Source organism: Quercus lobata, chromosome 2 (assembly GCF_001633185.2).
Source record: "Quercus lobata isolate SW786 chromosome 2, ValleyOak3.0 Primary Assembly, whole genome shotgun sequence".
In the NCBI taxonomy this organism is placed as follows: domain Eukaryota; kingdom Viridiplantae; phylum Streptophyta; class Magnoliopsida; order Fagales; family Fagaceae; genus Quercus; species Quercus lobata.
In genome coordinates this window covers 43684062-43739557 of record NC_044905.1, presented here as the reverse complement: position 1 = coordinate 43739557, position 55496 = coordinate 43684062, and the positions used below count along the sequence as shown (strand labels likewise).

At 37.2% G+C, this 55496-nt stretch overlaps 2 protein-coding genes and 1 pseudogene across 2 annotated transcripts; all 3 read left to right on the top strand.

Annotated features, from left to right (window-relative positions):
- The first annotated feature begins 10544 nt into the window (after window positions 1-10544).
- On the top strand, window positions 10545-23208 carry LOC115964963 (sterol 3-beta-glucosyltransferase UGT80B1-like). The gene is made up of 9 exons (XM_031084183.1): window positions 10545-10585; window positions 11028-11109; window positions 17913-18014; window positions 18299-18354; window positions 18909-18943; window positions 20624-20837; window positions 21136-21351; window positions 22932-22991; window positions 23100-23208. Exons 1-9 carry the CDS (start codon window positions 10545-10547, stop codon window positions 23206-23208), a joined length of 915 nt encoding a protein of 304 aa, XP_030940043.1.
- A 612-nt stretch (window positions 23209-23820) lies between these two features.
- Window positions 23821-26021, top strand: LOC115964954 (annotated as a pseudogene).
- Window positions 26022-26041: 20 nt separating this feature from the next.
- Window positions 26042-28186, top strand: LOC115964944 (cyclin-C1-2-like; the record flags this gene model as incomplete). The annotated part of the gene is made up of 3 exons (XM_031084168.1): window positions 26042-26246; window positions 26354-26523; window positions 27703-28186. Coding segments are annotated over 3 exons (480 nt in total), but the record flags the coding sequence as incomplete, so codon positions are not given.
- Window positions 28187-55496: the final 27310 nt, after the last annotated feature.

Genomic DNA, 55496 nt, shown 5'->3' with positions numbered 1-55496 from the left:
TTTAGGTGGGTTTGATGTAAGGGTAGTAAGTGAGATAGAGTGAAGATTGCTCAAGAATGTGCAAGAAAACAGAAACTCGCGGCTGGGACTCGCGGGTGACTCGCGGCTGCAAGCCGCCAGATGCAGCACACGTGCCAAGCATGCTGGAAGATGAACAGTCATGCCAGCTGGAGTACTACAGGACAAAACAGGACAACTGGCCATACGGTTATCTCGCGACTGGATCTCGCGACTTGGTCAAGCCGCGAGGTCAAGTCGCGAGCCACCCCTATTTTGTAAAACCTGACGTTTCACATTCCTCTCCCACTCCAGTATAAATACCCCTTTTACCCACGATTGAAAAAGAGCTTCCAGAGAGATTTTTGAGAGAGAAACCCTAAAGAAAAACAAGATTGATTCACCCACAATCTATACCTTAGAGTCTCTTCAAATTCCTCAACTCTCTTCCTCTCCATTGTCAAATCCTTGAGAGGCATTATACTAAACCTGGTTCTCACCATCATCATCACTGTGAGACAGCTGTTTGGATTTCTAGGAAGCAGTTAGGAAGGAACCAATCTTCATTGGTTGATGCTACGGTCTAGTAGCGGAATCTGGGAAGCTAGAAAAGAAAAAGGTTCGGCGCAACCTCGTTGGAGCAAGAAGATTGGAGGGCTTAGGTGCACTGGGTAGATTAGGCTTGGAGGGTCTATTACTGTCCATGTATCCCAACTGTATTTTCTAGTGGATTGTTTACCGTTTGGAGGGCGGCGGAGAGGTTTTACGCCGAGGGCTTCGGTTTCCTCTTCGATAACACATCGCGTGTTGTCTTTGTGTTTGCATCTTCCTTCCTCTCTATCTTTGCCTTTTTATTATCTGCTGTGGATTATATTTTGCTTTGGCTTAGATAGTTTTTACCAATTCCATATTATAGCATATGTTAAGTTTCCGCACACTAGTTGTTTGACATATTGCTTGAATTGGTTAAGTTGTAATTTGGGGGTCTAAACGTTCAAAGGTGTTTATACACGTTTTTGAACTTTCAATTGGTATCAGAGCAGGTACACTTGTTTTGGTTTTATTACCTAAGTGTGATCCTAGACCCCTGTGTTGTGGTTGTTGTTATGGAAAATACCATGCTAAATTGTAGCTTAAGTGTTTGTGAAAATGACTCTATGCATATGTCTGAAAGGTGTTTTACTAATGATCTCGTAGAGTTGTTAACAACTAAGAAACATGCTAGAGTTTTTGTTCACATGCTGGAATATCTTGAAAATCAGAATCATGTCTTACACAGTAGCATATCTGAATCTAAATCATTGATTAAGAAATATAAAAGAAAGAATAGAATGTTGTGTGAGATGATTGAGAATCTAAATATGAAAAGTCAATCTGAAAGAAGCATGAAAACTGTTGATGAGTTTGTGTTTGAAGGTCAAAAATGTTTGTCACATGTGAACCTATTTGTGCATACCTCATTGAAGGTGTTTAATGCGTGTTTGTGGTATCTTGACAGTGGGTGTTCTCGCCATATGACAGGGGATAAGTCACTGTTTAAGACACTCAGAGAAAAGGTTGGTGACTACGTGAATTTTGGTGATGGAAGTCATGCTCAAGTCCTAGGCAAAGGAACCATTGAGATACCTGGTTTGTCGCTGTTAAAAGATGTGCTGTACATAAAAGGGTTGAAGGCGAATTTGCTGAGCATCACTCAAATTTGTGATGATGATTTCCTGGTACAATTCTCTAAGAAGGGATGCTTGATCATCAATGAAGAGGGGATTCAGGTTTTGGAGGGAAATCGGACTATAGATAACTGTTATGGAATAGTTCCCACGGCACCCATATCGTGTAGAAGTGCTCGTTTGGATATGTTGGAGCTGTGGCATCACAGATTTAGGCATGCCAACTTCAAACAAGTAGCAAAAGTCTCCAAACTTGAAGCAGTCGAGGGACTTCCTAAGTTTGGAAAAGTAAAGAAGACCGTTTGTGGTGCGTGTCAAATGGGGAAGCAAACTAAGGCAAGTCATCACAAGGTGAATGTGATCGCCACTTCTCGGTGCTTGGAGTTACTTCATGTTGATCTAATGGGGCCTACCAGAACTGAAAGCCTAGGGGGGAAGAGATACATTATGGTCATTGTGGATGACTACTCAAGATACACTTGGGTTGAATTCCTTAGAGAAAAATCAGAAGCATGTGAGAGGTTGGAGATTCTGTGCAAGAAACTACAAAACGAAAAAGGGATTCCGATTGCCAAAATTAGAAGTGATCATGGGAGGGAATTTGAGAATGCAAAATTCGAGTCCTTCTGTGAGAAGAATGGAATTAAGAGAGAATTTTCAGCTCCCAAAACTCCACAACAAAATGGAGTGGTAGAGAGAAAAAATCGTGTGATTCAGGAGATGGCAAGAGTCATGTTGCTTAACAAGCAAATACCTCAAAAATTTTGGGGAGAAGCTGTCAACACCTCATGTCACATTGGCAATAGGATTTTCTTTCGAGTTGGTACAAAGAAGACTGCCTATGAGATATGGAATGGGAAGAAGCCTAAAGTGAAGTATTTCCGGGTGTTTGGAAGTAAATGCTATATCCTAAATGATCGGGAAAATCTTGGGAAGTTTGATGCGAGAAGTGATGAGGGTATTTTTCTTGGGTACTCTACTACAAGTCGAGCGTATAGAGTGTTTAACAAGAGAACAAAGACTGTGATGGAGTCCATAAATGTCAAGATTGATGATGCCTTATCTAAGGTGGAAATGATTGATGATGTAGAAGGGCCGAGCACCAAAGAGCCCGATGTTGAGGTAGAAGCTTTGGATATAGAAGGTGAAGAACCTATACCAGAAGCAGAATCGACTCCCATCAACCCAAGAATGGAAACGAGATCGATGTCTAGAACATCAAGTCCTCTTACTCCTCCGGAAGTCCATCCTCCTATCTCTCGAAGTGATGAAGTTTCCACTTCAAAAAGGCCATCTTCAAGAGTGATCAAGAATCATCCGAAAAGTAACATCATAGGATCTCTTGATGACGGTCTTCGCCTCAGGAAAGGAAACATTCTGCTAGTCAATCATGTAACTTATCACTGCTATCTCGCATAGTTTGAACCAAAAAGGGTTGAAGAGGCTCTTCAAGATGAGAATTGGGTTGAGTCAATGCATGAAGAGCTCAATCAGTTTGTGAGGAATGATGTGTGGGAATTGCTTCAAGGCCTAAGAACGTTCATGTTATAGGCACAAAATGGATTTTTAAAAACAAAACTGATGAAGAGGGAGAGATAATTCGAAACAAATCTCGGTTAGAAGCTCAAGGATACACTTAAGTAGAAGGAGTAGATTTTGATGAATCTTTCGCTCCGGTAGCAAGACTCGAATCCATTCGAATCCTCATGTCCATTGTGTGCACTTTGAATTTCAAACTTTATCAAATGGATGTAAAGTGCGCATTTCTGAATGGATATCTAAATGAAGAAGTATTTGTTAAGCAACCAAAAGGATTTGAGGATCCTCATTTTCCAGATCATGTATTAAGATTGAAGAAAGCCTTTTATGGCTTAAAACAAGCGCCTAGAGCATGGTACGATCGTCTTACACATTATCTTCTAGATAGAGGTTTCAAAAGAGGGTATGCCGACCGAACTCTGTTTGTCAAAAATGATGAAATTATCTCCTTGTGGCACAAGTCTATGTTGATGACATAGTGTTTGGGGCAACCATCAAAGATCGTGCTACTGAATTTTCTGAGGAGATGAAGAAGGAGTTTGAGATGAGTATGGTGGGGGAACTCACATTTTTCTTGGGTTTTCAAGTCAAACAACAGAAGGAGGGTATATTTGTATCTCAAGAGAAGTATGCCAGAAACATTGTCAAAAAGTTTGGACTAGACTCCAAAAAACATGCCTCCACTCCCATGAGCTCATCCACTAAACTGAATGTTGATTCGTCTGGAGTCAAAGTAAGTCCTACATTGTATAGGAGCATCATAGGAAGTTTGCTCTATCTTACAGCCAGTAGACCGGACATTGCTTTTCAGTGTTGGCGTTTGTGCTAGGTATCAAGCTAATCCGAAGGAATCTCACCTGACTGCTGCTAAACGAATCATTCGATATGTGAATGGTACTTCAAACTATGGTCTGTGGTATTCAAAAGACTCAAATGCTTGTCTTGCTGGATATTCAGATGTTGACTGGGCTGGGAGTGTAGACGATCGGAAAAGTACTTCAGGTGGCTGTTTCTACCTTGGCAACAATCTTGTCTCGTGGATGAGCAAGAAGCAGAATTCCGTGTCTTTGTCTACTGCTGAAACTGAATACATCGCTACTGGAAGTTGCTGCACTCAGCTTCTTTGGATGAAGAAATTACTTCATGACTATGGAATTCCTCAAGAAACGATGTGTGTCTTCTGTGACAACACCAGTGCCATCAATCTTTCCAAGAATCCTGTCCAGCATTCAAAATCTAAACACATAGAGATACGTTACCATTTCATTCGGGATTTGGTAGAGGAAAGAGTTGTGTGTCTTGAGTTCATACACACCGACAATCAAAAGGCGGACATCTTCACCAAGCCTCTCGATGGTCAACGGTTTGAATCACTCCGTAAGACCATTGGTGTTGGTACAATTCCTTGACTCTCTTGTGTGTTGTGTGCTTCACATATTTATAATATGATAAGTCTGTTTGTGTTAGGGCACACACTTCTTTGCTAGCTCTTTGTACAACATGTTTATTGTTTGTTTGTCCATTTGTGAATACTGTTGCTTCTTTCTATGTTTGTTCAATCATTTTCTTCTTTTATGTCAAAAATCCAAAAATCACATAAAAATTAGAAAATCAAAAAGTTTGATTGACATTATTGAGTTTTTGTCTCAAAACTTGTTTTGCCTTGTACCTTTGTGCATTGCTTGTTTCTTTGCACTCATATCTCTGTGGGAGAAATCTTGAAATCTTTGTGATTGTTGTAAATAGATCTTCAAACTTGTCATGAATAATTAGTGAATAGTTTTGTTGATCTTGAGACATGCATAGACTTGTGTCTATATATCTTCCCACTCTTTGTTTTTTGTTTTGCTAAAAAGAGCTCAGCAAATGTAAATCTCCAAATGAAAAGAGATATTGAGCTGCAAAAGCCTGTCGTACATTCTAGTATTTGACTAGGAAAAAGGGTAAGCGACCTTATATTAAAGTGAATGTTTATTCAAAAAGCCAAAGGCTTGTTCATTAAAGTGAAATATCAAATATCACTCTCACAATGAGAGGTGATTGACTCAAAAGATCAAAAAGATCAAATGTTATGATTGAAAGTGGAGTCAAATGTAAAACTCCAAATTAATGTTATCAAGTTTTGTGGGAGGTCATATATACATATTTCTATAATTAAGATGGGTCACATAATCTAGTGCTAATTGTGTATGTCTTGGTTGAATTGATCATTGAAACTTCACATTAGACTAAAGTCTATCTCATTGTTGATATCCACACACAACACACAAGTTTATGTTCAATAAATGCCATATTCATTTGTGTGATTGTACTTGATGATATGTGTTTTCACATGGTTAATCTTTGTTAAATCAAGCACAAAAAGATTTTTGAGTGTTTTAGGTGTTTTTGGAAAGTATTTTGTTTGAAAAATCTGAAAATTTCAAAAATCCAGTTTTGCCCTGTTTTGGCGGCTCAGTCGCGGGTATGTCAAGTCGCGTGCCTCAGTCGCGTCTTCGCGGGTCATTTTTGGCGACTTGTTCGCGAGTGGAAGGTCCAGTCACGCAGTTTACTCAGAGATTTTCGCGGCTCAGCTCGCGACTCACTCGCGGGTAGACCTTCCAGTCGCGAAAAACACTTAGAATTTTTTTTTAAAATTTTTGTCCTTGAGTGTTTTGGCGGCTTGATCTGGGGACTTTTTGGCGACTCGTTTCAGTCGCGAAAATCGCGTGTTTTGGAAATACAGGGGCAGTTTTTTAAACTTTTTGTTTTTTCCCTCGATCTTTTTGTGACTGTTCATTGTCTTTCTCATCTGATCTCACCCATTCACACCGTGCCTCCATTTTCGATCTCCATTGTTTGACTCTTTTCAGCTCAAAATCATCGAGTAACAGGTATGGTTTTTTCTGTCTTGAACTCTATTCTACTTGTTGTTATGGTTTTCCCTCTGGATTATTCGCATTTGATTGTGATTTTGAGATGGGTTTTTAGCTCAACTATTACTCTTTGTCCATGCTTAGCTTATGGAAGCTTCTGGCTCTGCTTTGAGCTATTTTATATTGTTGGTTTTGCTCTTCATCATGTGCTTAGCTAGGGTTAGCTATTTTTGTCTGATCTGCTGTTGATGTGGTGTTTCAAAATGATCCTGTGTGGTATCCTGTTGATGTGTTGTTGAATGTGGGTCCTTTTTCAGATGATTGTGTGGTTTTATTTTGACTCCCTCTACTGTGTAGTTCAATTTGGGTCATTTGTGTCCCTCATTGCTATTTTCTGTCCATTTTCATCCAGCTATTAGGGTTTCTTCATTATCCCTAAATTTTCACTAACCCACTACTAATAAAGTCTGTTGGATTGTGTTCTGCCATTTCCCTTGTTCATAATACAGAGTAGTCATGTCACCATTCAAGAAAGCTGCTGTGAAAGGAGGTAGTTCCAAAGGAAAGGAACCAGTAATTGATGTTGATGATTACCCACCTCAAACAAAAGGGACTCGCTCTTCATCAAAGAGATTCGATCCCAACAAGTTCAGATCATATGCAGCCTATCAGTCTTATGAGAATTACTTTCTACATGCCACACCATTACTAGAAAGAGCTGTGGATCAGCCCTCACTTCATGACACTGACATTCCGAAATGGTTTGCTCACAAGGATTGGAATTACCTTCTCTCTGATCTGGATGACGCATATGAAGATTTGGTAAAAGAATTTTATGCTAACGCAATTGTGGAAGGAGATGAACTTAAGTGCTGGGTTCAGAAAAAGAGCTTTTCGGTCTCTCCTGTATATCTGGCAGAAATTCTTAACATCAACAGACCAATTTTCTGACATTCACTGGTTTATGATGATCTCTGTCCTGATGAGGAGCTTCTCAAAGAAAGTCTTGGTCAAGACTTAGAGTTCTCACCCAATGGGAAATCCATCAGTGTTTCCTCTCTTTCTCCAAAACTGAGAGTGCTTACAATTGTGATGTTTCACAATTTGTACCCTTTATCAAGCACTGGGTATATGAACCTCGGACGTGCTTTGTTTCTTCATGATCTAATCTCTGATGTGGAAATAGACATCTGTGCTCATATCTTTCATGTTCTGCGCAAAACGGTTCTTCGAACTGAGTCTCGGATATGCATTCCCTTCTGCAGTCTCATTTCACGGATCTTGAAGCTCAAGGGAATTTATCCAACGGCAGATGAATCTCCTATCTCAAAACCAAGTCCAATCAACATGCGTACATTCAATGCAAGCATTGGACATAGTCGGAAGAGAGCCAAACCAGAAACTTCTGCATCTCACAGTGGCTCTCATTTCAGCACTCTCTCCCTAGATGAGAAACTTGATCGCATTGTATCCTCTATCCACGAGTTGAATACAAAGATGTCTGGACTCACAGCGTCTCTACACCATCAAAGCACTCGATGGGATATGAAGTTTACTTCTCTTCAAACTCAATTGGATCAAATTCAGAGAAAGCTGGAAGAGGATGAATAGCCTATTCCATGACAAAAAGGGGGAGTGATAGGCATGATCAGAGGGGGAGGATATTACCTAAGGGGGAGTGTCTTTACATTCTTCTTCAGTTTAAGTTTTCACTTTAAGTTGATATATTGTGTTTTGTAAACTGTTATTCAGGATGTTTTGTGTTTGTACCCATGTGCTTTTGTAAGCTTTTAGGGTTAATGTTTTATGCATAGTTTGTAGGCTTTATGGTATGTACCTTGCTTATTGCAGCCTTTATGCTATGTTGAAATCAGTACTTTAATCTAAATGTCTTGCATTTTGGTTTATGTACTGTCACTCTTGTGCCCTTGTAGGATTGTTCCTAGATGCATATACCTTGTGTACTATGCATTGGTTGAGTGTTGAACATACAAGTGTCTTGCCTTGTGCTTGTTAACTTGTATGTCCTTGTGTTCATTCCAAGTGTGAATGAGCACTGTGATCACTACCTTGTGGTGTTCACTTGGTTGATCAAGCCATGGTTTGTTTCTTAACTCCATCTTTGCTTGATCACATATTGCCTGTTTCATATGCATTTTATAATTTTCTGCTTACAATGATCATGGTGTATTGTTGTGTTTCAGGAGTATTATGTTCATATGATTCAAGTGCTTCATAGCTTCTAGAGTTAGGTGTGAGTGAGTTTTGTTCAACTGTTCCCAACTCACATGTTAAGTCTAGAGTCTGTTTTAGGGTTTTGTCCCGGAATAGCCAAAGAGGGAGATTGTAAGGTCGAATTTATTCAACCATCTAATTGGCTTTATTCCATGCCAAATTTGCTTGTAATTCAGCATTTAGTAACCCTGTATTTAGGTGAGTTTGATGTAAGGGTAGTGAGTGAGATAGAGTGAAGATTGCTCAAGAATGTGCAAGAAAACAGAGATTCGCGGCTGGGACTCGCGGGTGACTCGCGGCTGCAAGCCGCCAGACGCAGCACACGTGCCAAGCATGCTAGAAGATGAACAGTCATGCTAGCTGGAGCACTACAGGACAAAACAGGACAACTGGCCATACGGTTATCTCGCGACTGGATCTCGCGACTTGGTCAAGCCGCGAGGTCAAGTTGCGAGCCACCCCTATTTTGTAAAACCTGACGTTTCACATTCCTCTCCCACTCAAGTATAAATACCCCTTTTACCCACTATTGAAAGAGAGCTTCCAGAGAGATTTTTTAGAGAGAAACCCTAAAGAAAAACAAGATTGATTCACCCACAATCTATACCTTAGAGTCTCTTCAAATTCCTCAACTCTCTTCCTCTCCATTGTCAAATCCTTGAGAGGCATTATACTAAACCTGGTTCTCACCATCATCATCACTGTGAGACAGCTGTTTGGATTTCTAGGAAGCAGTTAGAAAGGAACCAATCTTCATTGGTTGATGCTACGGTCTAGTAGCGGAATCCGGGAAGTTAGAAAAGAAAAAGGTTCGGCGCAACCTCGTTGGAGCAAGAAGCTTGGAGGGCTTAGGTGCACTGGGTAGATTAGGCTTGGAGGATCTATTGCTGTCCATGTATCCCAACTGTATTTTTTAGTGGATTGTTTACCGCTTGGAGGGCGGCAGAGAGGTTTTACGCCGAGGGCTTCGGTTTCCTCTTTCGATAACACATCGCGTGTTGTCTTTGTGTTTGCATCTTCCTTCCTCTCTATCTTTGCCTTTTTATTATCTACTGTGGATTATATTTTGCTTTGGCTTAGATAGTTTTTACCAATTCCATATTATAGCATATGTTAAGTTTCCGCATACTAGTTGTTTGACATATTACTTGAATTGGTTAAGTTGTAATTTGGGGGTCTAAACGTTCAAAGGTGTTTATACACGTTTTTGAACTTTCAACATCTTATATTTACTCACTGATGTTCTGCATATCTGGTTGTTACATGGTGTTTTCACACTAGATATAGATTCATTACTGGCTGATTGCATAGTTGATTTAACAATTAACATGCTCTGCTCTCTTTATAATTAATATCCTTTGATCTTATGCGTTATTGCTTTCTGATTTCTCTAGGTTTGCCTGAAAAGTGGGGACCCAAATAAATTTATGTTCTGTCAAACGTGCGATGGGGCTCACCATTGCTACTGCCAGCAGCCATCTCACAAGGTAGGGTGTAAAATGCTTGTTCTAAACTTCTGTTATCTTGATTAAAAGAGGTTGCTCATATTTGTTTTTTGATAATGCAGAATGTCAGTGCTGGGCCTTATTTGTGCCCAAAGCATACAAGCTGTCACAGCTGTGGCTCCAATGTCCCAGGAAATGGCTCAAGTGTAAGGTATTGATTGTTATAATCAAACTCAATGGTATTAGTATTTTTGTTCTCTACAACTCAACAAAATATGAGAATTTTCCTTTTATCTATTTCTTATTTATATAATGGTATCTCAAACTGAGTTGATTAGGTGGCGTATCTGGATGCTATGGTTAACATTGTGTAATTTGTAAATTGTGTCAAAATTGGCACTTGGTGATATTGTGGTAATGTTTGTGGGAAGGAGTAAATCTAGCGTATACATCTACAGTACAGTAATTAGCTTGTTGTGTAGTATTTGCGTTTATTCCTTTTTGTGTTGTGTAGTATCTACAATTGATGATGACAACCACAACAAAAATTCACAAAATTTAAGTTAAGTTGCTAATAACTATTTTGTCAATAACAGATAATTTCTGCATTTCCTCCTTATTTTGTTTAGTATCTCGGTGTTAATTGAAAAGAAAGGTGCTAGTGCTACACTTGCTGTTCTAGAAGTTCACAATTTTAGGGGTGGATTTGGATTCTTGAACTTGATTTTGATGCAATATCTCTGTTTATACTGTTTGCAACCTCACGTGTCATGATTTCATTGTTTTGTGATTATCACTATGCAGTAATGGAAGAATCTCATATTCTTTTCATACAATTGAATGCTCTGTATAATGTATTAATATGTTTTCTGTTGTGTTGGCTAGCCTTAAATTGTTTTCCTTATTAATTAACATGGCTGTAGTCTCTCCTACATTAAATTTTACCCCATTTTGGTATTATAGGTTCTGACATCATGATGAGTGAAATTACTTTGTGGGAAAATTAGCTATCATGCTTTAAAAAGTACAATGATCTCAAGTATTCTGTGTCTGACTAGCACTTGTTTTCTCAATGTCCCTTCTCAACTTTCGTATCTACTATTTTTTGGTGAATCTGAATTCTGAACCACTTTCAGCATTTAGAGATTCTCTGGAACTTTTTGTATTTTCTTCCATCGTTTCATATTTTGTTACTCGTAAATACCATGTATTTTTCTGAGTCAATTTTCATGTGATATTTCCCGCAATTTTATGTGCCACATATTACTTTATTTATTTCTCCTGTGCAGTGCACCTTCATCATTTGAGCGCCACTTTAAAAAAGAACTTCCTCTTTTGTATAGATATTTTCAGGAAGCTACAACTAACAAGGTACTTATACACCGTTAGAAATACCAACTTTTTGTAAAATTTAGTTACGGATGTGCAATTTCATTGATGGTAAAGGTATCACTAACAAGTAAACGTATTTTCTGCTTCTCTTTTATTAAAACTAGCGGGGTATTCCACAAAGTAACTTTTATTGCAGTTTCCTTTTTTTGGGGTAACTTTTCTGTACTTTTTATTCAACCCAAAAAAATGTTAACAGTATCTTTTTGATTCTCTAATTTGGCATGACCAAAATCCCAACTCTTTAAAATCACCATTTATCATCAACAATAAATTTCTATAAAAAAAAAAAAAAAAATGCAGTTGTATTTGCAATTGACATGCATTCAGATTTACATAAATAAACCCAATTGCACAGAGTACTTTATGTATTAGTCATGTTAAAACATGTAAAATTTGTTAATCATATGAATGCTTTCTATAAAATACAATAAAATTTTAGTAGGAAATTACAATTTAATTGAGTGTGAAATCAACCACAAATAAACTCTAATTATGTAAACGTTATATCATAAAAATTCTTATATAGCCGTACAAATCATCTTAACATAAATGTTATATCATAGAAGTTTAGCAATAAGTTGCTATTGTACCCTATTCAATTCTTTTCCCTATTGGATGCATTCTATTTAGTAGCCTTGTGATGTTTATGAAGCATTTGGCAAACGTATATGCTACTTCTATTTGCTGATTTTCAATGGAGTCGTCATTCTTTGATTTTCCCACAACAACATTTTTTATTTTGCTGATTTTCAATGGAGTCGTCATTCTTTGATTTTCCCACAACAACATTTTTTATTTCCTGCAATGATCGACAATTTAATTAAATGGTGCATCAAAAAGTGTCTAAATATATGCATATTGCTCAAACATCATAATGCTATTTAATGATCAATATCAAATCAAGATGAAGACATCCTAAGCAATAAAAGTTGTGTGTTTTGTTATATATTTTTGTAACATAGACTTTTATCTAGAATGAAAACATATAAACATTAAAAATACCAAGACAAAGGAACAGGCAAAATATAGAAAAACTGTGAAGTTACAAACTTTAGATAAAATAAGATGGATATTAGTTAGCATGCTATTTGATCCATTGATATCTGATTGGGTGCATGTTCAAATACTCATAATTTAGTAGTTTGTAACATTTCTATCACTATTCAGTAAGGTTCAGAGTTTATGCTCTTCTACATATAAACATCCACAATAATAATCTCTAAGAGAATGCATTACTTAGATTTTTTTTTTTTTTGTTTTTTTTTTTTTTTTTTTCACAATCTACCAATCTCACTAGTAATGGAGAATTTAAAGGTTGTCTCAACGGGAATGTGTCAAATAAATTTTTATATTAAAAAAATCAAACAAAAAAACGTACACACTACGAAATTCCCCAATCATAGATAATTCAAAGGTTTTCCTAGATATAACTCTCAAAGTAAATGAATTTAATGGGTTATAGCATGTTCTTATCTTGAAATTAGCAAATATGACGAACATAATATTCCTACGTCTGCTGAAAAGAGTAGATTCAGATGTACTTCAATGTGAAAGTCATGATAATTAGCCCTACTTATTATGTAATAACCTTCAAATATATCAAACATAATATTTCTAAATCAATTTAAAATGTGCACATGTCCCAGCCATATGAAAAGAGTGTTTGAATGTTAGCCAAAAGATAATTCTTTCCTTGAAAATATCAATTACATAAAGCCAAGAGCTGGACGGAAAGATTTGTATTTACTACTACATGTCCAAATTGCTTTGTAGGAGAAACTGAAAAACTTTCAAACTTCATCATAAGTTGAAAGTAGAGACTATTTTTCCTTCAAAATTAGGACAAAAGAGTTGTTAGTAGTATGGATTCAACTTTTCACTTTGGTCAACTGAAACAGAGTTATCAAGATGTTAAATTGTTAATTAATTAACTTATCTTCATTGCTAGTAATGTAAGATTTAGTAGCTTTAGTGTCAAAAGACAACATAAAATATTATTTAGATCTCACAGAGTATGAAGTTGCTCAAGCAAACGAAGACACTCACGCAAAGAAAACAAACCACAAAAAAACTAAAATTTTAGGATAAGATTACTTGCATTCAGAGACATGATATAAACAAATTAGCAAAGCTCCTATCAAAACACTTTTTTTTGTTAAATTAAAAAGAAAAAAAAAAAAAAAAACTGAATAAAGCAACTTGAAAGAAATGCAAATTTTATTTTTGATAGATCAATATAAGTTTACAATTTTTTATAGATAAATGCCACTAATTAGAGGTGTGCAACTAAAACAACCAAAATAATTTAAACTGACAGGACTGCAACAAACCTTCCATTTTACCCAAAACCCTTTTCATAGATCCACCTTAACTTCACAGACAACAAACCTTTCATATAGTTATATTAAAGTCCGTTGAAGTTAGAAGGGGGAAAAAAATGAAGCTATTTTATTAAACACTTAGTGTGCATATAACAAAAGGCAAAATTTGAGAGAGAGAGAATGGGGTGATTTTCTAGAGATTCTATTCCCATCTAATATTCATGTAGAGAAAAAGAAAACCATTTAAAGAATAAGGAGAAAAGAAGATAAAAAGGACAAAATACCTATAATATAATATGGGCGAGTCTTAAAAAAACTGTTAATCTGGTTCATTGTGCAACGCAGGAAACAAAAAAATTAAGCTGAAAATAATATAAAAGGGGGAATTCAAAAAACTTGCTATTAATTTGTTGATACTCATTGTAATGAAATTACTTGCCTCAAACAATACGATCTGTGACATCTTTGTCATTTATATCACAAATGCAAGAAAAGCTTAATTAAGAGAGAAAAAGAAGTTGACATCCACAAAAAAGAACATAGGAAACCAAAACATAAAGAAGAGGGAATTATCTATTATTTAAATCAAAAACACATAAAAGAATGGCATGAATTTATGTTCTTCCGCAAAAAAAAAAAAAAAAAAAAAAATTCCTGGTTCAAAGCCTAATATTAACCCAAATACCTAATCAAAACCTATATAAAACACAACTATCTATTTATTTATTTAAATTACTGGTAGAGGTTTTAGAAATCTGACAGTGATGGATTGGTTTAATGATAACAGGTGGCGGCTTTTGTAGGGGTGACCCTCAGATTTCTCTATAAACCTTAGGGACTCTAATCTCTTAATTTTGTCTCAAATTTAAACAATGTAAATAGAACTATCTCCAACAGAGTTGTGTTTGGAACCTATAAGATGATTAACAAAACAACATTGTGAAGAACAAATAAAAAATCAAGAGCATATTTGAAACCTTAAACTTGATATTTCTTTAAAGAATTTCGCATTCAAAAAATCACATACCCAAACTTAAGCCTAAATCAAAATCAATTCGATTGAAATAGCCAAGCCTAAAACATATTTAAACAATGTAATTTAAAACAAAACAAAAAAACCTTACTGTTAAAGGTTTCGACATGGTAAATAGTGAAGCGGTTTGGTTAATCAGCCAAATGAGACGGTAGAGGGTCTGGTGATGGCAGAGGCTGGATTTTCTTACAGCTTGAAGCAGTTGACGGTCTCAGATTTTTCTCTCTCCCTAGTCCCCACTTCGTGCCTTCTTTGTTTACCAAAAGTCTAGGTTTTGGGTCTGCAAAGTCATGTTTTTAAACTTTTTGATCTATTATGCCCAATTGATGTAGTGTTTTGGGTTTCAGTTTTTAGATCGTGCAGTGTTTTAGCAAGTGACTTTTGGCATTTTAATTGTAAACATGGCAGAATTTTAAGTGGTCTTTTTTCCAGGTGTGGGATGTTGAGGATGCAAATAATGTCCATGACCTAGTTTCATTCATGCAAATGCTACCAAAACTAATAGCATCAAAGAGATATCAAGACAATTTTGTTCTGATGGGTCCCTTTCTATAGGTAGAATAGAAACATTGATAATATCAAGCTGCCATGATCCAGTGAGTGACAGTTTTTTGCCTACTGCTGTTTGGTTTCATTCCTTGTGATCTCAATCTTATGTTCATGTCCTAAAGTTTATGGGTCCCTGATGGCTTGCTTATAGGTAGATGATTTTCTTGAGTTTTGTTTTTCTTCTCATAGAATCCACATATATATGCCTTCCCCTTTATCTCTGTACTCTCTGTTTTTGCAATAGTTATAATAAATCATTGTGTATAATATGTAATAGAAAGATTCTCCAGATGTTTGAAAAGTGTAAAAGTCCATCAATCAATGTGCCAAAGAATACAATTCATCACCTTTCAACGTCTAAACATTAACCTTCCCAAAAAGGGCCAAAAACTGCACTGTGCTCAGTGTACAGAATGTGAGGTTCATGAATTATAAAGAAATTCTATTAGTATGGAATTACAATTTTCACTTATTGTTAAAACCCACCACTACCATAATAAAGTAATATTTTAGCTTGATTATATTTTTACACAAAAAATATAAAGCCCAAAAAAAAAAAAAAAAAAAAGCAACAATAATTAGTTTAGAATACCTACAATCACTCTCCCTTAGTGTTTGATGTTGAGGTTGTATCACCTTTGATAATCAAATCCTTCAATCCATTATATAATTCAGTCTTCAATATACATTGGTTACACCTCACCCACATAAGCAAATTTTCATTCATACATGTGTATGCACCAACATGTAATTGTTGAAATAATCGGCCACCATTAAAAAAGTATGTCTCTCATCTTCATGTGGTCACCATTCAAGTTTGGATTATTCCTTTTTCTTTATGGGTTTTCTATAGCATAATCAATATGCACATGGTCATAAATCATAATCATCCGCATTGGTATATTTCTTTTCCTTTCCCTTTTAATTGAACATATAGATTGACTAACATTTGTACATTACTTTTAAAATCTTGTATTGTTAACCATTACTTTGTTCAACTTAGTGAATGGTTATAAACATCAGAAAAATGATAATGTATAACCATCAGATTATATGATTTCTCAATTATTAACGTCTAACTCCATCAAAATATATATATATATATTAACGTCTAACATAATACAACTTGAATACATGATTTGTTGAAATAAGAAAACTATGCATATGACCTCAACCACATCTACAGTATCAAGCTTCCCTCATATGCCCCCATTCATTCTCAGATGTTCCATCACCACATAGAGAAAATCATCCTTTCCCTAAGTTAAATAAACATATCCATTAAAAAAAACAAACATCATCAAAATCTGAAATCTACAAACCATAACAGAAAATCCCAAAACATCAAAGCAAACATCTAAATCTATACCTATCCAACCAAAATACCCAAAAACTAAGTCATATTTCATACCCAGATCTCAGAAAGGGGGAAAAATTACCGGTGGCAATTTCGGTGATCTGATGATGGCAGGTAAATGGCCTGATCAACGGAGTTAATGGCGCTTAGATTTCTATTCCTCAATCTCAATTCCAGTGTGTGCTTGTGGTTTCGGTGTTTTGAGTCCAGCGAGGGAACAGAACGGATGGCAGTAGAAAAACTGACAGTAATGGTGGAACTTAGATATTTCTCTCTTGGCGCCATACGAACTTTCTCTCTTTGTGACTGTATCTTTCTCTTGCCATACGAACATAGATATAATTATATCAAAATACTACCACGTTTAGAATTTTAAAAAAAAAAAAAAAAAAACAACACTCCCACACTGCCACGATTCTACACTCCAACGTTTAGATTAAAAAGAAACACTCCCACCCAAAAAACAGACTCCAATTCCCACGTTTAGACTTAAGAAAAGAAGAGAGTAAAAAATAAAAATAAAAACCCAATCCCTAATTTAACTCAAATACCCCAAACTAAAGCATTCTTACCCAGATACCTTAATCAAAATCAAATTTAATCCAAACACCTAAATCAACATCAATTCGACCAAAATAACCAAATCTAAATAATAATTAATCCATAAATTAACAATTAAAAAAAAATTAAAAAAAAACTTTACCTGTGGGGTTACAGGAGTCTGATGGTGGTGGGAGAACGGACATTGGCGAGCATACGGCCTAGTGAACTCCCTCTCTCTATCCCAGACTTTTTTCTTTTGATTTGTACAGAAACGATTATCCCTTATACGAACTCTATCTCACGATTTGGGTTTGCGCATTAGAGAGTGGCAGCAAGAAGAAAGACGGATGAGAGAGGGGATAGGTTATATGCAGCGTATGAGTAAATTATTGAAAAATCTAAATCTAAATCTAAACCAATCCAACCAAGAAATTCAAACCTAAATTATATTCAATTCCCAGATTTGAAACCAAAATGAAAAAAACAAAAACAAAAACAATAACTTTACCTGTTATGGGTACACGGCCTATTTCTCTGATGGTGGCTGATTTTTCTTTCTCCCCAGTCCCCACGACGTGCCTTCTCTATTTTTTCGTTCTGCCTAGGTTTTGGGTTTGCAAAATCGTTTTTTGAAACTTTTTGATTTCATTGCCTCTCTCTTTCTCTGCTTCTTTCTCCGTGTCCGCCTCTCTCTGTTTCATCGCCTCTCTCTATTTCTACCCTGATGTACATCTAATTTTAACCGGTTAATTTTTTTTATTTATAATGGGAGGCTTTTAAACGGTGTTATAGAATTGCCGACCAACATAATTTATCGCTTTTTAATTTATACGTGGCAGAATTTTAAGGGATCATTTTTGCTAACGTGTCAGCACCTCCTTAAAGGCTTCTGCTATTATATATAGTATTAGATTAGATAGGTTGACAGTCACATTCATAAGTTGTATATGTAATGTTTATTGTACTTCTGTGCACATAGGTCTGTTGGAAAGACGTGATTCATTGGATGTGGCCTCTTTTCACTGATAGTTGGGGATCTTGGAGATGTGATGATTTGAATCTGAGTCCTTGCCCTTTTACGGTTGGTGCTTTTAATACTTATATATATATATATATATATATATATATATAAAGTTGGTGCATTCAGTCATTTATGAAACAAAATTTTTATTTGAAAAGTTTCATGAAACAGAATATAGCTGTATTTAAAAACGGAAAAGAAAAAGAAAAAAGAGATAAAGTAAACAAAGATAGATGGTTAAAGTGCCTAGTTGAAATGTTGCTGTACGCTTGTACTGTTTGGAGGTACATGGCTTCTCTGGCTTTCTGTTTAAACTCATCCAACTGCTTATTTCTTGAACTCAGGATCCAGTAACAGGTCTTCCCACATGGCATGATATGCCTTCATCTCCCCTATTATTGTAAGTCATGAGTTTCATACACTATCTGTGTGTGTGTATAAAAGAGATAAACTAAGAGAAAGGCTTAAATCAACATAATTAAGAGAAAGGAGATAAATTAAGAGAAAGGCTTAAATCAACATAATTAAGAGAAAGGCTTAAATCAACACAAGAAAAAAAGAAGCGTCTGTTTGTATATTCTTCTCAAGCATTAGTTGAAATTCTCAAGCCTTGTTGCTTGTGTATTCCATGGTGCTGGTTCATCCATTAGGTTTAAAATAAATTGCAGAAATTTAACACCTGTGAGTTAATGAGGCTATTTTCTTAATTGTTCTTTTCTTCTTTGATTTTGTTTTGCTACTAGATATGAGATAAAATATTTTTCATAAGCAAATGGACAGTACATTTAAACAAGTAAGAGTGTGCTAGTATGATGATTAATTTTCTCTCCATTGATGAGTATTTTTTGATGACATCCCTGTTTAACAAATTTCCCTCATCGTCATAATGAATTTACTTTGACTAGGAACATACTAATTCCAGTTTCTAATTTGTTCACTAATATTGTATTACAGGTATGGATTTAGCAAAGAAGTTGTTGAATGCCCTGGTATACTAATCTTTTTTTGTATATTATTTCAAAATTTTCTTTCTTGAACTTTAAAAACTGTTAGTCTTTTGTTTCTCCTCAGTGCAAAGTGAAAAAGGTTGTTGAATGTCTGAAGTATGAAACTAGTAATTTTCTACTAAATATGAGAAAGCATGGGAACTTTTAGGGGTGAAGAGACAATTTCAGCCTTTTTGGGTTTAGTTTTAGGCATAGAATCATAAATTTTTATTTTTAATATTTATTATTTATTCTTCAGATTATAGGTTTGGATTGACTGTTTGGGATAGGACAAATTAGAAACTTGCCTACAATTGCTTGATCGATGAGTTTTGATTTTTGAAAATTATGATTTTTGGATTTTAAAAGTGGTTAAGGTTTCAAATGTTGTGTCTGGGATACCTATCCATATGTATATGTATGGCGTCTAGGTTCAAAAGAATGAAGTTTGATGGCTATTGCAAAATTCTGGAAACTCTGAGCAGCATAAAATTAGGATGAAAGAGTTTCTAAAGTGTCATTTGAAGGACTATTTCAGGGCTAATTGTCATGTAATATATGTGGGCTTTAAGGATTTTGATAGTTAAGGGAAAGGGTTTAAAGGGAAGAAAGTGTCAGATCTGTCTGCTGTCAAGGAAGTATTGAAGAATGATGGGAACAGTAATAAAGAAAAAGCAGAAAAAGAAGGGAAAGATAGGGAGGAAAATCACATAAGGGAATCCATGTCTTCTATGATCAACAATCAAATTCTCATCAATCAATTCTAATTTCCTTTGTACAAAAAAAGACTTAATTAGAAAGTTAAAGATTCCCCTGATTCTACAATCTAAAGAAAACCCAAATATAAAGCAAAATACTTACGACCTAATTAACTACCAAGGACAAGAAATGCTTCTTTCTTGATCTGAAGGTAATCGTCGTAGCATTTGGCTTGCAAAGGATGTAGTTTATATCTAATCATGCTATACATGCATCAACACTGTCCAACTTATTACTCTAATACATAGGAAAATAGCAATACATAGAAAGAACAGCAAACATGTAATATTAAAGGAAAAAAATTTCTTCCTTTTAGTTTCGTAATACTCATTTATTGAAAAAGATTTAGTGAATGGTTAGAAGAAAGAATTTCAAATTTGTGCAAACCACATGCTGGGAGCCAGGGATAGCTTCCACCAATAGAGCATTGAATAACCTAAAAGGGCATTCTACGCATGAAGTCAAAATTATATCATGGTTTACCTACACTTCCCTTTTACTGCTATTTACAACCCTTAAATCATTTCAGTTCTATCGTAATCCAATATCTTATTAGTGAAGCATTTTTGCACTTCTGCTGGATAATGGATTTCTAGGCTGCCAAAGAGACCTCAAATGTTATCTTGGTACATAAGAGTTTATCTAAAACTACAGCTAATACTAGCTTTCTGTGGTCAATAGTATGCATAGGATTGCATGATTTATTTATGATTGACAAAGAATATTTAAACTAAGTAGCCTTGTTTGGAGGTAGATTTTTCCCTTGACAAAGAACGTATAATGACGAGGCCATTTGCCATGTAGCAACAAGGTTGCCCCAGTTCTTTTTAAATAATATAATGTGCCCCATGATAGACAGATTCTTTCATTTGTCAAGTTTTCTTCGCCAATTTCATTACCATATTTATTTCACTACATTAACAGGTTATTGGCCTTCAAATGTCCAGGTTTGTGGCTTCTGGTTTCTGCCTATGGAGTGGCAGTTTTCTTGTAAGGAGTGCAGTGAAATCTCAGCGCTTGTTTCTTCAGGGAATCTGCAGAGAAAAGATGAACTATGTTCAGCTCATATTGATTTACACACTTTTCTGAAGACTGTGTCAACGCCACCAATTTTTGTTGGGCTGAGCTCTGTTGGAAGGCAAGTTCTTTATATGTGTATTTTTTTTGTTCTCAACTTCTTTTAAATGCCTCCATAAAGTTTATTTACCAGAGCTCCTCTGTTAAAATTGTTAGTTGGGTCAAAATATATCATTATCTGATTATAGGAGGTATAGCTTTTAAATTATTGTTGCTCCTGTTTGAATGGACTAGTTCCATATATATTGATGCATATAGGTCTTGCACTGCCACCATTTTATTACCATAGTACTGATATGTTGATGTTTTCATTAGCCCCATTTACTTTCTTGAACTGAGTTTGCCTTTTTTGTCTGCAGCATGGGCTTTCTAAAAAATCCCCAAGCATTTCTTCATGTACTTCAAACTGTTATAGAGATCACAAGTTATAGATTTATCCTCTTCACAGCTGGCTTTGAAGCTTTAGATGCAGCTGTCCGTATGATTGCTGCAGAAGCATCATCGTGTTCAAGTCAAACACAGCTCAGTGAAGATTGCATCTCTCTCTTTAACAGTCGGCTCTTTTGCTTCACTGGGTATGTTTCTTCAAATATTAGGAAACTTGTTGGAAGAAGATGACTACTGTTAATAGAAAGTTATCAGATTCAAAAGATAATTGCAATCTATCAATTTATGCATTTTATTTGATATCAAACACATAACTGGCACACACTATAGTGCCAATGGCTTTTTGGACAAATGGCACTTCCACCTCCCATGATGGGTTGGGAGGTGAAGGTGGAGGTTTGAGTCCCCTCGCATGTGAGTATTTACCGAGGGGAAAAAAATGTGCACTCTAGGATTGCATAGACAATTAGAAAAAAGGGGATTTCAGCTATTTTTCCTGAGCACTTGCCAATACTTGCAGAAAGCTGCTCATCATCTGCTAATGATTTTCCAAGCTACTTCAAGCAAGTTGTCCTATAATGGGTATATGGATAGGTTAGATAATAATTTGAGTGTTTTTTTTTTTTTAATTGTTCTTGTGTTGTAGGGTTTAACTAATGTTTTTAATATTTATATGCTAAGTTATAGAATGTTATAGGAGTATTTTCATGGTATTTCTTGATATATATGTATCCTACACCTGTGGACACTTGGTGCCACTTGGTAAGGTAACACTGGTATGTCTTATCTTCATTGCCGGAACCTTTTAATCAGGTGAATATCCTGCTATGTAATAATGATTGAGCACTCATTCAAAAGCATAAGCGGTTACAATTATATATAGCTCTCAAAGAGAGGGGAGAGATATTATCATTTTTTTTCATTGAGTAAATGGCATTGTGCTGTTATCAAGTTAATTATGTGCCTGAAATTATTGTAGGAAGTAGAGCTTTAGCTGAAAAGATATTTAGCGTTTTGAGGGTTCGGCAAATTATAGTAAATAGTGCTTTAAAGCTCTGGATTTATGAATAGTAAATTGTAAAGCTTTTTCCTAAAAACTCAAAATTTCAGTTTTTCCATGTAAAGCTTTGGAGGAGCTTAAAACTCTTTTGTAGAGCTTACCAGACACTAGCATTTTTGTTTATTTATTATTTTTCTTAAAGAGCTTTTTAGCTCTATCAGCTCTCTAAGGCTCTGCTTAAGGCAAGCCAGACAGAACCTAGAAATTATTTTTGCAAGTTGCATTAACTGTTTCATCGTACAGTGAAAATGTGTATTCTACGCTCTAATTGTATAACCTAAGTACATCTGCATAAATGCACATGCAGATGGAACTTCTTAAATGGTTCCATTTGCAATATGTAAAAATGTAAATCTATTATAATTAAAATTAAATTCACCAGGTTGAGTAGATAATTCAGAGCCTGTAAACTAATATTTAATTTAATTATGTTGTCATTAGTAAAATAGGTCCACATGCAAAACATGTGCTCTAACACTAGTTTTTTGAAAAAGCAATCACTCAAATAGTATCATGGGCATGAAGTTTGTCACCATATTATAATATGATGCTCTAACACTAGTTTTGCTGAATCTAGTTGATTACTTTTGGCATTATATCATAGATAGTGTACACATCAATATACAATGCTGTACCTTTTAGGGAATCTTATAATTGTGATTGAGTTTGTTCTAATCATTGTTTTCAATCTTCTTATAATGTCAATAGTTCCGTGCCATACAAGTGGCTGTTTCCAAAATGTTTGGTTGCAATTCATCATGGGGGCAGGTAGGAATATTCCATTGTGAGTCATATTGACATTATGCATCTTATTGAAATATGCAATAGTCAAGTTACTCAGTTGGCTTTTTGTTGTTTCTCCTTGTGTAAGATTAGTGGAACTACTGCTGCTGCATTACATGCAGGAATCCCACAGGTTAGATGTAAATCTAAACACTTTGCTGTTTTGTTGTCACTATTGTTAATGTTTGTTCACATGATTTAGCCATTAAAACTTATATATAATGACTGCATTTCTTGCAATAATGGACATGAAAAGATAGGATAGCCATATCTTGAGAAGTATCAAATGGTACTAGAGATACATGCTATTTATGGGTCCTCTTGGAATCATCATTATATGATTATTATTCCCAAAACTCATGACATGATTAAGAGTAGATAGTCTTTGAACACGATCTAATGTGGGAAGTATGAGGAAATATTTATTTTAATTTACTTTTATTTAATTTTGCAAGTTAGTTGTATTTTTATTGGTCGATTTTAGTTTATTTTAGGTCCTAGTAGTTAATTAAGTTATTAGCATTATATTTATTAGAGTTGATTTTATTTTTTATAATTCAATAATGGGATCTCCCGTCATGTAGAGTTGGATACTTAGACTTCCTTGGTCAAATAGAATTAGGGTTTAGTCGTCTATATAAGAATAGGGTCACTCAAGAGGGCTTGCTGAAGAAATTTAAACTAACCACTACAATTAGCACAACTACTATGCACCTATTTGACCCAAGAGGCGTGATTAAGAAGTATGACAACCTGAGGCAAAGTATGTGAGAGAATTTGGAGTTCTTTACATTGATTTACCAATATAATTTTCATGATAACACACTTACTGTTTGTGATTTTCCCTCCTGCAGTTCTTGAAGATTTTTTTCATTTAAGACTTGAATTTTATGAGAAAAGAAAGGTGAGCTCACTTATGCTCATAGCAAAAGAGTAGAACTGATACTCAATAATTTCAGCCATTTCTTAGGGAAACAATTATTAATTGCAATTTTTGTATTTTGTGCAGAAATTTCTACTGAACAAACGTGAAATGGAGTTGTTGAAGTTAGAAAACAAGGTTAGGTTTATCCTTGCAGTTGTGAAGGGAGAGATCATTATAAGTAATAGGAAGAGAGCTGATCTGTTTGTTGAGCTGCAAACAAAAGGTTTCACTCCTTTTCCAAAGAAAACTAAAGCTGTTGAGCCAGAAGTTGCTGGTGCAACTGATGATACAGAAGAAACAGAAGTGAAATCTCCTACTGACAGCAGTAGTAATGGGGTACAGATAAGTGATTATGAGTATCAACTGGCCATGGCAATTGGAAGCTTGACCATTGAGAAGGTTCAGGAGCTATGCGCTGAAAGGGATAAGCTCAATAAGGAGGTTGATGATTTGAGAAAGGAAACTCCAAAGTCCTTTTGGAGGACAGATCTTGATGCTTTGGAGGGGCAACTCGATGTATGACTGAAAAATTAACAATTCCTTGTGATGATTTGTTTATTTTTGTGTCTTTCTATTTCTTGACTATTTTTAGTTTTATGTCATTTAGGAGCTAGAGAAAAGTGATGTGAGTCAGAGGAGTTAAGAAAGAAAATGAGAGGCAAAGCAAGGGGTGAAGCTGCTATGAAGTCTGCTAGACAAGCACCCAAGAACCCACGGAAGAACAATAATAAGAAGGCAAATAATGCAGAATCTGTTGCAGAAGCTGTCTCGTCATCTGTGGCTGCAATGGAAATTGGTAAGTGTCAAAAAATATTATGTTTATTATATGTATTATTTTTTGTTTGATTTTTGGTTTACATCTGCTTCATTTACCAGAGAAAGCTCCTGAGGCAGCAAAACCCAAAGACAGAGCAGGCTCTAGGAAAGCTCCTGCTAAGGTCTGTTTCTGTTCCTATGTTCTATTTTTCCTTGGAAAGGATGAGCTTAAAGAACGACTTGCTACCTATAACCTCGATGCATCTCCTGATCAATCAGCCGGTAAATGCTATATTATTATATTTCATTAGACTATTTATTATGATCTTTACACAACTCAGCTGTAATGTAAGAAAAATTACAGTGGATGATATGGGGATATTGTTTGCAAACCAGGTAATATATGATCTTGTGTGAGAAATTGTGTTTCTATTATTCTTCTTCATAAAATCAATTATAAGAGAACAAAATACTGTAATGTACATAGATAAAAATTGTCCATGTTACAAGCACCAACTAAAATTTCCACTTGAGATTCAGCAGAACTAATAATTAGTTTCTTGTGAATTTTTCCATGATCTTTTACCGTGATCATTGGGAATGTGTTGGAGTGTTTTTTCTGTAAGTATTTGTGAGGTAAATTTCTCTTTGTTTTTATGCCTGACAGCCATGGAGACTGAAGTGCCCAAAGTACTGGCCAAGAAGAAAGAACCTAGCAAAAGGGCTGCTGCTGCACAGAAGAAGAAGCCCTTGGCAACTGTTTCGGAGATATCTGATGATGATGATGATGATTATAATGATATTAATGAAATTGATGATGATGATGATGATGATGATGAAGATAGTGAGATAGAAGTTGTAGCTGCTCCAGAAGCCAGGAAAAAGGGCGGGGGAAAACTGGCTGCAAATGCTAAGGCAGTTAAGGCCCCTGCAGCGGCAAAGAAGAGAGGTGCAGCCAATAAGCAGCAGCCTCAGACATTGGGCCAGAAGCTTTTAACTGACATGTTAAAGCCTGCTGAAAATTCCAGGATTTCACCAGAGAAGAAAGTGAGAAAGATGAGGGCATCTCCATTCAACAAGAAAAGTTGTTCTGTGTTGGGAAGGGTTGGTAAGGTAAATGAAGTGACTGAAAATGAAGAAAATTCGGGTTCTGCTTCTACTTCTGCCAGTACTGAAGAAACTATTGTATTGAAGTTGCACCAGCAAGAGCAAGACCTCAAAGGGTGAACCATGCGCAGACAAGGTATGTGTTGAGTGACTCTGAAAGTGAACATGCCACTGAGGATTCTGAATTTGATGAAGTGACTGATGAAAGTGAAAACGAAAAAACAAAAAAAAAAAACAAAAATAGCATCACCTCATAAGAAAGCACATTCAGGCAATTTTTTATGCCCAGTTGTGCTTTTGCTTGCTAAGCTTAACTTCTTTTTGTGCTTTCAGAAAGAGTATGACAGAATATGATCCGCGTCTTGTGGCTCCAACCTGCTTGTACCTGGCATCAAAAGCAGAAGAAAGCACAGTGCAGGCCAGGCTTCTTGTATTTTACCTTAAAAAATTATGTAATTACTTGATACTAGACTGATTGTATGAATTTCCGCTAAATTCAATTGTTGTCATTCTACATTAGTGTGTGAAGTGCTTAGAACATACCTTTCTTGTTTTACAGATGCTGATGAAAAGTATAGGTATGATAGATATGAAATCAAAGAAATCCTTGAAATGGAAATGAAGATTTTAGAAGCACTCAACTATTATTTAGTTGACCTCCTCCTCATTATCGAGCATTGTCTCAGTAAGTATTTCATCCTTTATATCATCTACCTTAAGTATCTTCTGGTTGGTTATAAAATATTTGGTGGTTCTCTTTGATGAATTAATTGTATAAATTTGAACTGTTATATGATTAGGGTGAGCTCCATCAGGGTTTATTTAACTCTTGTAAATACAGTTGACTCAACTTGATGAATTACTTGATTGAGAGATAACATCATGAAAATTCCCTTACTTCCCGCCCTCCTCTTTCCCCCAAAATAATATCTTGAAATCACATTGTGATCCATTTTAGCTGTAGTCATTCTGGGATTTGACTTGGTATCTCACCTTATATAAAGCTCCAACGGTAAAATTTTCCTTTGTTTTTACCACACATCGTTTTGTGGTTGGATTTTAACGTATAGTATCATATATGATGCTTGTGGGTGTGGCCAAAGTTGATTTGATTTATATTTGTAAATGCATATCTTGAATTAAATATTTAGGGTGAATGCTATTGCAGTTAGTCTTCATATTAATAACTTCTTTTAATATCCAACTTTTAGATGACACTATAGCTGAATTAGGTACATAAGTATGTTACCATATTGTACCTGACGTAATAATGAAATGGGTATGACTAATAGTGGCTGGTACCTATCTTTAGGAGTTGCATGTTTGCATTCGCTTTCTCCTCTTCAAATATAATCATACAATTCTGGAGTTGCAAACTCACTTTATTTAATCATGAGCTACCTTAGGTTACCTGTCTGAAAAAGAAGAGGCTCATTTGGTTCTAGTTATGCTAATAATTGTCTCTGTGCATGATGTTTAGACAAGTTAATCCTTTTTGAAACGCTGGTTATATGATCTTGTCAATGAAATATCTTCCTCAGTTTAAACCATCCCTTTATTTTCTTTGTTCCCCACCCTTCTTTTTTCTTTGCCAGGTTGCTTCAGGATGCAAACCTGAATGATATAAGTATGACTCAATTAACTTGGTAAGCGTCCAATCCCCAGCATAGTCAATTTTGTGTGGCTGCTGCCAGCACACATCACCATGCTTCTCAAATTCTTTGCTTGCTAATTCCTGTGCTTAATGAGCATAAGCCTTTATTATGAACATTGCATTTGTGACCATATAATTAATAAATTGCAATAAAATGTTCGCCAATTTTACTATTATGATTTGGTAGCTTGTAACAAGTGCAGATGCTCTCATCTGCTTGCTGAAATTATGAATGCTGTGTATGTTTTTGACAGGTGAAAAATATCTCTATGGAGATACTAGACTTCTATGAAAACCACAGAATGATCACAGATGATAGAATCATTGCTGCTTTCAGCAAGCTAAATTTGAAGCAGTAAATGGTATGGTAGCTCTTCTTCCTGCAGGAAAATGGATTTAGCTTTATTATGACCAACATAGAGTCATTGATATATCTCAAAAGAAGTCAATGGTATTGGTCTTTATGGTACTACAAAGCCATCATCGTGATCTGTGCAAAGCAAAGATGGTTAGTTTGCTGCACTTGTCATTAAAGGGGAGAAAGCTGTAGAGGAGGCAAGATCTGTAAAATCACCATGTTTTATAAAAATGCTTAATGTAGCGTAGTTCACATAAGAAAGCTAGTTGATCAATCAGTCTAGCTGCTTGTAGCATTTTTATGTATGCAAACATGTACCTGATTTTCTGTCAATTGGATTTATGTAATGTAAACGTTAGAAGCAGTTAACTTGATTTGTATGTCTGTAATGTTGTGAAAATTAATGGTCCCCCCCTTCACATCATATGAATAATGGTAGATCTTACGATGAATTTAGAGCCCGTTTGGATGAGGGAGTAGAGTAAAGTAGAGTAGGCTAAAACTAAGCTAATTTTGAGTTAAACTTAAATCTACTCTCCTTCTCTTGCCTTCAATTCAAACAAACCTTTGAATAGTTTGACCCACTATTATATGAAATGAGGGAGTATCACATTGCTATACTTCCAAAATACTAAAATAATTACTCATTTATTTGGATGAATCTAAGGCAAAAGACTTAAACTCAGCTGAAAGTGTTTATCATGTAGAATGTCTAATAGCTCGTTTGGTTGGAGATTTTTAATATCGTTGTGAAAATTGTCGTTTAAAAAGTGTTGTGAAAACATGTGTTTATAGTAATCATAAAGCAAAAAATGTGTTTGGTACTATGTTTCAAATAACATGTTTTAATGTGTAAAAAAACATTACTCAAATTTTTTTCTTTCTCTTTTGGCACTTAAACTGTACCAGCCTTGTGATTTTATCATGGATATGAATGCAAATATTTGAATAATATAGCATGATTCGTTGAGATGAGTGGCGTTTGAATTCTATTTTTATGCTTAGTACCTGTTTTTTAATGGTTACAATGTACCGTCTATCAAAGCCTTATATTAAAGCCTGTGTGATAAAGTAAAAAAATTTCAAATTTGAGCATTTAGACTTGGTGTGGTTCTCTTTAGTCTATAATTTTATTATTTTTTCCTTGCAATATATGGAGACAAATAACCTAATTCATTTAATTTGACTCTTGCAATTTAATTTCTGCATTGTAGTTAGTTTTATGCACAAAATAGAAAAGTTTTCTTCATTGTTATATTTCTCGTGACTTTTTACATCTATACATTTCTATTTAAAGCAATAAGTTATAAAAATACCCCTTTTCACTTGCCTATTGAAATTAGTTCTCAACTTGGGATTAAAAAAAAAAAAAAATTCCCTAGTGGAAGTCGACCATCTTATACTTGATTTCCACTGGGTTTTTTTTTTTTTTTTTTTGGCACCTACTCGTGCAGCAGTAAACCATAATTGGTTTCCCTTCCCCTGCAGCAGTAAACTAGATCCAGAACACATAACATGAGCAGCGGTAAACAAGTAGATACAAGCAGATGATACTAGTCAATGGCTTGTACATCATATGCAAACAACTGGATTCAAATAGTTACTATTCATGGCCATTATAGGTTCCCTATTAACGGACAAAAACATTCAATACTAGCTATCATCGCTTCAAAGGAGGGCCCTGTGGTTGAATTTGCCAAAGTAGTAGCTACTAATGCCAAAGTAATATAATTGCTGGCATTATAGGTAAAAGCTGCACAACGCAACTAATGTAACAAGTACAATGGGCAGCAAATAGTTCAATTACAACAACATTCAACAATAACCAAAATAACAACTAATAAATACAACATAGTCTCCATATTTGCCTACCACTTGTTCATACTAAACCATACTGATACAACATACTCTACATAGTCACCAAGCACTTGTCCATACTGATACAACATACTCTACATAGTCACCTAGCACTTGTCCATACAGAAGATAACCACAAGTCCCACGTACAATGTCACTTAGCAAAATCGAGTCTCCGCTTGCCTGCCAAAAATTAAAATATGATCATTAGTTTTAAAATGCAAAGAACAATAACAAAATGAAATTCTGAATATATTATATAAAAACAGTGAGGGCACTTGCCTAGTTTATAGCACTACCACTTGTCGATGCCCCACGGGAATTGGGACAACTTCTATGGTTATGCCCCTCTTGATGACACACTCCGCATCGTTGCCTCGGTTGAGTCTCCCTCAAGTCCGGATCTTCCCTCCGGCTTCCCCGTTCTCGCCGTACCCTATCCATTTCATTCCTTATTCTTGACTTCACAGGACGACCTATGCCCCGCAACAGCAGTGGGTCAGGCACCCATCGTGGTCCGGAAACGTCCCTCCACAATGACTCTGACTTTGGTACCACAAAATTATGTGAATATGTGAGAATGGTGTTGTTCAAACTGTAACATGGGTCAATATAGTTGGTCGCATTAAGATGCAGACCTTGAAGAACTTTAATTGCATGTGAACAAGAGATCTTCAAGTTTTGCCACTTTCTGCAACCACATGTTCTAGCAAATATGCGCACTTCATGACTGTGGTTTCCCCCTCCACCTCTATGGTCATTGTACGGGGTAACCACTTGATACACCCTCTGCACGATTAAAATTCCTCACAGTGTGTCCTGCAATTTTCTGCTCATTTCTGCTATAGATCTCCATTGCATAATCACTCCACAGCTTACCTTGAGAGAGATCAAAAGTAATTTGTTTATGTCGATCGTGGAAATATGCAACAAGTTTGCACCAAGTGAACTGAACCATTGCAGCAATGGCCAAACCGCGGGCACCTTTAAGTACCCCATTAAAACACTCGGAGATATTGGTTGTCATTGCCCCGTAACGTCTTCCACCATCATGTGACTGGGTCCATTTCTCCACATCCTCACTCACTAGATATGTGTATGGCATATAACGTTCAATCCGCGTATTAGTAGGGTCTACACCCCTCAATAAATTAATCTCGGCCTCCTTAATGGTTTGCATTATGGACTTAAATTTAGCTTCATGACTCGCATATCCAACTTTCAAGGCCAATGCCTTTAGAATCGAGTTATCAAAGTGTCTGTTGAAGTTGCTAGCAACATGTCGAAGGCAATATCAGTGATATACCTGTTCTCTTCCGTCCTTACGTCTAGGCCACTCTCGAATGGCACATTTGATACCTTTATGTCGGTCAGAAATAATACAAATGCCATCGTTAGGTATGACATGCTCTATGGAAGTCCTGAGACACTCTAAAAACCACCCCCAACTAGCCCCTGACTCCTTGTCCACAACAGCGAAGGCGAGAGGCAAAACCTTTTGGTCAGCATCGGTTGCCATTGCAATCATCAATACCCCCTTGTATTTCCCATACAGATGAGTCCCGTCAATACTAATCACTGGCCTACAATATTAGAATGCAGCAATGTATGGAGCGAATGCCCAATATACATAGCGTAGTAACGCAGTACCTTCATATGGCCTAGGTATGGTGTGATAGCTGTACTGGGTACCTAAGTCCTCATCCAAGTATGCCAACAACAACTTTCGCAACTTTTGGTAAGACTCCTCCCAATCCCCAAATATCTTAGCAATTGCCTTTTGTTTTACGTCTCATACTTTATAGTAAGAAAGCTCATGATTATACTTAGTACGCATGATCTCCCATAGCTCATCAATACGTGCAGTGTGATTTTTTTGCAATTTTCCCACAATTTCTGATGCAACAAAATGTGAATCCATCATTCTACCGTCTCTTTTTAGGCCAAAGGGTAAACAAGCGTGTGGACCCACATAAGACGTGACCATCCACATACCATTGAATTTAGTCTTAATGTATGCCCCAACATACCACTTGCAGTTGTCGTCAACACATGCGGTGTACAATTTCGTTTTGGTCGACCTCCGGATTATAAAATTTCTATTATCATTTGCTGCGTATATTATCAATGCATGCTTCACCGCCTCTTTATTTGCAAAAGTCAACCCTTTAGAAAAATGCATCCCATCTTCCAAAGTAGAGACAAATGGTATCTAAAGACGTGAAGGATCAACCATATCTTCCCAAGTATTTGAGTAGAATGACTCAGCAGGAGGTCTGTAGCCAGTGGTCGTATTTCTATTATGCTGGACACCAATATCATTATTTGCATCACCTTCATCATGGTACTCCATATTTTCCTCTTCAAAATTGGGAACGACTTCATGGTCATCCACATCGTTCTCAAAGTCACCTTGCTCAATCCTCTCTTCGTACTCATCCACAACCTCAACATTTTCACCATCATTCGCAACATGATCTTCGTCTTCATCTTCGTCTTCGTCTTCCTCCTCTAAATGTGTCTCTTGAGGATAGAGGGTTTCACTAGTATTAGCAACATGATCTTGAGATGGGAGCGTATAACCTCCCATCGTATACCCTTCCATTGTATACCCTCCCATTGTATACCCTCCCATTGTAGTGCATCCATCATCTAAGGTTGTAAATTGTAAAGCCGTAGTTGTTTGTTGCACCACCTCAGTAGTGTTATCTGCAAGCGCCTCCAAACTTACACACAACTCAGCAACATTTACTTGGGGCATTTTCTGGATCCTATTGAACATCATCTTTACATGTTTATCTTCTTTGATCGCCATATACCCATAATTTATCCATTCTTGTTTGCCTACTCGCTTGTTTGCTTGCTTTCTTGTTTTTTGTTCTTATGGCTCATCATGTCTCCTGCCATATGCTATGCTTGCCACGTCTATCATGCTTATCTACTTCATGCCTCTTTCATATGCTCTTTCCATCTTTCCCATCCATTGCTTGTCTGCTGGTTTCTTTTCATTGTCTTTGCATGTACATACATGGACCGAGGACATATGGAGCTAGGGCACGGTTTCCTAGGCACAAGCAAAAAGGGCAAAGACGCAAGCATGTAGTTATAAGCCAAATAGCAATGTTTAGTAGGTTTAGGGGTCTAACATCTCCTATTTGGTTATGTACTTTTTAAAACCCTCTTTCTTCCTCCCTCCTTTCTCTCTTAGATAGGTTGTATTAGGTATATCATGCCATGTACTGTTCGTCCTCATCTCAAGAATCAAGATTTTTTGCCATCCACATTAGATTATGAAAAATGTCCTTTTTCTTAGCCTAGGATTGGTAATAAAATCAACTAGAAATAGGTGACCAATCACAACCCAATGATTAGTGGTGACTTCACTTACCTTTGGTAATTCTCTTAAAATTTGGCCAAGATTCCTTCCACACCCCCAAAGGTAGACCTACATTCCTCCACCGAGAGAGAGAGCACCCTAAGCTCCACACGGACCACGCACGCATATATCATCAAAAGGGGCCTCCAACAAGCCCCGCGCATGCGGGAGTGTCGCCATGGCAGGTAGTCGAACGAAGGCTCGCGACAGCAATTTTCTACTCCGATCGAAGCCGGATGTCAACAAACTAATGACTTCACTAGAGATCAATGAGGGTTTACCCTTTCGAGCTTTTGATAAAACCATAATCCTTGGATATTGGCTTTCAAAAAACGCAGAAATTGGCATTAGCCTCCTGGGGCTTTCGTTTTAGGCTTCTACTATATCCTAGTAGACTATTTTCAAAAGAGTAAAAACGTTTTCCAAAAAGGGGTGTGAGGTATTTTCATGGGGCTATAGAGCTTCCTTCACATGCTTTTTCGCTTTCCTCACATGCTTTACAGCTTTCCTTCACATGCAAACAGAGGGTAGCAAAATTTGATTTTCGCTACACCTTTTTCTACTTTCATATATATATATGGTGTGTTTGGAAAAAGTCTTTCCCTTTCATTAAGGATTGCATGACATATACACCCTTTTTGAGCCAAACCAGGGCTCCACATTGCTGGCGTAGTCACATCTCTTTGGGCATTTCATTACCCCCATCTGCAGATGCCCAGACACAAACATCAACAGTGTTACCCATAGTTAGATTTGGGGCTGAATTTGTAGGCACTTCTGGGTCCATGGGTAGACAGGAGTAGCTGAAAAGGCCCCTTCGATCCTTCTTGCCCCACAACTTCCATGAAGGGAGGGGTATGGCGATTGAGTCCCCTTAGGACTAGGTATAACCTACCAGTTAAGCCTTTGCATACAGTTGGCCTAGTTATGTCAAACCTGTGAGGACCAGATCAAGCCCAGAGCCCATGAGGACTAGGTAAAGCCCAAAGAGTGAACATCCAAGCTTAGGAAATGATACCCTTATAGGACTAGAGGTCAAGGAAAAGTGTTTTGCAACAAGTGCGCCCTTTTTGCTTGCACCAAAGAGATTATGCTCTACTCCAAGTTGTTTCTATCCTGCTTGCATAGCACCCATGATTAAATCCCTAAGGAAAGCAACCCCGTTGCTTGTACATGCTAGATCATACCCCATCCCTAAGGGTTTACAACCCTACAAGGGCACTCATGGACACACTAAATGGTTCCATCACCTAATTGTGCAAAGATAAAATCTGTGGTAAGTAAACAAAACTCCCTAGGAGGAAATGCTACCAAAAGAATGTCAAGAATCCCAAGACATCATGAGTTCAAGAATTCTCCCAAGAGAGATCCAAATCATCAAACTACCAAGAGGTCTAAATCACCAAGATGTCAAGAGTCCAAGGGCTCCCTCAAGAAGTCCAAAGGTCCATGAGATCCATGCTGTCTAAGTTACCAAGAGATCCAAGTGTCCAAGAGCTTCCCTGAGAAGTCCACATTGTCAGAAGCCGAGCTTTTCCTCGTAATTTTATTTCCTTGTATTGTAAAAGGCCCACTATTGGAGCCAATGAACCCAGCATTGTAAAAGCAAATATTGTACAAGCATGTAATCAAAAGAGGGTCTGTCCCGCATTGCCAAGCATATCTTGAAAGTTTCGGTTACTTGCCAATCTTGTGCATTAATTTTGCATCATAGTATAAACTCAACATGATAAATACCCAATCAAGGTGGAAATCCAAATTTTTCTGAAAATGGTAGGTGCTTGTTAAATAACAAGGATGTAAACTAACTTGATTTTGGTGTTGTGTTTCTACATTGTCAAATGCACCCCGTTTCTATCACGTCCCATTCATTCTCAGGATTAGAAGGTTGTTAAAAAATTGCTAAAAGGAAATAGTCTAAGCTACCACCACATTGTGATCCCATCATCACTAGGTCCTGTGCAAGAGAGATGTCTACCAATAGGCCTTCGACTCCCGGAGTGAGCCTTGCCGAGTTCACTCAGATGAAAGAGCAAATGTCAGAATTGATGCGCATGGTGCAACAGCTAGTTCTAGGAGGATGACAAAATTCTTCTAGCCATAGTCAGGGAGATCCCTAAACTGAGAATGAAAATTAGCCCTATGGCCACATGGTTTGTGAGACTGGAAAAGACCTCCAACTGGAGGGAGATGTCCAATTCCTTTCTGGAATATTACTGGTTCAACATTGAGATAGCTCCTGACCACATAGTTCTTATAAAGACAGAAAAGAAGAATGGGGAATCTTTTCGAGAGTATGCCCAAAGGTGGCGTAAGCTAGCCGTACAAGTGCAACCCCCTACAATGGAAGATGAGATGATTAAGTGGTTCATTGATATCCATAAGCCTCCTTACAATGAGAAGATGATTAATGCCCAAGTCACTCGTTTTGCTAGCTTGATTCCTATTAGGGAGCGTATCGATGAGGGTATTAAGACCAAGAAGATTGTTGACTCGACTATCCTCTATTCTCTGATGGAACAATAGCTCAAGGGAAGTGACGCCAAGGTTGAAGAAGGAGATATCCATATGGTGGTTAAAGATAGGGCGTACAATTGGCTAAAGGAAATTCACATCTTATGGGGAATCTAGGGAAGAAGCTGAAGAAGTCCCAGCACTTCCCCATGTCGGTTACCAAGTTGTACTCTTCTCTGTTAAATGAGGTTTTAATCACTCTAGTTGTCCCTAAGCCGATCACCAATCTTCCTGAAGGTTACAACCCCTGAAAGACTTGTAAGTTTCACTATGATGCTCCAAGGCATTCGATAGAAGAATGTTGCCTATTAAGGCTTAAGATCCAAAGCTTGATTGATAGCGGTGCCTTAATATTCAAGGGTGCTATACAGCCAAAGTTTGCACTACCATGACCTTTGATGCTCAGGGTGAGGAAGTGAATGCAATAATAAGAGAGGAGGATGACCATCCTGATCCAGAAGATCTGCAAGGGTACTTGGATAACCTTTTTGTGGCTCTAGTGGATCTAGGATACATACGCCCAAAGGAGTTGAAAGAGCAAGGAAGTACGGGTGAGACTTGTAAATACCATTCAGGAGCACGGGGACACTCATTAGGAGATTTGACAAGTTCAACAAGGAGGTCCAAGGCCTAATTGACCAAAGAAATTATTCAGTGGGGAAAATCAGAAGAAGTTGAGTGTTGTATGGCCTCTAACAAGCAGCTGACACTTGCCAGGCTAAATGCAAGGATTTAGCATTTGGAAAATCAGTAGGATACATTGGTTGATTGACCTACACATTGACACCTCAATGAGTGACCTGACCTATGGAGTTAATGTTATGGATGCCCTAGCACCTATAGGACATGCCAATGAAAGATCATATGTTGAAAAGAGATCTGAGGGATCTCGAAGGCAAAAGAGTCACGTGGCTCCCACAATCCGAACTCCTCATGGAATAAGCCAACCAAGGCAAAGCCAATCCAAGCAAAATGATGTCACTCCTATGAGGGAAATGGTACAAGCCCGACAAGTCCAAGAGGCATTGGAAAAGTCTCCTCCCTTTCCTATGCCAATTTCACAATTATATCATATATTGTTGAAAGAACGCCTAGTGGCCCCAATTTTGCTAAGACATATAATCAATTCGCCTCCGGGTGAGTTTGGCCCGTTCAAGACATGTGAACACAACTTTGGTAGCCTGGGACATAGCCTAGAAGAGTGCAAGTCCCTTAGGGAAACGATCCAAGGCCTGATCGATAATAACATCATTCAATTTGAAAATGCCACAATCACCGATTCATCTCCAACGAGCTGTGAAGGTCAGGTTAATGTGTGGATCAAGAAAGGAGGTCAAGGGGGCTCATTCATTACAGGCCTCCCTACGGCTACATATCCTCATGGAGTACCATATCCGTCTTTGTTACTAAACAAAGGCAATCTAGGGAGCGATATTTCCCAATCAAGTGGCACAACTACCTTGGACCTTTTGTCAATCCCGTTATCCATGCTATTGCCAATACTGTTAAAACCAAAGTTGGTAGAATCGATGGCATCTGAGATCCAACCAAAACTTTCATTAGAGACTTGCAATTTTGAAAGTCATTGCGACTATCATGGGGCAATGGTTGGCCACTCCATTGACATGTGCAAGCTACTCAAGCAGAAGGTTCAAGGTCTTATCAAAGGCGATTGGTTAGAGCCCAAAGTGCATATGTCCACATCAACTGGAGAACTAGATATTCAAATGTTCCTTACAAGGAAATCAATATCCAAAATTTCTCCTCGAAAGCTTGAGCTTTTGCACTTGAGCAGTTGGACAGTCGAGCCATGTTTCTCAAAAGGACACCAGACTTAAGGCAGTGCAAGTTGGCCATATGCTGTGGAAGAAGTCGCCAAAACCAAACATCATCTCACTATCTTTATGCTTTTGTTATTCTCACATTTCCTGTTTCCTTTATGTCATTATGTTTGAGCATGAGACAATTTAAATTCAGTTTGTAATTAAGCTTTGAGACTCTTCCTGAGCCCTAAGCACACTACCTGAGCGCCATGCGCAATGATGATCCCTTTTATTAGTATAATATATTGTCCTGCTAGGGTTTGTTTTTCTTGGACAGTTTCTAACCTCCCCTCTTTTGTTTCCATGATTGACTCAATAGGATAAAATATGGGAAGTTTCAATATCTCTATGCATATTACCAAAATCTTAAGGATGTGCTCTAAATTTAATCCCAAGCACAAAATAATGAACAGATGATAGCTTTAAGGTTCCGATCTTGGTGGTAGACACTAGACTCAGCTGTTCTCATTATGACACTGGGGTAAATTTTTAGTGGTTTCATTCCTATAAGACCACTAAAAATCCATTTTGTGCAACCTCTACATTATCCATGAAGGCTAGCTACCGCAAGCCTAGGAGTAGAATTTTGTCAAAAATTAGAGTTGATCTATACAATTTGCAAGCTCCTTTGTCAAGGCATCTCAAAAGGGTGAAAAGAACCCAACATCTCTCAAGTAGGATCAAACAGCTCAAGTTTCCTTAGCATCAGCTTGCCTTAATAGGCTTTTCCTTTGAGTCTTCCTCAGAAAAATCTTCTTTTACCTTCAGGTAGTCTAGGTGGTTCCTTCGGGTCTTCCTTAGAAAAAACTTTCTCTCACCTTCGGGTCTTCCTAAAAAACAAAATCCTCTTTTTCTCCAAGTATTCTGGGATGTCTTTGGGTATCTTGATATGTGAATCCTTACACCCTTCATTTGAAAATCTCACCAAGTTGTAGAAGTGATCAAGAGACCATGGAAAACGTCACACTAGGGCAGCTTTCTCCGCACGGTCTCTCCCCTCCGAATGGACTTCTTTTCAATAGCCTCAACAGCATCTTGAAGTTTAGCAAGGACCACAGTTGCAATTTCTTTGCAAAGCCATCAGAGGATCTTTTAGCTTGCTCAAAGCATTCCTTGGAAGCCTAACTTACATGTTAACGATAAAAAATGGAGAACCAAGCCTACCTTAAGGGAGAATCATGGACTATCTCCAGTTTTATCAGATCTTGCCATGAGCAAAGCATTCATTTAACTTGGACCATTTCCTTCTCAGGAACATTCAAATAGTATTAGGACCACCTCAGTCATGGTGATTCACTTGACAAATCTCAATTCCATAAGAAATCAGCTTCGGCTACTTTAGCAATACAATGTCAAAACTTCCTCATAATGAGTGCTCACAAGGACATGCTTTATTCAAGCCAATGAGACATCATCTAAGAATTTGTGATAGAACCATTCACCTACTTAACATCTAGGTGACAGTGCCCCATCAAAATTTCAAGGAATTGCATTAACATCCCTTCTTTTTGTACTCATATCGCCTTTATTAGGTCTCTAATGTGGCACATTGCCTTGACAGGCCATTTCAACAATTGACATGAAAATGAAGTTTATCACTGGTGCCTCACAAGAATCTTCACCTCAGATCAGAAAATATTTATCCCAAGACGTATGTCGAACATGGAATCAATCATCTAAGGCCTCTTTGTGAGGTGTAGACCTTCATCCCCTAAGTGGATCTTTGCAAAAGCTTCTAAGTATTGGGAATGCCATCTATCGGAAACACTGGAACCTAAGTTTGACCTTGTCACTCATCCCAGCATTATCTAAACAAAACCTACTCCTATCTCGGCCGACTTAGGTTTGTTGCAATCTTGTACACATTTTTCAAAAAAAAAAAATTTCAAAATGAGATCAAAGCATAAAGGTTCAAATTAAAACATCAAATCATAAACATCTGTGTTTTGAAACATGTGCATCTTTCAAGAACGGCAAGTCAATTTGAGTGAAGTGGTTGTCCCTTACCAGGGATAAGGGGCATGTAATCCCCAAATGCTAATTTCATGATATCACATCCCAACAACTCCACATTCATGAAACATTCACCACTTTTGCAAAGTGCATATTCTTTTCTTAACAATCAACCCCTCTAGGGAGGTCCTACCCAAGATTGGTGTTAACCTTGAATTAGTGAATGACCATTGGTTCAAGTTTCATTGACCAATTGATTGGATTTGAAATGATGGAGGAATTTGTTTTAGCTATCCAAATAGTTATATCACTTGATAGGCCTTTTGAACCAGAAAGAAAATGTTTTTCAAAAATCACCTGAATTTATAATTTGACACATAAGCTCCTAGGGCTAAGAAGTAAGTGCTTAGGATGACGGAAAAAGGCATTCATTTCACTACCGTCCTGCTTATAGAGAAATATCCCTTGCTAGCCCAGTTGAGCCTATTGAATTCTTTTCTTGTTTAACCCAGTCAAGGGTTACCCCCTACACTGGGGCAAGTTAGATGGTTATAAGGACCTCATGCTAGGTGACTTCTAATATTTGAGTGCATCAAATGAGTTTCTATTTGAAAAAAAAAATAAAAAAATAAAAAAAATAAAAAATAAAAAGAAGAAGAAGAAGAGAAAATAGCCCAAATTGAATGACAAAAGTCATGGGCAATCAAGTCAAATAAAGCCCCAAGCGAAGAAAGGGAAAAAGGAAAAAGTCTAGCTCAAAACAATCAAGAAACATGGGCTAAAGGAAATCAAATGAAAGCCCTAAAAATGAAATGGGTAAAATTCAAGAGATAGACTCAAATTGAGGATATAGCCAAGCATGAGAGGCAACCAAAGAGATTCTTGATGAAGTGTAATCCTTGACTTTAGGAAACCCTTCAAAGAATTTCACAGCCAAAATATCCTCCTGTAAGCCTGGGAAACCCATATCCTTACATTAACGTCCTAAGAAAGTCCTTCCTGATTGAGAGCGACTACTTAGTCCAACTTATGCCAAATAATCACCCAAATGTGAAAGTTTTAAGCCTAATATCCTTTATTTCAAGTACCCAGTTAACCCCAAGGCCGCGTTACAACCTAATGAAGGACCTCACTAATCACTGAGGATCGGTTGGTCGTGGCACATTGAACATTTGGTCAATCATTGATGATGGAATCATCCGCTTATGCCAAGGCATCATGCCTCAAAAAAGGGTAGGGTCCTCTCCTAACCCACCCAATGAGTTCAAAAAGCCAAACACATCATTCATGTTTTTCCTACATAGCTAAAAAGGGACACCCACTCATTTGATAAGCACAAGCGCTCTACTAAAAATCTTTGCTTGCAAGCATGTTCCCTATTCAGGGTAAATGATAGCCATCGAGCACATACAGTCACAAACCACATAGGAAACATAGCCTTAGCGAGCCCCTCTTGTGGTACAATGCATTCAAATAGATTTTCATGATCATGAATGAATTTCCAAAATTTGTTGAAAGTTCAATAAGTGTATAAAACACCTTGAACGTTTAGAAACCCAATTTACAAATTACCAATTCAAGCTTAATATCAAACAATTAATGTGCGGAAAATGAATGTAAACTTAATACAAAATTGATAAACAATCTAAACCAAATAAATTCACATCCACAACAGAAATTAAATGGAAAAGATTAAGGGAAGAGAGATGCAAACACAAAGACAACACTTGATGTGTTATCAAAGAGGAAACCGAAGCCCTCGAAGTAAAACCTCTCCGCCACCCTCCAAGCGGTAAACAATTCACTAAAGAATGTAGTTGGGATACATGAACAGTAGAAGACCCTCCAAGCCTAATCTATCCAATGTACCTAAGCCCTCCAAGCTCGTACTCCAACAAGGTTACGTCGAACCTATTTCTTCTTTAGCTTGCCGGATTCCGCTACTTGACCATAGCATCTACCAATATGAAATTGATCCCTTCTTAACTGCTTCCCAAACACCAAATGACCTCCTCACATATATGGGTAAGGTGAGAAAAGGTTTTGGTAATGTACCTCTCAAGGATATGACAATAGAGAGGAAGAGAGGAGAGGAATTTGAAGTGTCTTTATGTGAAGATTGTGGATGAATCAATCTTGTTTTTCTCTAGGGTTTTTCTCTCAAAATTCTCTCTGGAAGCTCTCTCAATATCGTGGGCATAAGGGTATATATATAGTAGGGTGAGAAGGAATGTGAAAAGTCAGTTTTTCCCAAATAGGGTGTTCTGGCGACTTGACCTCGCGACTAGGTTGAGTCGCGAGTTCAAGCCGCAAGCTAATAGCCTGGCCAGCCTGGGACTTTTGTCCTATAGTGCAATAGCTGGCGTGACTCTTTAGCTTCTAGCATGCTTGACACGTGTATACCTTTTTGCGGCTTGCAAGCCACGAGCCACCCGCGAGATCCAGTCGCGAGCCCCTGCTTCTTTGCACAATCTTGAGTATTTCTTCACACTCTCTCACACACTACCCTTACATGATTCCCACCTAAATACAGGGTTACTAATTGCTAAAATGCAAGCAAATTTGGCACGGAGTAAAGCCAACAAGATGGTTGATAAAATTCAACCTTACAATTTCCCCCTTTGGCTATTCCATGACAAAACCCTAAAACAAACTCTAGACTTAATATGTGAGTTGGGAAAAATTGAACAAAACTCACTCACACCTAACTCTAGAATCTGATAAGCTCTTGAATCATATGAACAAGTAACTCCTGAAACACAACAACACAATTTGATCATTGTATGCAGAAAACTTGTAAGACATATGAGGCAAGCACAATGCGATCAAGCAAAATGGAATGAACCATAAACCATGGCTTGACCAAACAGGAAATTACTATAAAATAATGACCACAATGCTCATTCACACTTGGAATGAACATCCGGACATACAAGTTAATAAGCTTAATGCAAATCACTTGCATACCCAACACTCAACCAATGCACAATACTAAAATTATATGCATCTAAGAACAAAATCCTACAAGGGCACAAGAGTGAGAATACTTAAAGAAAATGCATAACATTTAGTTAGAAGTATTGGCAATAGAACATAAGGGCTGCAAAGCAAGGTACAGACCATAAAAGCCTACATGATCATGGAAACAAACCCTAAAAGCTTACAGAAGCAACATGGGCATAAACATCAAAATACTGAATATAAACTTAAAAAATATAAACTAAAAGTGCTTAAAGTTTCTTCCCTTCAGAATGATGAGAAGCTGTGATGCACTTGGAACATATATACTTGTAACCTGAAACACTTGCACAAAATACATTAGACCCTCAAGGTAAAGTAAGTAATAAAAGGACAAGTAGAATGTAACAAGTAAATTGCGATCAAATAAATATGATGTGAAATATGTGAGCAACTTGATCATACACCAAAACAATCATATAGAAATGACTACAATGATCATATAGCAAAGCAAATGATCATCCGAACATGCATTCAATGAAGCACAATAACATAGGGATAAATACAAGTCCAAAACAAAAACACGATGCAATACAAGAAAACAAACATAAAGAGAAACAAACAAAATAAAGTTTTATTGTTAACTTAATGTCTTCTCTCCCTTGGTATATGCATCTCCCCTATGGAATATCTCTCCCCCTACAAATGTGCATGAGAAATAGAATTTCTCCCCTTAAGGATGTGCACAAGAGTCATATAGAAATGACAAAAACACTCTGGTATACTCTCTAGAGTATACTCTCCCCCTTTTTGTCAGGAATAGACAAAGGGTCAAGGAGAAAGAGGGTAAGAGATGAAGGTATGAACAATGATAATGATGCATGAGGGGTGAGAGCTGAATGAGAAAATGAAGCTCAAACCTTAGACAAAGTAAAATGCTACAGAGCATAAGGTAAACATGACATGCTAGGATGAAGAAGTAAGGTATAGACTAATGCATGACAAGGGTAACAAAGGTGTGTGCAAGAGGTGACTATGTCCAATGCATGAAAAATGCACTTGTGGGGTAAAGTGTGTTAAATACACAACCAATGAACCAAACATGTTCCTAATGAGGAAATATGAGAAACCCCAAAGTTTGGTACTCATCAGAGTCCAAACAAGCGAGAAAACGTCTAAGAGGCATTTTATCAAACACCTAACATTCACACTATGAACAGTAATGTGAAACAATGCATAAACATCATGAAATCCACTCTTAATACATGTTCTTTTTACCACAAGGGACCAACATCTAATGCAAATCAACAAAAGAAACCAATCCCAAGAAAAAAAATTTGACAAAAGTTAAGTTTTCCCAACCCCTATGATAAAAATCTCAACCAAGAGCACAAAACTCTTCAAAACATAATCTAAGGATCAAAATCAATGAAAAGAGTTTAAAATTACCTTAGAGATGTTAATGAAAAGAAAAAAAATTCAAATTGGTTAGGTTTTGATGTAAAAATATTGAAAGAGGGGTTTTAGAGAGGATGGGTGAGGTTTAAAACAAGTTTCCCACGAAAAAGCTCTTTAAAAAGCTGATTTTGGGCGTTTCGCGACTGGCGAGTCGTGAGCTAAGTCATGAGTGAGTCACGAAACCCTTCTGTGTGAACTCGCGGCTTGCAAGTCGCCAAAACGAGTAGCCAAAGCTGGCAGCTTGCTAGCAACTCACGCAAGTAGCCAAAATAAGTAGCCAAAAATTCTGACACTTGTTTTTCAAAACAAAACATGTTTAAACAATGAGAAACAAAGTAAGCACTAAATATGAGCACAAAGAGTGATAAAAATCACTTCCAAAAACATATAAAATGATCAAAAATCTTTTTGGAGTAAGCCATATATGATTGAGCACACACACATCACATTTAGACAAGTACAATCTAACAAATGAATAAGACATTCATTGACCATTAGGCATGTGTGTTGTGTGTGTGTATCAAATGTGGAATAGTCCTTAGTCTAGAGTGAAGCTTCAATGATCAATTCAATCAAGTCATACACAACTAGTACTAAGTCAAGTGGTCTATCTCAATTATAGAATGAACATATATGACCTCCCACAAGAAAATGATTACATATCTTTGAAGATTTTCATTTGGCTTCTTTACAATTCATAACATTTGATAATTTTGAATCAATACATCTCATTTTGAGATTGATGCCCGAAATGTTTGAAATTTCAATTTGATGGACAAGCCTTTGACTTTTGGGCATCATACATTTTCAATACAAGTCGATTTCCCTTTTTCCTAGTTAAATGCTAGTATGTGCGACGGCTTTTGCAGCTAATTATCTCTTTTCATTTTGAGATTTATATTTGTTGAGCTCTTTAAGAAAAAACAATAAAAAGTGTGGGAAGACATATAGGCACAAGTCTATGCAAGTATCAAAACCATAAAGACTATTGACCAATCATTCATGACAAGTTTGAAGATCGATTTACAACAATCACACATAGATTTCAAGATTTTTCCCACAAAGAAATAAGTGAATAAAGAACAAGCTAAGCTCGTAAATGCATAAAGCCATGAAGGTACAAGGAAAAACTCACATGTGATATGTGCTCAAACATATACGATCAAACTTTTTAAATTTTTCACTTTTTATGTGGTTTTGGATTTTTACTCACACAAAACTAAAACCAAAAAAAAAAAAAGATCAAATGCAAAAACAATCAAAACAATGCATATAAAGAGATGCATAATGAACAAATGCATGACAATGAAGCATTTAATGCAAGAAAGGTCCTACAAAGATTGAAAGAATTAGATCAAGGAACCAAAAAGGGCAAAAGCTCAACCATAGGAACCCTTTCTCATTCAAATGGAATGATTGTTTGGAATGAGTGTCTCAAGAGAAGTAAGATAAGGGTTGGAAGAATGAGAACCGGAGATGTACATAGTCAAGGAGTTAAGAGCATTAAACATTTTCTTTAACAACGTGCTATTTTCACTCAAAACCGGTTTACCATTTTTAGCACAATGTCCAAGAAGCTCAAGTTTCTCTTTTCTTTTAATTCTTTTAAGAGCATGAAACTTAGAGCAATGAGGTCTTAGATGACCAAAGGCATCACAATGGTGACAAACAATGTGTTTGTGTCCACTAGGCTTTTTGGAAAGGTATCTAACAACATGATTTTGTTCTCTCTTCAACTTATGACATTGAGTCCTTATATGACCAATCACACCACAATGGTGGCAAGTTAGAACAAACTTAGATCCATCCAAAGCCTTAGGTTGAGACCTAAATGGAGGATTTGACTTAACAGCCTTTCTCTCCACCTTTTGATTTCTTTTATGTGGAGGAATGTACACCGATTTGTCCTTTGAGGTAGAACACACAATAGGCACAAAATTGGGTACCATAACATGATTGCAACAAATATTTTCATCCTTTTTAACAATAGCTTCAGCAATCAAACACTTGGCATGCATCTCAAGAGATTCATTTTCACATTTTAACTCATCAACAAGTTTGTTAGACAAAACAAGTTTAGCATCCAAGTCCATATTCAAACATTCAAACTCTTTCAGCTTTTCAATAGAATTTTCAGTAAGTTTCTTATATTTTTCAACCAATTTGTTGGATTCATTGAGCTTAGCAATCAAATCATCCTTTTCACAAAATAACTTGCTCAAATCCTTAAACTTCTTAGCCTTTTTCTTCAAGAATTTAATGTTAGGAATATCAACAACATCCAAAGATTCATGTAACATAGCATCACAATCATGAGAATTATCACTAATAGAGGCATTTTCACAAACACATGGCATGTTACATTCATTATTAACCAAATCATACAAAGAGGCATACAAAGCACTATCCATGGCAAATAAACACAAGGGGTCAAGGATCACACTTAGGTATTTAAACTACAACAAGTGTACCCGCTTTGATACCAATTGAAAGTTCAATAAGTGTCTAAAACACCTTGAACATTTAGACCCCCCAATTTACAAATTGCCAATTCAAGCTTAATATCAAACAATTAATGTGCAGAAAATGAACGTAAGCTTAATACAAAATTGATAAAAAATCTAAACCAAATAAATTCACATCCACAGCAGAAATTAATTGGAAAAGATTAAGGGAAGAGAGATGCAAATACAAGGACAACACTCGATGTGTTATCAAAGAGGAAACCGAAGCCTTCAGCGTAAAACCTCTCCGCCGCCCTCCAAGCGGTAAACAATCCACTAAAGAATGTAGTTGGGATACATGAATAGCAGAAGACCCCTCAAGCCTAATCCACCCAATGTACCTAAGCCCTCTAAGCTCCTACTCTAACGAGGTTACGTCAAACCTATTTCTTCTTTAGCTTGCCGGATTCCGCTACTTGACCATAGCATCTACCAATATGAAATTGGTCCCTTCTTAACTGCTTCTCAAACACCAAATGTCCTCCTCACAGATATGGGTAAGGTGAGAAAAGGTTTTGGTAATGTACCTCTCAAGGATATGACAATGGAGAGGAAGAAAGTAGAGGAATTTGAAAAGTCTCTATGTGAAGATTGTGGATGAATCAATTTTGTTTTTCTCTAGGGTTTTTTCTCTCAAAATTATCTCTGGAAGCTCTCTCAATATCGTGGGTATAAGGGTATACATATAGTAGGGTGAGAAGGAATCTGAAAAGTCAGTTTTTCCCAAACAGGGTGTTCTGGTGACTTAACCTCGCGACTGGGTTGAGTCACGAGTTCAAGCCACGAGCTAATGGCCTGGCTAGCCTGGGACTTTTTTCCTGTAGTGCAATAGCTGGCGTGACTCTTCAGCTTCTGGCATGCTTGACACATGTGCACCTTTTTGGTAACTTGCAAGCCACGAACCACCCGCGAGATCCAGTCGTGAGCCCCTACTTCTTTGCACAATCTTGAGCATTTCTTCACACTCTCTCACACACTACCCTTACATGATTCCCACCTAAAATACAGGGTTACTAATTGCTAAAATACAAGCAAATTTGGCACGGAATAAAGCCAATAAAATGGTTGATAAAATTCAACCTTACATTTGTGAACCTGGTTTTCAAAACCAATTGAAACAGAAGGGAAAAATAATGACCCTCAAAGATTTCAAATCCTCCAAAATTTTCAAGTCCAAAAACAAATCCTTGAGTGTTATTCATTTCTTCCCAAAGAAACTCCAAAAAAATGAGGTATAAAGATTGCAACAACATATGCAAGCCTCCCTTCATCATTACTAGACACCTTCAAAAAGACCTGAACCCAGAAGATTCAACTACTCAACCCTAGGTTTTAAATACCATTTAAGCATCACTCCCCTAAACACTTTTCCATCCTCTCAAACTCATCCCAACAGAGGGTGCCTAAGTCATTGCTTCAGACATGACCCCCAATGCCTAAGGGATAGCCCTAGTCTCAATCCTGATACTAAGGCAATTTTATTTCTGACATTTTCAAACCATAGATGGTATTCCCTTTACCCAATGCAATTCAAGATATCCACTAGGAGAAGGAGGAATCTCTCCTCGTGAGAGCCTGAATAGGTGCTCGGCTTGCATAATACATCAAGGCCATACAAAACTAAAAATCAAGGCAATTCTTGTGTGGATATGACCAAAAGTATCAACATTTCCAAAAGGGGATCTTGCTTGAAACTTTGAATTCATAATTCAACAGATCAAGGAACCCATTATGGTATAATCATCTAGTACAAGCTTAAACCCATGTCAAGCCGATTTGCTGATCTAGAACCACGCAAAACCCTACATTGGGGCAGTTTATTTTACGCGGTTCCGTCCACTTTATGCTAATCAGTATGCAAGAACGAGTCTATCCCACCAGGAACTTTTCCTCTCATGTTAAGAACCGCACAAAACCTACACTAGGGCGGTTTATTCTATGCAATCTCTCCTTTTTCTGCCTCTCTCTGTGGATTGATCACAATTAGATTGAATCAATAAACCCGTGAGAATATGGTGCGATGCAAGTGCTACCAATATCATACATACAGCAATAGCCCTTTGAAAGGCAATTTCCAGAATTATACATGTAAGTCCTACCCAGAGGCATTGTTTCGTGCAAATAGCAACAGTCCTTTAAAAGGCAATTTATAGAATCATACATATAAGTCTTGACTAGAGGCATTGTTTTACACATACATCAGTAGCCCTTTTAAAGGCAATTTACTAGAACTATGCATGAAAGTCCTAATCAGAAGCATTGTTTTTCACATATATCAGCAGCCCTCTCAAAGGCACTTTTCCTAAAGTCATACATTAGCCCTCTCAAAGGCAATTTCTAGAATCATACATTAGCCCTCTCAAAGGCACTTTTCCTAAAGTCATACATCAACCCTCTCAAAGGCAACATCGCCATGCTTTCACGATGTAAGAATCATTATGGTGCTTGATACCCAACAACAAATCAGCACATTCTTCTATGCTTCCACAGTGTCGGACCCTTTCCACACTTCCACGGTGTAGGAACTTCTCCACGCTACCACGGCGTAGGAATCTATTATGGTGCTTGATACCTAACAACGGATCAACACAATCGTCCATGCTTCCACGGTATAGGACCTTTTCCACACTTCCATGATGTAGGAACTTCTCCACGCTACCACGGTGTAGTAATCTATTATGATGTTTGATACCCAACAACGAATCAGCACAAAATCTTTTATGCTTCCATGTTATAGGACCCTTTTTACACTTCCATGGTATAGGAACTTCTCCATGCTACCACTGCATAGGAATCTATCATGGTGTTTAATACCTAACAATGGACCAGCACAATCTTCCATGCTTCCACGGCATTGGAACCTTTCCAAACTTCCAAAGTGTAGGAACTTCTCCACCCTACCATGGTGTAGGAATCATTATGGCACTTGATACCCAACAACGAATCAACACAATCTTCTATGCTTCCACGATATAGGACCCTTTCCACAGTTCCATTGTGTAGGAACTTCTTCATGCTACCACGGCATAGGAATCATTATGCTGCTTGATACCCAACAATGAATCAGCACAATCTTCCATACTTCCACGGTATAGGGCCCTTTCCACACTTCCACAGTGTAGGAACTTCTTCATGCTTCCACGGCATAGGAATCATTTATCAGGCGTGCTATTCAAATATCCTCTGTCTTCACCTAATCTTATTTGGAGGCTATCTAGTGGTCGTGTTGTATGTCTCTATAGTGAGTGATAGCGGCCATGCCATATGCTCACATCCCATCTTGAGGTTATAGGGACCGTGTCGTATGCCTCGCCATCATGGTCATCAAATTTTTGAAGAGTTCTGAGTTCTGATCTATAGTGGGTGATAGCGGTCGTGCCGTACGTCTCACTATTTTCTCTATTCCCAATCACTAGGTAAGTCCCCTTACTTTTGCCTAGCATTTTATTTTTTGCATCCATAGCATCCAGCATTTGCATGTTTTTCTACCTAGCCCAAAAAAAAAAAAAAAATCTCTAGCATGCTTTCCTAGTTGCATTGCTACTAACACATTTGCCAAAAAAAAAAAAAAAAAAAAAAAGTAGTTTTTGCCCAAGATCAAGAAACAGATGCAAAAGAAATTTTCCGAAGAAGTAGCAACTCGACCACATTAAGTAAAAAGCTAGTCTCAATCCATGAATATCCTCTGCACCCAATTTAGGGGGCACAAAATGCGAAATCACATTCTTTATCCGACACCTCCCATTACACTCAAGATATCAGATAAAGAAAGGGCAGTTATTGATACCGTATTCTGTCCACCCTCGATTTGCGTGCCAGACCCTGAAAAACCCAAAAATATCATTTTCTCTCCATGGGGTCCCAAGAATATAAATAATGGCTTGGCGCAACCGAAGCGCTCAAAGTGCCTTTTTCAGCCAAAATGACCAAAATACCGCTAGTCAACCCAAGGTTGACCAAAGGTCAAACAAGGTCAAAATCCTCACAAAACAACATTTTTCATGGTTTTATATCAAACCCGAGCTCCTCGGAGATTTTTAGCAAGTTTGACCCGAAGTTGACACTTGGTGGGCCCTAGAAACCCTAATTTTGATTTGGCTAAGTTGAACTAATTCCATTGCAAAGATAATAAAATTTTCATTCCAATGACTATTCATGGGTCGAAATTGGAGTTAAAATAGTTGAGATATTGAGAAAACCATGAAAAGCGCATTAGCTATTTAGGCCTTTTTATGGCATTTTTTCCTCTCTTTCCAACACATTTCTCCACCAAAAACACACAAAAAATACATCAAAGCTTCTTGATTCTTCTCTCTTCACCAAAAACACAAGGTATTGTTCTTACCCCTAATCTTCCTTTCCTTGGTTCCATATCTTAGATTTGAGGTTTAAGGGTCTAGATGTAGCTTTTTAGCTACAATCCACACACCTTACTTTCCAAAGATTTTTTCAAGCTTTTTCTAGCTCTTTTTTTTTTCCTTAATAACATGATTTATTGTTTTCCTTAGCATGTTTCTTGCTTTATTTTGCTCCTAGCATGTTCTTAGTTTAGATCCATGTGCTTCCATGCTTGTTTATATATTATTTGTCCTGATCTTCATGCTTTATGCTTTATGCCATGCTTTCTATGCTTAGATCTATCATTCCCATGTGTTGTTTGGCTAGATCCACATGTTTCTATGCTTGTTTACATGTCTATTTGTCTTTTCTACATGCTCTATACTTTATGCCATGCTTTAGATGCTTAGATCTATCTTTTCCTTGTGTTGATGCTTGGGTCTACATGCCCACATGCTTGATATCATGTCTGTGGTTATGCCTTGCTTAGATCTACAGGTTTGCATGCATGTTCTATGCTCCTATGCCTATGTCTATGCTTCACATGCTTGTATGCTTGGATTTGTGTTCTTCCACGTTTATGCTTACATCCACAAGCTTAGATGTATATCCACTTGCTTACATGTGCATTTCCATGCTTATATGTGTAGATCGGTGTGTTTACATGCTTAGATCGATGTCCTCTACATGCTTTATGCCATCATCTATGTGCTTGTATGCTTCAGGCCATGCTTATATGCCCTTGTTTGTCATGCCATGTGCTAATGTAGCCTTTTTTTCCTTTTATCGTATTTTCTTGTGTTTTGGCCCATGGTTAGGACCTGATCTAGACCCTATAGTCTTTGTCATCGTCTATACACAAAGGCCCACATCGAATGGTTTGGATCATTCCTATATTCATGTCTATGCTTGCTTACTTCTATGCTTTATGCTTGTTTTAGCCTCTCTAGTTCTAGGCTTTGCCATGTGTTAGGAACATATGTCACTATTTTATGTAATCGGCTAATCCTTTGACAAAACGCACTTTACTTGTAATTGGGTAGATCTAGGTGTTTTTAATACTTCAAGAAACAAGGTTTCAAGATCAAGTATTGAAGTCATTCAAATCTATCCAAGAAACAAGCTGAATAGTCCAAATTCATTAAAGCTCAATAGCTGGCTCGATAGCTGCATCTATCAAGCTTAAGAAAGTTGTTTCAGCCCGTGTGCTCGACAGCTGCTCGACACCTCCTATCTGTCAAGGTTTAAGAAAGAAACAGAAATTCTGATCTGTTTCTTGGAATCCGTGAATGTGTCTTTGGGACTTCTTTTCTCCTAACCCTAGACATATAAAAGGATTATTCTAAGGGTCGTTAAAGGGTTCACAAGTTGCACAAGTCTTGAGCAAAGTTTGTTCAAGCAAATTGTGATTGGAGACAGAATTTGCTCTTAGTTCATCATTCTTGAAGAAGTTGTTGTATATGTGCACTGTAGGGTTTTATGACCAAGCAACTTCTTGATCTTCATTGTTGGGATGAACTGAAAAAATTTGCAGCCAACAACCTTCTCTAGCTGGTGATTGAAGTCATGTACTGGGATCCGCGCAATTGGTTAGTCATGTACTTGGGAGCTGTGCATTGAAAGGAGAAATTGTCACTACAGAAAAAGTCCAATTGGGTATTGGGGTAAGGGTTCAACTGTAGGTTGGTATAAGGTACTGGGATTCCTTTACTTGTAACTGCTTGTTGTGATAATAGTGGAATTTCGGGAGTGGTGACCTGAAAATCACCCGATGGGGTTTTTGCCATTAAGTTTTCCCCATTCGTAAACAAATCACCGTGTTATTTATTTTCAGCTGCATACTTAGTTTATTGGTGATTTGTTTGTACTACCATGCGTTTACATGTTAATTAACTTAATTAATTCACTTAACAAAATTAATTGGTTAATTTATCATAAGGGGTCAATTCACTTTTGGCCTATCAAGTGGTATCAGAGCAGGCACACTCTGATTAGAGTTAACCTTTATTGTGTTGATCTATTGACCCCTATTGTCATGACTGTAACCAGCTTGAAGAGATCTTTTAATTCAAATACATCTTGTTTTTCTAATCTCTGCTTGTTTAAGTGTATCAAAAAATACAAGTCTAAAAGTTATTTGAATTCACTTCTGATGACCATTGTAAAAGATCTCAATTTGCCTAAGAAGAAACTAGACAGTCTTAAAATGAAAATGTGTAAAGGAGTTTGTCTGAGAAGAGTGAAATTTAAAGGTTTAGCTCGTAAAAGGCATATGAGAGAAAGCATCATTCCTATTGATCTGTCATCTAAGCACGAAGTGTGTTTTATGATGAAATTTACATTTAAAGGTATAGACACGTGTTTGTGGTACCTTGATAGCAGTTGCTCAAGACACATGACTGGTGACCGATCTCTCTTCAAGGTTTTCAAGTCTAAGAAAGGTGGCAATGTCACTTTGGTGATGGAAGCAAGTCACAGATTAAAGGAAATGGAATCATCTCTCTACTTGTACTACCGGACATTGCAAATGTTCTATATATGGAAGGTCTGAGGGTGAATCTATTGAGCATAAGTCAGATATGTGATCAAGACTTTATGGTGCTATTCTCAAAAGGAAAGTGTCTTGTCATGGATGAGTCTGGAAAGAAAATCATAAGTGGTGTTCACACACTAGACAACTGTTATGGATTGGTTCCTGATGCTGATATTGTGTGCAATAGCATTCATTTGCCAAATTAAGATCTATGGCATCAACGGATGGGACATGCTAGTTACAAACATCTCTCTATTGTATCTAAGCATGAATTAGTCTTGGGGATACCAAAGCTTAGTAGAATAAGCAATGTAGTGTGTGGACCATGTCAGCTTGGGAAACAGATGAAAGCTAAGCATCTGGGCACTCAGACATCAGCTATATCTAGACCATTGGAGCTTCTACATCTAGATCTTATGGGTCCAACTAGAATCGAATCTCTTGGTGGTAAGAGATACATCATGGTTGTGGTAGACGAATTCACTAGGTATACTTGGGTCATTCTCCTACGGTCCAAGTCTGATGCTCCTAAGCACATTGAAGCTTTGTGCACAAGACTGCAAAATGAAAAGAGCCTGAAGATTGATCAAATTTGAAGTGACCATGGTAAAGAATTCGAGAACTCGTATATGAAGTCCTTTTGCACAAGATCAAGTATATCTCAAGAATTCTCTACTCCTATTACTCCTTAGTAGAATGGTGTAGTAGAAACGAAAAATAGGGTTATTCAGGAGATGGCTAGAGCCATGTTACATAACAAGGATATGGCTAGAAACTTGTGGGGAGAAGCCATTAACACTGCTTGTCATACAATTAATAGGGTGTACTTCAGACCCGGTACCAAGAAGACTCCATATGAGGTATGGAAAGGAAGGAAGCCGAATGTGAAGTATTTCAGAATCTTTGGAAGTACTTGTTTCATCCTTAAGGATAGAGAGAATGTGGGAAAGTTTGACTCTCGGAGTGATGAAGGTATATTTTTGGGCTACTCCTCCATAAGCAAGACTTATCGAGTATACAACAAAAGAACTATGAAGGTAATGGAGACAGTGAATTTTGTTATTGATGAGTCTTCAGATTCTAGTGCTAAGAAAGGTATTGAGGAATTCCCCAAAGAAGTTCTTCCTCCTGAGCCTAAGGAAGTTCAAGAAATTGTTGAAAAAGAACTTGCATCTCTAAGTACTCCCGGTACTCCAGTGTTGTGGAAGATTCTGCAGATATACTCACTTCACCAGATTCTGAATCTCATGAAGAGAAAGGGCCTTCCTCCAGGATTAAATTAAATCATCCTCCAGAAGTTATTGTGGGAAATATGAATGAACTCACATTAAGGAAACGTACAGTGGATAAATGTGTTTCTAACTTTGTATCTTATTTTTATTATTTGTCACAGGTTGAACCCATAAAAGTTGAGGAATCTCTTCAAGATGAGAGTTGGGTCGAAGCAATGCATGATGAACTGCTTCAGTTTTAGAGGAATGATGTCTGGACCTTAGTACCTAGACCGAAGGGCAAGCACATCATCAACACAAAGTGGATATTCCGCAATAAGACTGATGAGGAGGGCAATGTGATTCGCAACAAGGCTCGACTTGTAGCTCAAGGATACTCACAAATGGAAGGAGTAGACTATGATGAGACATTTGCCCCAATTGCACGTATAGAGTCCATCAGAATTCTGCTTGCCCTAGCATGTCATTTGAAGTTCAAACTTTATCAGATGGATGTAAAGACTGCTTTCTTGAATGGGCTACTTAAAGAAGATATCTATGTGGCTCAACCAAAAGGATTTATTGATCCCCACTTTCCAAAACATGTGTTGTATCTCAAGAAGGCACTTTATGGCTTAAAGCAAGCCCCTAGAGCTTGGTATGATCGGCTCACACAATACTTGGTGTCATATGGGTTCACAAGAGGAAAAGCTGATCAGATTCTTTTCATCAAAAAGGAAGATGGCGAGTTGATAGTTGCTCAAGTCTATGTTGATGGTATCATCTTTGGGTCGACTAAGGATGAACTTGCTCATGACTTCTCAAAACTCATGCAAGCCGAGTTCGAGATAAGCATGATTGGAGAGCTGACTCACTTCCTTGGGTTACAGATTCGCCAACAAGATTCAGGTATATTCCTATCTCAATTTAAATATGCTAAGAATCTTGTGAAAAAGTTTGGTTTGGATTCTACTAGTTCTATTAGAACCCCTATGAGCCCAAATGTTAAACTCATTGTAGACTTGTTAGGCAAAAGTGTAGATTCATCTCTATATAGAAGCATGATAGGTAGTCTTCTTTACCTTACTGTTAGTAGACCTAACATTAGTTATAGTGTTGGAGTGTGTGCTAGATATCAGGCTAATCCCAAAGAATCTCATATGAC

What these genes read in the sequence shown, in the direction of transcription:
- LOC115964963 (XM_031084183.1), top strand. Translation starts at nt 10,545, where the DNA reads ATGGAAGAATCTCATATTCTTTTCATACAATTGAATGCTCT. An exon ending in AGGAAGCTACAACTAACAAG is followed by an intron (nt 11,110 to 17,912) that starts GTACTTATACAC and finishes CTGTGCACATAG; the next exon opens with GTCTGTTGGAAAGACGTGAT. An exon ending in CCTTCATCTCCCCTATTATT is followed by an intron (nt 18,355 to 18,908) that starts GTAAGTCATGAG and finishes ATTGTATTACAG; the next exon opens with GTATGGATTTAGCAAAGAAG.